At 36.0% G+C, this 63,168-nt stretch overlaps 2 protein-coding genes across 3 annotated transcripts; both read right to left on the bottom strand.

The window, feature by feature from the left end:
• Positions 1–28,195: 28,195 nt before the first annotated feature.
• On the bottom strand, positions 28,196–29,190 carry LOC131678674 (uncharacterized). Its single transcript, XM_058958916.1, has 4 exons — positions 28,989–29,190; positions 28,787–28,935; positions 28,481–28,597; positions 28,196–28,424 (listed from the first exon to the last, which is right to left on the bottom strand). The coding sequence occupies exons 2-4, from the start codon at positions 28,878–28,880 to the stop codon at positions 28,264–28,266; spliced, it is 372 nt and encodes a 123-aa protein (XP_058814899.1). The 5' UTR covers positions 28,881–28,935; positions 28,989–29,190; the 3' UTR covers positions 28,196–28,263.
• Positions 29,191–37,670: 8,480 nt separating this feature from the next.
• Positions 37,671–62,592, bottom strand: LOC131681724 (basic-leucine zipper transcription factor A-like). 2 transcript variants are annotated; one of them, XM_058962695.1, is made up of 4 exons: positions 62,142–62,592; positions 61,848–61,935; positions 51,561–52,993; positions 37,671–42,935 (listed from the first exon to the last, which is right to left on the bottom strand). In XM_058962695.1, exons 3-4 carry the CDS (start codon positions 52,974–52,976, stop codon positions 42,813–42,815), a joined length of 1,539 nt encoding a protein of 512 aa, XP_058818678.1. In that variant the 5' UTR covers positions 52,977–52,993; positions 61,848–61,935; positions 62,142–62,592; the 3' UTR covers positions 37,671–42,812. The 2 variants fall into 2 exon arrangements, with proteins under 2 accessions (XP_058818678.1, XP_058818677.1); XM_058962694.1 differs by lacking the exon at positions 61,848–61,935.
• Between the last annotated feature and the right edge of the window lie 576 nt (positions 62,593–63,168).

Raw genomic sequence — 63,168 nt, 5'->3', positions numbered from 1 at the left:
AGCAGCCGATGGGAAGGTTGCACCTTTCATTTGAGACTAAGTTTGGGCAAATCGGTCCAGCCATCTCTGAGAAAAATGAGTGACATTATTTGACACATACGCACATACATACACACACACACACATACACACACACATACACACACACATACATACACACATACACACACACATACAGACTTTTTCCGATCTCGACGAACTGAGTCGAATGGGATATGACACTCGGCCCTCCGGGCCGGGATTAGGTTGACGTTTTTCAGAGTGATTGCATAACCTTTCTATATGAGAAAGGCAAAAATGTGCAAAATCCAAAAAAGTGAATCTTCGTCAATTTTTTTTCGTGTTTGCATCAAATCTCGACGTTTTATGCACCTTGAATACATTTAGCATCAAAAATAAAAATTCTATTTTTAATTTTTCCTATAGTTTTTATGAGAAATTTCTGTGTGGCCGCACTCTGAAACCCGTAATTCCGGAACGAGAATTCCGATCGATCCAAAATTCAATAGCAGCCGATGGGAAGGTTGCACCTTTCATTTGAGACTAAGTTTGGGCAAATCGGTCCAGCCATCTCTGAGAAAAATGAGTGACATTATTTGACACATACGCACATACATACACACACACACATACACACACACATACACACACATACATACACACACACATACAGACTTTTTCCGATCTCGACGAACTGAGTCGAATGGGATATGACACTCGGCCCTCCGGGCCGGGATTAGGTTGACGTTTTTCAGAGTGATTGCATAACCTTTCTATATGAGAAAGGCAAAAATGTGCAAAATCCAAAAAAGTGAATCTTCGTCAATTTTTTTTCGTGTTTGCATCAAATCTCGACGTTTTATGCACCTTGAATACATTTAGCATCAAAAATAAAAATTCTATTTTTAATTTTTCCTATAGTTTTTATGAGAAATTTCTGTGTGGCCGCACTCTGAAACCCGTAATTCCGGAACGAGAATTCCGATCGATCCAAAATTCAATAGCAGCCGATGGGAAGGTTGCACCTTTCATTTGAGACTAAGTTTGGGCAAATCGGTCCAGCCATCTCTGAGAAAAATGAGTGACATTATTTGACACATACGCACATACATACACACACACATACACACACACATACACACACACATACATACACACATACACACACACATACAGACTTTTTCCGATCTCGACGAACTGAGTCGAATGGGATATGACACTCGGCCCTCCGGGCCGGGATTGGGTTGACGTTTTTCAGAGTGATTGCATAACCTTTCTATATGAGAAAGGCAAAAATGTGCAAAATCCAAAAAAGTGAATCTTCGTCAATTTTTTTTCGTGTTTGCATCAAATCTCGACGTTTTATGCACCTTGAATACATTTAGCATCAAAAATAAAAATTCTATTTTTAATTTTTCCTATAGTTTTTATGAGAAATTTCTGTGTGGCCGCACTCTGAAACCCGTAATTCCGGAACGAGAATTCCGATCGATCCAAAATTCAATAGCAGCCGATGGGAAGGTTGCACCTTTCATTTGAGACTAAGTTTGGGCAAATCGGTCCAGCCATCTCTGAGAAAAATGAGTGACATTATTTGACACATACGCACATACATACACACACACACACATACACACACACATACACACACATACATACACACATACACACACACATACAGACTTTTTCCGATCTCGACGAACTGAATCGAATGGGATATGACACTCGGCCCTCCGGGCCGGGATTAGGTTGACGTTTTTCAGAGTGATTGCATAACCTTTCTATATGAGAAAGGCAAAAATGTGCAAAATCCAAAAAAGTGAATCTTCGTCAATTTTTTTTCGTGTTTGCATCAAATCTCGACGTTTTATGCACCTTGAATACATTTAGCATCAAAAATAAAAATTCTATTTTTAATTTTTCCTATAGTTTTTATGAGAAATTTCTGTGTGGCCGCACTCTGAAACCCGTAATTCCGGAACGAGAATTCCGATCGATCCAAAATTCAATAGCAGCCGATGGGAAGGTTGCACCTTTCATTTGAGACTAAGTTTGGGCAAATCGGTCCAGCCATCTCTGAGAAAAATGAGTGACATTATTTGACACATACGCACATACATACACACACACACATACACACACACATACACACACACATACATACACACATACACACACACATACAGACTTTTTCCGATCTCGACGAACTGAGTCGAATGGGATATGACACTCGGCCCTCCGGGCCGGGATTAGGTTGACGTTTTTCAGAGTGATTGCATAACCTTTCTATATGAGAAAGGCAAAAATGTGCAAAATCCAAAAAAGTGAATCTTCGTCAATTTTTTTTCGTGTTTGCATCAAATCTCGACGTTTTATGCACCTTGAATACATTTAGCATCAAAAATAAAAATTCTATTTTTAATTTTTCCTATAGTTTTTATGAGAAATTTCTGTGTGGCCGCACTCTGAAACCCGTAATTCCGGAACGAGAATTCCGATCGATCCAAAATTCAATAGCAGCCGATGGGAAGGTTGCACCTTTCATTTGAGACTAAGTTTGGGCAAATCGGTCCATCCATCTCTGAGAAAAATGAGTGACATTATTTGACACATACGCACATACATACACACACACACATACACACACATACACACACATACATACACACATACACACACACATACAGACTTTTTCCGATCTCGACGAACTGAGTCGAATGGGATATGACACTCGGCCCTCCGGGCCGGGATTAGGTTGACGTTTTTCAGAGTGATTGCATAACCTTTCTATATGAGAAAGGCAAAAATGTGCAAAATCCAAAAAAGTGAATCTTCGTCAATTTTTTTTCGTGTTTGCATCAAATCTCGACGTTTTATGCACCTTGAATACATTTAGCATCAAAAATAAAAATTCTATTTTTAATTTTTCCTATAGTTTTTATGAGAAATTTCTGTGTGGCCGCACTCTGAAACCCGTAATTCCGGAACCAGAATTCCGATCGATCCAAAATTCAATAGCAGCCGATGGGAAGGTTGCACCTTTCATTTGAGACTAAGTTTGGGCAAATCGGTCCAGCCATCTCTGAGAAAAATGAGTGACATTATTTGACACATACGCACATACATACACACACACACACACACACATACACACACACATACACACACACATACATACACACATACACACACACATACAGACTTTTTCCGATCTCGACGAACTGAGTCGAATGGGATATGACACTCGGCCCTCCGGGCCGGGATTAGGTTGACGTTTTTCAGAGTGATTGCATAACCTTTCTATATGAGAAAGGCAAAAATGTGCAAAATCCAAAAAAGTGAATCTTCGTCAATTTTTTTTCGTGTTTGCATCAAATCTCGACGTTTTATGCACCTTGAATACATTTAGCATCAAAAATAAAAATTCTATTTTTAATTTTTCCTATAGTTTTTATGAGAAATTTCTGTGTGGCCGCACTCTGAAACCCGTAATTCCGGAACGAGAATTCCGATCGATCCAAAATTCAATAGCAGCCGATGGGAAGGTTGCACCTTTCATTTGAGACTAAGTTTGGGCAAATCGGTCCAGCCATCTCTGAGAAAAATGAGTGACATTATTTGACACATACGCACATACATACACACACACATACACACACACATACATACACACACACACACACACACATACAGACTTTTTCCGATCTCGACGAACTGAGTCGAATGGGATATGACACTCGGCCCTCCGGGCCGGGATTAGGTTGACGTTTTTCAGAGTGATTGCATAACCTTTCTATATGAGAAAGGCAAAAATGTGCAAAATCCAAAAAAGTGAATCTTCGTCAATTTTTTTTCGTGTTTGCATCAAATCTCGACGTTTTATGCACCTTGAATACATTTAGCATCAAAAATAAAAATTCTATTTTTAATTTTTCCTATAGTTTTTATGAGAAATTTCTGTGTGGCCGCACTCTGAAACCCGTAATTCCGGAACCAGAATTCCGATCGATCCAAAATTCAATAGCAGCCGATGGGAAGGTTGCACCTTTCATTTGAGACTAAGTTTGGGCAAATCGGTCCAGCCATCTCTGAGAAAAATGAGTGACATTATTTGACACATACGCACATACATACACACACATACACACACACATACACACACACATACATACACACATACACACACACATACAGACTTTTTCCGATCTCGACGAACTGAGTCGAATGGGATATGACACTCGGCCCTCCGGGCCGGGATTAGGTTGACGTTTTTCAGAGTGATTGCATAACCTTTCTATATGAGAAAGGCAAAAATGTGCAAAATCCAAAAAAGTGAATCTTCGTCAATTTTTTTTCGTGTTTGCATCAAATCTCGACGTTTTATGCACCTTGAATACATTTAGCATCAAAAATAAAAATTCTATTTTTAATTTTTCCTATAGTTTTTATGAGAAATTTCTGTGTGGCCGCACTCTGAAACCCGTAATTCCGGAACGAGAATTCCGATCGATCCAAAATTCAATAGCAGCCGATGGGAAGGTTGCACCTTTCATTTGAGACTAAGTTTGGGCAAATCGGTCCAGCCATCTCTGAGAAAAATGAGTGACATTATTTGACACATACGCACATACATACACACACACACACATACACACACACATACACACACACATACATACACACATACACACACACATACAGACTTTTTCCGATCTCGACGAACTGAATCGAATGGGATATGACACTCGGCCCTCCGGGCCGGGATTAGGTTGACGTTTTTCAGAGTGATTGCATAACCTTTCTATATGAGAAAGGCAAAAATGTGCAAAATCCAAAAAAGTGAATCTTCGTCAATTTTTTTTCGTGTTTGCATCAAATCTCGACGTTTTATGCACCTTGAATACATTTAGCATCAAAAATAAAAATTCTATTTTTAATTTTTCCTATAGTTTTTATGAGAAATTTCTGTGTGGCCGCACTCTGAAACCCGTAATTCCGGAACGAGAATTCCGATCGATCCAAAATTCAATAGCAGCCGATGGGAAGGTTGCACCTTTCATTTGAGACTAAGTTTGGGCAAATCGGTCCAGCCATCTCTGAGAAAAATGAGTGACATTATTTGACACATACGCACATACATACACACACACACATACACACACACATACACACACACATACATACACACATACACACACACATACAGACTTTTTCCGATCTCGACGAACTGAGTCGAATGGGATATGACACTCGGCCCTCCGGGCCGGGATTAGGTTGACGTTTTTCAGAGTGATTGCATAACCTTTCTATATGAGAAAGGCAAAAAGAGCTTGAAGGGTAAGTGTATTTGGATTTTTTTTTCTTTTATGCGATTATGAATGGCCCCAAACAAACAATATTCCGTAACGAATATAACTTAACATCGATAATAGAGCAGTGGGATTAAGACCAAGTTCCCTCTGGGTCGTGCAAAACTGAGAAGCAACATCAATTTTGGCACAGAGCACAGATGTACATCTCAAGCGTAAACGTTCAGTAAAAAATTTACGGTAAAGGTAATTGTGATGTCTCTACATTATTCCGTTTAATTCGTGAGTTTTACTAAATTATGAACAGTTGACAACACAATTGATGTCCAAGTGACCGTCATAATTATATTGGGATATTTCAGTTTGGTGGCCATAGTGTTCTAGCGGATATTAGTTCAAATGGCAAAAGAAGTATTTTAATCTTGCTTGTACGAACATGGATGTCTGTTCTCTGCGATTTATTTGTAACATATTAAAATTTTGAATTGAATAAGCAGGTAGTATAACGGCGGAGCCACGACATTCCCAGATTACGCAGCATAGGCGATAAATTGATCAACAGGCGCTCCTCTTGAGGGTAGTTAAGGGCGACCAAACCTCGTATCACACTCACCGTGAATTGCTCCTATCTGATCTCCAATGGAACTACCTATACAAGTTCAACATACAGTGATTCAGACTCAGTGGAACGATAGCACTGAGGGAGACACGATGTCAATCAGCTCTTTCTTTTTTCCCCCTTTTTCTTTTCTTTCTTCAATAAATAGGAAATACAGGAAATATTGATACGAGTTGAATGAGACATAAGTCTAAAATAGAAATGAAGGTAGCAAACTGGAAAACTGGTGAGTTTCCTAATATACATGTATAAATTTATATATCTTAACATGTTTTAACAGGTGAACATAGCTCTAATCACAATAGAAAATTTGTTAACTGGATTTTCATATAGAAAAGTATATCAAAACCAAGGAAAATTAGTAGTATTTTTTCTTGGTTTTGGTATTCTTTTCCATTTAAAAATCCAGTTAACAAATTTTCTGTTGCCATTAGAGCTATGTTCACCTGTTAAAACATGTTAAGATATGTGTAAGGAACAACCTTTGATGATATGTGGGCATGTAGGACCTATCAAATCAGAGTGTAAGTGATCTTCCTATGGAAACATAGCAAAAACACGATTTTTGATTGGAGACACCTCTAAATCATGTCCATTTTTGGCGAAAGTTCTTAAATTCACACCTAGAACAAAAATTTGAGCTGACCCATGTATATTTCAATTTTTTTTCAAAATGTGGAGAGGTCTAATATATGTATATATATATATATATATATATATATATATATATATATATATATATATATATATATATATATATATATATATATATATATATATATATATATATATATATATATATATATATATATATATATATATATGTATATATATATATATATATATATATATATATATATATATATATATATATATATATATATATATATATATATATATATATATATATATATATATATATATATATAAATATATACAAATCAAAGCAATACACTAAATACGCGTCGGTTCGAAAGTTTTACTGCAATGTTAAAACCCTTTTGATAACGAATCGAATCTTTTACGAATCGAAAGTTTTACTGTAATGTTAAAACCCTATTGATCCAAAATTAATTTAAGGCGGGGCTGGTTGATCAATCAATGACCTCGGAACATGTCGGGTGCTGTATACGAAATGGGTAATCGGAAAGTGAATTGAGCTAACACCTACCTAAATCCGTGAACCAAGTTATTTGCATGAATATGTTTAAATACATGCAAACACCTTTTTTCTGTAAATCACTACCAGCTAGTGGGAGATAGGATGGTTAACACGCACACACACAATCAGGAGGATCAAACTTAGCCTGAAACTGCAGTTACTAGTTAAGACGGCTCTCGAATTCCAAGTTAGTTACTTCCCTCCGCATTGGATGCTCCGAATTGATTGTTAAATTTCTTGTCGTTAAACCAGCGGATGATCGAATTTTACCGTATGGAGAAAGCTCTTTTCGTTCCACTCGGAGCATTCCGCACCTTGACATATTGAGTGTGTTGAATCTTGTCTGATGAATCTGTGAGCTGGTTTTATTTTCGACACATCGTTATAATTGAATGTGAGTATGACTATTATAGGGGAGGATCCAGAAAAAAATATTCGTAAGGGATCTGAAATTTCGATTTTAAAATGTTCATTGTACAATATGTAATGTGGAATAACTTCATTCAATTAAAATCATTTTTTGTGGTCGAATCTGATGTGGAATGATTTTGAGTTTAGAACGAAATAAAATAAAAAAATATTTTAAAATTTCTCAACAAGTTAAAAAATTGAAAGTGGATCAGCCACTGGACTATTTGGAAAGCAAGGTTTGCCACATGATCAGATCGCTTGCCGAATCATGTATTTATTGGCAAACTTTGAAATTTTCTGCTTCCTTACTTCCTCCGGAACATCAGTCTTGTGACGTAAGTCTTATCATCCATCATGAGATAATGAGGCTTCGTCGGCATCTGGGTGTACAGTTTCCGGACCTGTGACTTTCTAACCGTATTTTGTCGTTCATCGCTATTTCGAGCCTTCTCCACTTTGTACGTATGTAGTCTCCCCGGTCCTTGGCTCTCTGAACAAAATACTTGAACATATTCAACTATTTGGCCTCATCCCTGATTGAAGCATTGGGATTTCGCTTAAACACGTCCCGATGAGAGAGTTGATAATTTTCCAGGTTCTTGCGCAAAATCAATTCGCGACGTTGCTTTTCGGGTGACGCCACTTTTACAAATTTTCGAAAAACTTGCAGTGATAAAAATACAATGTAAACAATACACTCTAAACTACTTCTATCCAAATTTTCAAGAGAAAATACCTAATGGATTATTTTCGACAGCGTTTTTTCTTTACGATAAATTTTCTAGCTCAAGTTAGGTGTAAAATGATTGTTTTGATTGTGGCAGTGTATCTGAAGCAATGTAGGGATAATTATCATCGTCGTATTTCTGAATCACGTATTATGGCAATAGGCATGCCCTAGCGTTTAGCAAGTTTTGCCTTTCTCATGTAGAAAGGTTATGCAATCACTCTGAAAAACGTCAACCTAATCCCGGCCCGAAGGGCCGAGTGTCATATCCCATTCGACTCAGTTCGTCGAGATCGGAAAAAGTCTGTATGTGTGTGTGTATGTGTGTATGTATGTGTGTGTATGTGTGTGTATGTGTGTGTGTATGTGTGTGTATGTATGTGCGTATGTGTCAAATAATGTCACTCATTTTTCTCAGAGATGGCTGGACCGATTTGCCCAAACTTAGTCTCAAATGAAAGGTGCAACCTTCCCATCGGCTGCTATTGAATTTTGGATCGATCGGAATTCTGGTTCCGGAATTACGGGTTTCAGAGTGCGGCCACACAGAAATTTCTCATAAAAACTATAGGAAAAATTAAAAATAGAATTTTTATTTTTGATGCTAAATGTATTCAAGGTGCATAAAACGTCGAGATTTGATGCAAACACGAAAAAAAAAAATTGACGAAGATTCACTTTTTTGGATTTTTCACATTTTTGCCTTTCTCATATAGAAAGGTTATGCAATCACTCTGAAAAACGTCAACCTAATCCCCTAATTTTTTTTTCGACTCGCATAAGGTTTCTGGATTTTAACAGGGGCGTAGTTGATGGTTTACGGAGAGGGGTTACACCCCCTCTCTACTGTTCAGTCCCCTCCTTTAAAAATCTCCTTAAATCACCCCTCAGACCACCACCTCATACCCCTCCCTTTCAACCCCATCATCTTTAAACCACCACTATATTACAAAGCATACCAATTTAAGCTGGGGAGTCGTTCGTTCATGGGACTTTCGCCCTCCTCATATACCCATCCCCGCATGACAAAATGAGTTTGCAAGCAGATAACATTGATCTAATGCTGATTAGGCTAATGGAGTATGATATTTTTTTGTTTCAAGTGTTTCACCGTCGACACGTAGCTCATCAAGTTCGTGGCTGGCATGCCATTGTGTATAAGTGCAAAGTGTACTAAGAATGTAATGGACATTTCCACAATTATGTTGAACATAAAACGCCTCCGTGCCATAGTTTAGAGAAATGAGAAAGGCACAATTGCACCGCTAGGTGGATTAAAACAGGTTTTTTTAATTGTGAATTACTCATAAATGAATCTGGTCTACATATATGTATATCTCAGCGTAACGTTCAGTACATTTGTGCAATGAGATATTTTTAGATAATATAGGGTATTGAGCCTATTTTTGCCTTATTAGGGCATTATTTTTTAAACAACTTTTTAATGATCTGTAACATTTCTCAGGATATAGAATCAGTGTACTGTTTCTTAAACACACACCTAGAAAAAATCGTGTAAATTTACGTCTCCTGACCCTGAGCGCGTCAAAAATGACTTAGTTTTACGTTTGATTTTAATTTTACATGACGTTGGATTTCGTAAATCACATAATTTTACTCCACATATAGCGTTTGTTCTGAATGGCAGTAAGTGTAATTTTATGTGATTGTCCTTGTAAACTATATGTTTCATGTAAAATTAAACAGAACACGGTTATATTTCGTCATTTCGTGAATTATGGTTTGTTAAATTATGTCATGCTTGCAGTTACGTCAACGATAAAATTAATATATTTTTGGTGTGCATCTATATAATACATATCTAGCAGAAATATTTTAATTTTTCAACCTTATTGAAAATAAATGCTCTATGCTGTGCATCTATTCTCACTACATTATTCAAATTATCGCCTCCTTGGAGTGCCAAATTTACCGCAAAACGAATGCCTTATATTCCATTCCATTCAGCCGAATATTATACCCAGTATAATAGTCACAATTTACATTTCGTTTTCATGAAATAGTTAACAAAATCATAAAGTATTATTCATGTATTCGTGAACTGGTTCATGATTCCTAACATACTAGTCACGATCCGATATTCGTACTCCTGAAATAGTTTACGAAATCATGAAATACTATTCATGTATTCGTGAACTGGTTCATGATTACTATTCCATGAATATCTGTGCTCGTGAATAGCTATTATTCATGTATTCGTGAATTGGTTCATGATACCTAGTTTAATAGTCACAACTCATCATTCGTTTTCGTGAAAAAGTTCACGAAATCATAAAATATTATTCATGTATTCGTGAACTGGTTCAGGATTCTTAGTACATGATTTACGAACTATTTAGTATCTATTTGCGTGCTTGTTATATTTAGAAGATATCCCTAATCATTTACAATTTCATGCAACATTGTAAGGAAATTTTTACATGAACTCTATCACAAAAGTTGGAGCATTCTTCGTGGAATCATTTTTGTTCCATGCACTTTTCTATAAAATACCCAGCTGCTAGCAACCAGTAATACACACCTAGAAAAAATAGTGTAAATTTACGTCTCCTGACCCTGACATATACGAGCATCAAAAATGACTTAGTTTTACGTTTGATTTTAATTTTACATGACGTTGAATTTCGTAAATCATGTAATTTTACTCCTCATACAGCGTTTGTTCTGAGTGGTAGGAAGTGTAAGTTTATATCATTGAGCATGTAAAGCGTATGTTGCGTGTAAAATTGAACGGAACACGGTAATGTTCCGTCATTTCGTAAATTACGGTTTGTTGAATTGTGTCATGTTTGCAATTACGTCAACGATAAAATTCAGATTTTTTTGGTGTGTAGGTACGAGCAGTAGATATAAAAAAACTCTAATATCGTCGAACATCGTCATTCGTTTGATAAGGTTCATTGTGATGTCCGGACAGAAAACGAAAACTGCAGTGCGAACCCCATACTATCGCCTAAATCCAACTTTTCGTTGAAATGAATTACGTTATTGGAATATCTGAGGTTTTTTTCTCATCCACATAGTAAACTAAAGCAGGAAGCAAATGCACTTAGTATAACTCGCAAGTACGAGCGGTACAGTAATGTGCTTAGTATTGCAATAGAGCCTATTTTTATGGTAGCAGAGCATATCTTGGTTTCGAATCAAGCATATGAGATAATGATAATATCTATTTGACTAATTAGGGTGTGCCAAAATAAGTTCAAGTTATATTCTTCATTAGTGATGCACTTATTTATACAGAGCTATCGGCTAAACCCAACTTTTAATTAAAATAAAATTACCTTCTACAAATAGCTGCTATTTTGCCCTATTCACACAGTGAACCGAAGCAGCGCACAATGACGCTTAGCAAAACCACAAATATTAGCGGACAAATGCCGCCTTATTCCGTCATACATATATTAAACATCGCATTGTTACAAACCTTTATTTTTACTGGAGAATTTATTTAGGATTAATTCACTATAGAAGCCCGCGCTAAACGGTAGGATAGTCCTAGTTTAGAAATACGACAGTACCATTTATCGCGATGTTTTCTTAGATACACTACCCCAATCAAAACAATTTTTCTGCATCCAGCACACAGGAAAGAATTAGCAGCCTAACTATAATAATTTTCATCTACACATACAACTCGGCTTCGCGCAATGCAATGTGGGATGTGAAACTAGTCATTACCAGTTGTTAACCTGCGCATGCACGGAAAAAAATCCGTTCATAAATTCATGAACAAAAGTTCACGATTTCGTGAACTGAACGATTTACGAAAACCGTGACCAAGTTCCTGAAATTATGAATAATAAACCTCGTATTCATGACACTAATTGTGTTTTCTAAAAACAGTTCGCCCCGAATATATACATCGTTACATTAGAATGTTTGGTTGGATTACTGTTGTTGTTCACTGGACATGTTTAGTTTTTGTTGGGAATCTTGTTCATGATTTGGAAATACACAGTCGACAGTCAAACGTTGTTCATGATTTCAAGATCTTAGTCGCGATGTTCGTAACTTCCATTCACGTTATCGTGATATTTTAGTCATGAGTAGAGGGATTCATGTTCATGATTTCAGGATTTTTGTCACGATTTTAAATATTTTTGTCACAAGTTGTGTGGTTCATGTTCATGGTTTCAGGATCTTAGTCGCGTTTTTAGATATTTTTGTCACTAGTTGTTTGATTTGTGTTCATGATTTCAGGATCTTAGTCACAATTTTCGTAATTTCGATTCATGTTATCATGATATTTTATTTTAGAGCTTACCTTCAAAGAGTAATGTAACTAATGTTCATGATATCAGCAGTTTTATCATGGTATTCGTAAATTCTCTTCGCCTTATCGGGATCGATGATTTTTTGGTTACTAATGGTTTTTTTACTCGGAATAACGTGACAATATGAACTGGATCATTAAAATAAGACTTATTCGCGATATCTGGTTCTGTGAACTATATCACTATATATATTCTGAACAAATGTGCTGATAATTAGAGATGAAAATAACCTGACCTTATCATTGCACATCATTGTAGACAAATTGATATTGCCATCATCATCATACACTTGGTTCGAAACCAAGAGGTTCGAAATTGGGTGGAAATAGGCTCTATTGCCATAATAGGCACATTACTCTATGAAGGAGCCAATAAAACGCTTCGACTGAAGCCAAATTGGAGGTATATTACCATCGCACGGTATCCAGTGGTTGGGAAATCTAAGTTTAGCATTGGATGGCGTCAGTAGAGTTTATTCCAAAAGCTATATCAATACGTTGCTAGTGCCATACATGTTTCACTATGAAGCAAGTTCTGGTTCTGGGTCATATAGTCATAGGCTATAGTACAGCAACAGTTCATCGCGATTCGTACTTCGCAGGACAGTATAAAAATAAAGTATCGAGTTTATTTTCATTTGCACGCTAGCACTATTATTAGACTTTTGATTGCAGTAAGCTATAGAAGAAGGCACTAAACTCGCTCACTTTACGAGGCGGGGCCTGACTTCGATTCTACCATGGAGGGCTAATCAACGTAAATTATAGAGCGGCTTCTGTTCATATATCGATCCGAATTCCGAACGGCTGTTTCGGAATGAATGTGCAGGTGCATAGGTTTCAAGTTCCGTTCGATCAACAGGTGGGTTCTGACTCATTCATGAAAAATCTACCGTGCAGAAAACGGACTATAGGTCAGTGCAGCTTTCCTGTTTTCAGGTCAGCGATAATCGAATGACTTTTATGGATGGATAAATAGTATGCCGGTTACGAAACAAACAGCGCTATTGCAATGTTATAGCTATATGATTTTTATCTATTCATTGATGTGAAGGAACGGCCAATGACTTCAGAAACAATTGCTTTGGAATAGCTCAGTCTTCGCTCATGTTATAAACTTAGCCAATAACATTTTATTCGATTATGTTTCTCTGGAAAACTCGTTGAATCATTCCAGTAAGCTATCAAACCTATACACAAGATGTTAGCTTCTATTCAGTTGTATGACACTTCCGGAAAAAACTACACATTCGTCACCCGCATTATGATGCCATTAAACTGTTTGTCTGTCAAAGTGAAGGGGATTTCCCATTACGACGGTTCTGATGTCTTGCCGGGTATGGCAAAGAAAATAATAAATAGTCGTTAACAAACTGGTTCGACAGCGGGAGGAAATTATTCGCACGACAGCCCAAACGAAAACCTATGCCGGTTCTCATACAGACGCTTTCATAATTATATATTCAAGCTTCGATACTAAGAAAATTTACTAACTGCAGGTGTTTCTTTTTTTCCGTGAAAAGTTTAGTTTTGTTTGGTAACTGGAATTCGTTTTTTGTCTGAATCATGTTTGATTGGAATTTACTGGGAAACGTTTGAAGGTTTCAGCTCATCGGGTTCATTTGTGGTAGCACCATCAATATTCATCAATTCGGATAAAGTTCCAGTTTGAGAGGAATTGGTAGTATTTTCATACCCTTTTAAAATTAAAAATTGCTAAATTTATTTAAGTATATATTTATTTGTTTATTTTTCATCTGATTTATTTTGATCTACATGAAATTTTTAATGAGAAAAAACTCATTTGAAGTATTTTCTCAAATGCGCTTCAATACCTCTCTATTATTTCAAATATAAATCATTCGCGATATTACGAAGGTACATTACATTACATTTAATTTGAATATTCGCTGATATTTCAAAAGCTTTTTCATAAATTTCAGCTTATATACTAAGTTAGTCGTCTAAACCTGTTCCTAAAATCGTAACAAAAACTCTATAAGAAAACACATCTCCCTCATAGGTTCGTTCTGTCCACAATCAGTATTCTAATATTCAAGTCTTAAAATATCCCACGACCTCAAATTTCTAAGGGGCACATTTTCATTGATCTGTGAGAGTATTGAATTTCACTTACCACGACAGCGATCAATATAAGGTGGCATCGCCATTGGGTTACGCCATGGTATAGATTTGAGAGCATAACGAAGAAACCTTGCTTGTATAGATTCAATACTGTTAATCCAGATTTCCACATAAGGACACCAGATGACTGCTGAAGTTTCCGGAGAGAACGAGGGAAAATATAGTGCTCTTAGCTAATAAGGATAAGTAAACTAACTTAGGTAATTGACCTTAGCTAACCTGAAATCATTATGGCAACTCTTTAAACGGCAGGGTATCTATGATATTAGCGCGCTGAGAGTTATTAGACCACTGATACAGGCTGGTATGAGTCGCAAATACCAACTATCTGAAGCGAAAACGGACACTTTATAGTCGCTGCAGAAAAACTCTCCTGTTTCGTAGCGTAGCACAGTGGCGGATTTGCCTAAAAACCTGGCCAAAAGTCGAAAATTGCATGGTGCTGCCGCATGCTATTGTAAGTGAAACGCTCCAAAATTTCCATACTTGAGGTGTTGGCATATCCAAACAGTTTATACCATCGCGTTTTGCTCATCCTTTTTTATCGAGCGTTCGAAATATCAGTATTATTCAAATGTAGCTGGATTTTGATCAAACTGCCGGCTTCGAACATGGAATAATGGAAAGTTATGCTGAAGGTATGTACTTTATTTATATGTATTGATGTCAAAAGATATTACTTTGTTTGTTTATAGAAAATGTCAACAACTTTCACGATTTTGTAGCAGACGGTTTCAGCACACATTTTTGCAAAATTATTGATATACTTTTTTGGTACACGTATGTCCACTATGTTCCAAGGCAATTTGTGTTCCTTGAACGATTCTTCATTTGGAACACTATAGAATTCTTGCCCGAATTTGCCCGTTTTTGAGTAATCTTTGAATAAGTGGAGACGGAGATGGATTATAAGATTTTCAGTTCCAAATTTAGACTCGTACTTTTAATTACTGCTGCACCTCCGGTTGTCATAGCGAGTTGCACAATACTGCGTTTTGAACAGGAAGAATTGTATATTCATAAACATTTTCAAAACTTATCAAAAGTTGAATGCAAAAGACATAAATAATTTTGGTCATTCATATTGAAAACCAACGAGGTGAACAGAAGTGCTCGCCAACGGTTCCAAATTTCAAAAACCGATTAAGAATACCATGGTTAAACGTTACCGGGCAACTATGACGTTTGATCATGCAAAGCAAACCAAATCTAGAGGTTAAATATATGACTGGATTCTACGAGCGAAAATCAGTAATGAGTGAGGGCAGAGTAGCGCAAAAGAATAATAGGATCTCTGGCCGTGATTTGGCTAACAAATTCACTTTGGCGTAGGGGAATTATGGTTAAAAGCGACACCTTAAGCTTAACACTTTTTCTAAGTTGCCACAAAATCAATAAAATTATAATTTTTATGCAGAATTCTTCTTCAGAAAATTCTTAACAAGACTTAATTTTTTCAGCGCATCAAAAAATTAATTTCGTTAAAAATTATTGGTTTTAAAACTTGGAAAACGAAGTGACTTTCTGTAGGCACTGCGGGTAAAACCGACACCCCATAGGGGTAAGATCGACACCCCCTTTAATTTATTTTCTCTCCACTTTATTAAAATCTTTATCTTTATTAAAAATGAGATATATGCGTGATTAATAAAGTGTGAGTATGTATGATGCAAATATGTGCTTTTTATTGCTTCATCATGTAGTGAGGGGAAGAAAGTTCGAAAACGTAGTATTATAAATAGGAGTATTTTATGCTATAGGATTATTTATTGATATGAGTATTTCCAAATAATCCTTGCGCACATCATTGCAACCTCCAGTGTCATTTTATTTCGTAAGAGAAGATTTGCAAGCGTTCTACGTTCTGCTAATTGGATTCATTCACTTATAAGTGACACATACACTTCTTAGTAAAACTATCCTTTTCAGATTTGATTTTTCGGACTCTGATCATCAACGATCTATTGGGGTATATAAAAGATCATTGTCTCATTGTGATAAAGTTCGCCTATGACAAACCAAGAGAACACTAGAAATTCGGTTTGATGAGCTTTTTGCAGAAATATCAAAAGCTTCGATAAAATCAGATAAGCAAAAATTCCAATTATTGATTTTTAAAGAGACTTACAAGAAATGAACACAATAAAAGTATTTCTGTGTATTTCTGCAAATACTATAGTGTTCTAATAAGCTAATTGAAGTGTCACAAAGATCCCCAATATTTTGAAATGAATCGCAAGTATACACAACCATCTTAACAGCGTGTCGGTTTTACCCTAACCATAGGGTGTCGGTTTTACCCCAACAGCGCACATTTTTTTATAAAAGCAATTTAAAATATTGAATTTCTCAAACTCGTCTTCAATGCACCTAGTTGATCATAGGAAAGGCCGATAATAATAGGAACTGAAAAATGTGGTGATTTGAAAAGCTTTTGTTCGGTTAAAACCTTAAAATCTACCAACAAAATTTAACATCCAGACGAGTATGAACGCTGCTGTCGTATGTTTTGTTTATTTTTATGACATTCGGCGCACTGACGTAAATCCAATTTTTCTTAAAATACTCTAAATAAACGTACTAATAATAATGTATCATTATGAAATGATTAAAAATTTGATTTCTAGGAAAAGTTGTGGGGTGTCGGTTTTACCCACAGTGTCGGTTTTTCCCACAATTCCCCTACACTCCAGCTTGACGAATTTGTTCGTGAGAAGGTTGTCAGTCGTAGTATGTCAGCAAGCATGACAACAAAACGTGGTTGCTCAAAACTATACCAGGAAGCGGTACTAGTATGTTCTGACCAAATATAACGCATGTACTTAAATAGGCGCTTCATCGTAATAATAAACAAATGTACAAATCCTCGGTCTAACAATTTAAATAAAACTATGAATCTTAGTTAATTTCACTTGTTTTCATTTTTTTGTCATATTCATTTTTAGTTACTACAATTTACATGCAAACTTGTTATCAATTTTCACTCCATGCATTTCGTCGTAGAATCGGCTTATTTTCAATAATTTTACAAAATTACTATTTTTCGTTCTTTGAGAAATATGTGCATCGGACAGCAATTGAATAATAATCGAACATAGAGTTGAAAAGTTTTATAACTATGTTGTATAATATTTCAAAATACATAGTTTGAAATGACTAATAACATCAATTCTCATAAAAGCTACATCATCTAGACACCCAAATATCTTATTGCGTGCAAATCGACAAATTCTATCATTTAACTACACACCATTTAAAATTCGATACATTAAAAACGTTATTGGCATACACTGGAACCATCAAAACCATTCATTTGTGAAAATTTACTAATATTTATATTAAAATGTCGGCCATTTTGCATCCGCCATTTTGAATTTTGAAAATCTGACATCAAAATCGTAATCTACGCCCCAAAAAACCGTGGTATGTACATTTTCAGGTCAATCAAAACCATTTTCGACTTTTGGCCAGGTTTTTAGGGAAATCCGCCACTGTGCGTAGGCGGATAAGAGCACAACGATGCTCATACGGTGGTAGTTCAAATCGATTTCGCCAGAGAAGCCGTCGAAGGGCATACCGGACAAAGCTCTTTTGCACCCGTTCTATGCGATTAATGTGTACGGTGTGATACGGGGCCCAAACGATAACTCCATACTCTAGAATGCTGCGTACCAGACTGATGTACAGTGCCTTCAGGCAGTAGACGTCGTTGAAATCTTGGGTGTTTCGTTTGATGAGTCCTAGTACTGCATAGGCTTTAGTAGTTACTGCATTGAAGTGTTCGATGAAACGTAGCTTACGGTCAAGTATAACACCACGGTCCTTGATTGATGAAACTCGTTTTACTGGGGCAGCGCTCACTGCATACTCAAACGTAATTGGCGAGAGTATTCGTGTGAATGTGATTATGTTGCATTTCTGAATGTTTATAGTCATTCCGTTTCTATCACACCAACTCATGATCCTATCTATGTCCATCTGAAGTGCACAACAATCTACCAGAGTTGTTATGATGCGATAAATTTTCAGATCATCTGCGTACATCACCTTACACGATGTCAATTCGCTGCAAATGTCATTCACAAAGAGCACGAAGAGAAGAGGTCCAAGGTGACTCCCTTGAGGTACACCCGATGTGCTGTCGAATGGGTCTGAAAATACAGTTCCAAGTCGCACAGATGCACTGCGGTTTGTAAGGTACGAGAAGATCCAATTGGTCAGCCAGGCCGGAATACTTTATTATTAGTTCGAATAGCAAAAATTTCGCATGAATTCATTAAATTTAATTTTTCTACTGCATAAGCACATATTAATGGATCGTTTTACATTTTCTTTTATTATGGATCGTTTTGTTAATATCCATGAACCATAATTTAACGTTCGATATATGAATCAATGCTTAGCATTTCTAATGTTCATTTTTACATCTTCTATGGACCAAGAAAAAATATTTAGCAAACGTTTTCATCAAATTTATGGAACTTTTTCTAACATTTTATTGCTCCACTTTGTAATACCGTGGAACATTTTTGTCGATATTATGGAACATATCGACGTGTTTTAATGTACGTTGTTAATATTCTATGGATCAATGTCAGTTAATTTATGGCGCAAAATGTATCATTTTATGGAACATTTCCAATATTTTTATGGGGCATTGATTGATTTTAATTGCTCTTTTATTACTATTTTATTGCTCTTTTGCGACCATTTTATGGTTCAATTTTACAAAATCTATGGATCAAATCGCCCTTTTTATGGATCATTCACACTGTTTTATGGAATTTCAGTTTTGTTTTTTGGAACATGGACAACTTTTTTGTGGATCGTTTTACAATTCTTTATGAATTATTTTAAAAATTTATATGCAAAAGTATATTTTCCCGCTTCTGATAGAGTTAAATCCAGACTGTCAACATATTTCTTTATTTTAAATTTTAATATTATTTTCACGTTTCCTGAGTTGGAAAAGCTTTATCGATGCATGTAATAAAAAAAGATTTTTTTTCTCATTTAATGACCCAATTATAGCAACTGGCGAAAATGCATATATTTTTCTTTAAATTTCGTAAGTGCTAATTTTCGCCCGCTGTGCACAAGTTGTTGAAAAATGCTTTTAAATCTAAAATCAACAGTATCAATGTACGGTAAAATCATGTCGCTAGAAAGTTGAAAATAGTAATCCTATTAATTATTTCCATCATAGTGTGAGTTACCGAGGAAGAGCGTTACAGCGGAAGTCTTAAGGGAATGATCTTATATAATACTGAAATATTTTCTTAATAATCGCTGTATATTGCTAAGTTCAATAGAATGTTTCTCGACGAACCAGAAATTATAAATTTAACAATGAGTTTTGATCAATTTGAAGAAAGCTATGTAGAACAAAAGAACTACATGTCTATCATACGGCGTGTGAAGCAAGGAGTTAAAGCAAAACATTTTGCCTCGAACCTACAAGTTGCAAAGAGCATTTTATATGTTTCTAAAAGATACGAAAAAGGAGAATAAAGTCATATTTATGGTTCCTCATTCAATATTTGAACAAGGCAAAATTTTAATTCCTGAATATGCCTATACATCAATAACAAAACACCTTAATTTCTGGATTGTAAAATAACATACACAGGGGAAAATTGCCAAACGTTTTATTCTCTCTAGCAAATGTTCGTTTTGTCCCATTCGTGCTCGCAACTTGTAAATATTCGCTATTAGGCCCAGTGATATAAAATTCTTATGTAAGTGTGATTATTCCGCGTATAACGGCAGCATTTAATTATATTGGTGAATTATATTCCCGATTTAAATTAAGCGAATTGAAAATTACATGTGCACACTGTTCCACGTTTAATACAGGCCAGATTTGATTATCCGTAGGGTGCAGAAAAATTTCGCTTCGGATAATCGAATCATCCGGATAATCTAATCAAAACAATTTTTTTCTATTGTACATATATTTGTTATATATTCAAAAACAGGATCTAAGGTACGCACATTAATGGACTTATGGAACTTTTTTTGTTAAACCGTTTCAAGAAGTGAAACGAATATCAATTACTTTATATTCTATAAAGTGATAGTAAGACATGTAAGACAAATCGTTGCTTTTGTGCTATCTTACGATTGTTATTTTGCACATTCCAAGAAAAACGATTTTTAAAGTTTGAGATTGAATATCTTGAAACTTACAAATGGTATGAACAATTCAAAGAAGACAGCTGATGCTTCTATCTATTCTGTATTAATCTCTCAAATATTGCGAAGATCAGTTGACTACGTTGCGAGGTTTTACCATAAATGTAAACAAAAGTCACCCTCACACGTGTCACAGGTGTGTAATGATGACAAAATTTGTATGGCGTGTCATAATCGAGCATGGACAATTTTTCCATAGAAAACAATCATCAATTATCAACTTTTATTCATATCTTTTGCTTGATTTGGTCTGTGCATTTTCAAGGAAATGAGTCCGGAAATCTAGAAAAAATAGTTATTTTTGGTTACAGTATTGCCAAATATTGTATATTTCCAGTTTAAAACTTAAATTGTATTTTCCTCACAATTCGTGCACTTTTGTTTTGAAAATAATTATGCCATTGTGTTTCTCAGATAGTTTTACATATAAAAACATCTTATTCATCGAGATAATTTGAGCCAATACCACAGTCATTTAAAGCAAAAAAATAAAAATTTCTCGCTATATCTTAGTAACCAAGCAGAATGTCAAAATTCTGTAAATGCCACTTTGTAGGGACTTTTTCGACAAGTAATGTGCCATATCTAACTCCATTTACCCCAAAATGGCGTTTGTCATAAGATAGCACAACAGCGACGAAATATGTTATAAAGCCAACTTATTTTATTTCAAAGCATTGTGTTCGTTTAAATTGGGTTGGTATACTTTGGTTTAATAATCAAGACACATAAAATTAAATTCATTGCGTGAAGCTTCAGTCAACTTAATGTTGGTTTTGGTGAATTCAGACAGCGATAAGAACTGAATTTAAGATTATACATTCCACTGAGAAACCCAAACTATGTTTCAAAACCAAACAACACAGGTCCAATAATAGACGCCTGCTGAACGGTCTTCTGGGCGTTGGTCCAACGAAGGACCAACGTTGGTCCAACGAAGGACCAACGTTGGTTTTAAAGGCTGTTTAGTGCATCTACTTCGTAAAGAATTATTAGCGCTGTTCTTTTCAGAGCAGTGCAATGTACTGACTACAGTGAAGATCCTATTTTATTAGTCCCCGTGTTTGTCCGCCTCCGAATTTTTCTACAACAGATTTTGTCAGCTTTTTGACCCGTTTGCTATAGTGTGTTAAGAATTCAAAATGTTTTAAAATAGCCTGTTCTTAAAGTAATGAAAAAGTGTCTATTTTTTAGCTGATACGATAATAGACCGACTCCGAAGTGATGTTCAGATTTTGTCAGTCTTCAATACATAAAGGAGCTGCCATAATCGGTGCTTCTATTCATTCTAAAAATTACAGAGTTCATTCACAGATTTTAAAATTTTGTTCTTTGTTGTATTTAAATATTGGGATAGAAAAAAATAGACTTTTTTTTGTTAAAAATGTGAAATTTCTGTATTTCTACGCATTTTTGTGAATATATTTTGAGAACATAAATTTCTGGTCTTCCAGAAACTGTAGTTAGATTTATTTCGACCCAATATTTCTGTATTTCTACGAAGTTTTCATTATTTTTTTAGAAAATATGTATTCTTTCAGAAACTGTAGGTGGTATGAAATAATAAATTATAGATGTTTAATGTAGTTTGAGAAAAAATAATGTGCGAATAATCGAAACAATTTCTTCGGATGGGCGGACTACGGAGTCATTTTCTACGGATAATCGAGTTACGGATAATCGAATATGGGCTGTACTCGATATTACATGGAAATACACGTTTGGAATGTTTTAAGACCTGGTTTGAAATATATTTGAGGATAGAGCCTTCCAAGGCGGATCTCTGCCATAATTCCTAGAACATGAACGATAGAGAGAGCGAAAAAAACACACCTAAACAATATGTAATATCTCGGTTAAAAATTGGGTCTTGGATTGTAAATTGTTCTTAAATATTCATTTGTATATTTGTATATAAATTTAGCATATTGCCTACATATTTTAATTTAATAACTAAACTAATGGCGAAATTTGACACTAAACCGTGGCGAAAATTAAAAATGAAGGACGAAAATTAAATCATATAGAGTATGACGAAAAATTATTTTTTGTACGGATTGCTAATACTGCTCACTAAAATGGCATTTAATGCTGGAAAACAAGGCTAGATTTTTATAATGTGTTCGAATCTAACGGAAAATACATAAAATCATTTAATGTGGAAACATTCTTGGGCAAACGCTTGTCTAGGGTGGCGAAACATAGTGCTTTTACCCTATAGTGGAGGCAAATTTGTTGATTCAGTGTTATCATGAAATTGATGTTGAACTAAATAAATGAAATGATCACTCGAAAAAAAAAGATTTTGTTTAGTTTTTGGTTCTTTTTAAACTCTGGGTAGCCGGATACCGAGAGTATCCTATTTTTCTAAACAAAAGCAGTTTGAACTCCATACAGCCGACCGTGGGAGTATTGCCTAGAAAAGTAAATCTTATCTGCATAATGGTCCGGATCACTATTTATTGCGACAGTACCCTCAGTGTACAAAAATAGTGTAGTATACCAAAATAATTGGCGGGCCAAGGATTCGAAGCAGTTGACCACCAGGATCTGGAATTGTATCCGGAAGATGGACGTCAGTGCCGTCTAGTGCTCTTGTGACAGCATCGCGACTAAGTTGCGTTGTACGGCTGACCAGGACCCCTTCTCCAATATTCATTGACGTTTTTTTGAAGAAAAAACATTATGTTTTAAATCAAAATACTGAATTCATTAAAAAATTTGCTTTGTTTTTTAACTACATGACTGAAAAAATTCTCATTTTTTATTGAACACCTGTTATTCATCATTCCAAACCCTAGCAGTATAACATTCTTCTACAGGACACAAGTCCGTGTTTGCACTCACGCAAACGCTACCAACGGTATCTGATTAAATTGATCACTACTGATGTCACGTTATCAATTGGCCGTGCTAAATTGTCTTGTAGAGTGATATATTGTATTGTAGGATATTAAACCTATGTCATTGATGCGTTACTTGATCTGCTTGTGACCTATCGCGATTGAACTTTATGTATCGGTTGTGGAATTGACTTGGACCGAGCATGGTTTCCTTATTCAACCGTTCAGTCCGGCTAATATTTTTCCGACTACACGATAAACCGTAGTAGCAGTCTGTGTACAGCTAGCAAAAGGCCACGCACATTCAGTTTCATCTGCTCCCAAGGGATTACACGAGATGGGTTTACTTCAGCCCGGGCAAATCAGCTTCCCGAACTCACTCATAACATTACATACAAACACCGAGTTGTCTGAAGTTGAGTTGTGCTTTTCTCAAACGCTAAGTCATTTTTTAAGAATATGTCTTGAGACACACTTTAAGCGTTTCAAATCAAATTACATTTCTTATAAATGCTAAACCATCGACTGACTTTTTGTTTTTATATGTTACTTATTGAACTTTATGGTGAGTTTTCAATCACCAGTAACCACTCGTTAACAGCACAATGAAGATAAACACCAAGGTACCGTGCTGGTTCCAAATATTGATCCGCAAATTAGAATATTCAGCATAAATTATCAGTTAGTACCGTGTAATGATTATCCATGTATTGTGATACACAATTTAATATGGTCCTCACGCGATAGCTAAACGGAACAAAAATTTTGGAAAACTATATTCGAATCTTGCCGGAATATGAAACAGCACAATATGTATTTCCTGATGCTGTGTCGTATCTCATGAACTCTGAGCTGCCAGGAACCAAAACATGGACGAACTTTGACATTTGCAGTATTGGACTTGAGAAAACAGAACCAATATAACGGTTCGTTCAATGGGCGTGGATTTCTCGGAAATTCTACCATGACAGCATCATGTACCAAAGTAAAAATCCGCCCATTGCTTGTCGGAGGGTTGCGATTGTGGAACTTTTCCTTTTTCGAATAACAGATTGCATTGGTAAAAACGCACAAAACGCACCTGCTCATAGCGACGGTTTGATGGTACAAGGTACACATACAAAGACAAACTCCCGCGGGGGTTGCAAATGATTATTTCGTTTCTCAGGTGAAATATTGCTTGCACGTCAAGTTGGTTGCTTGAAGCATGTTAATGGAAGGAGCGTCGTAACAAATTTGCTACAGGTTTGGAATAAAAATTCCATAGCGGCTATCGGTGTTAAATGTGATGGTACCATTAATTGTTCCTCCAATATTCTGTGAAACTATACAGAACCTCCAACAAGCGCTTAGATTGCGCGTCGTATTTGTCAAGAATTCACTTTAAAGAATGTTAATGAAATGGTGGTGGTGCCTTTACTTCTCAAATTTTACTTGAACTCATTAATAATGGAATACATGAGGGTACCATTCAATATGTTTTTTCTCAACTTTCCAACCTAACTAATAGAGTTGAAATACAAAGTATACGTTTTGAATTAAAGGCATTTAGAATCAAACAAGTCGATTGCAGAAAAACTAGAATAACTCTGTAGCGGTTGAGATTTTTATGGTATGTGTAGAACGAATTTTCCCCTATATACGATCCTCTATCACATCTCAAGAGATTATTCGTGGTTAATAACCAAACACCCTGTATATAGTAGAAGTGCACAACATTTTATTGCATTGATGAACAATAGTTTCGCTATTGACAATAACTTTCGTACAAATAATATCCAAAATACCACAACCTTCGTCACGTTATTGCCAAATTCGTAGAAATACATATTACATAGATAAATAAATGAAAAATGGATTGCTCTTTTTGAAAGTTTTTATCGCAATTTACAGAAAAGAACCGTGAAAGTACGAAACATTTCGTTGCCTGGACGAAAACGAAGATTTGAAAAAGCACAACAAATGATTCATTGAATAAATTAAGATTCTTCATAAAACTGTTCAAAGTATAGAAAAAATTAAACAAAGTGCGAAAATGTTTGTTTACCTGGGCAGAATAAGGGTTTGTCATTCACTTCATACTTCGAACATTTTATTCACTAGTATTTTCATCCTTTTTACAAATTTATTTTCTCAGTGCACAGTTTGCCAAATCAGATGAAAACCTATCTGTTGCCACTCATCAACATACTCTATTTTTTTTACTTTTGAGCTAGTGTGGGATGAGTTGAGAGGTGAATTTTAATTTTTCTCGATAATATGGGTTTCAGAACGTATCTAACTTGTTTTGTGCTTGCTGTAGTGGGCGGAGCTTTCACCGAAAATATTCAGAGCAATAGTATTATGTATCGTAGGAGAATCCCGCCCATTGCTTTTTGAAGTGTTGCGATCATGAAATTCCGCTTTACCTTTCTTATAAAAGAAAGGCGCAGAGGCCGTATAAACTGTTCCGATCTATCCGTCGTGTTTTTTTGGAATTGCTGGACCGATTCTAACGACATTCATATATTATAATTTGTTTGTTCTAAAAATATGGATAATAAAATGTTCAAAAAACATTGTTTTAAGTATTTTTGTTATTAAGCTAAGTACTAGAAAGAAGTTATTATCACTGTACTAGTTGCATTAATTGCGTTTTGATTTTAAAAACAAGCTCATTTTCTTCACCATTGCGTTGGCATGATTGTACAATATACGTCCGTTATATGTTTTTTTAAATATTCCTTTTAATTGGTGGGTGATAGCCGGTAAAATGTAAGTAGGGGAATTGTGGGAAAAACCGACACTGTAGGTAAAACCGACACCCCACAACTTTTCCTAGAAATCAAATTTTTATTCATTTCATAATGATACATTATTATTAGTACGTTTATGTAGAGCATTCGACGAGAAATTGGATTTACGGTAGTGCGCTGAATGTCACAAAAATAAACAAAACATGCGACAGCAGCGTTCATACTCGTTTGGATGTTAAATTTTGTTGGTAGATTTAAAGGTTTTAACCGAACAAAAGCTTTTCAAATCACCTCATTTTTCAGTACCTATTATTATCGTCCTTTCCTATGATCAACTAGGGGCATTAAAGACGAGTTTGAGAAATTTAATATTTTTAATTACTTTTATAAAAAAAATGTTCGCTTTTGGGGTAAAACCGACACCCTATGGGTAGGGTAAAACCGACACACTGTTAAGATGGCTGTGTATACTTGCGATTCATTACAAAATGCTGGGGATCTTTGTGACACTTCAATTACACTATTAGCACACTATAGTAATAGCAGAAATACACAGAAATTCATTTATTGTGTTTATTTCTTGTAAGTCTCGTTAAAAATCAAAAATTGGAATTTTTGCTTATCTGATTCTATCGAAGCTTTTGCTGCAAAAAGCTCATCAAACCGAATTTCTAGTGTTCTCTTGGTTTGTCATAGACGAACTTTATCACAATGAGGCAATGATCTTATATAAACCCCAGTAGATCGTTTATGATCAGAGTCCCGAAAAATTTCAGTCTGAAAAAGATAGTTTTACTAAGAAGTGTGTGTGTGTGTGTGTCACTTATAAGTGAATAAATTCGATTAGCAGAACGTAGAACGCTTGCAAATCTTTTCTTACAAAATAAAATGACACTGAAGGTTGCAATGATGTGCGTAAGGATTAGGGGAGAGGGGGTAACAGTGAAACACATTTTTTCTTCGATTTAAATTCGATGATAATACATGCTCTTGGGTAGCCAAAAGTGGTACATAGTACCACCATTATTAAGTAATACATATATTTTTTCCAACTGGTTAAACTCACGGGAAATAACTTTTTGTGGGTAATAAACAGTCGGTGATAAAATGTACCATTGTGCCTCATGGGTAGGAACTATGAAACACGACGTCGTCTATAGTGAAATATTCGATTTTTTAAATTCTGTTCTTTTGTTTTGACGAAGAATTATCCTAACGCTTCGAATTAAAGTTATATTGAGGCGAAAATCACTTGCTTACGAAAGAAATCACTATATCATCGCATAACATAGGACTACCATATATGCATATGCATATGCATATTAGCTCACGCAGAAAAATATTTTGTAATATCAGCCTGGTTGAGGCTAGAAACGACATTTTTTTTCTTGATCTGAAACCAACAAAAATATAGTTTTCAATCAACCATTTGTTTTGTCGAATCGTAGCGAGCATATTCGTGAACTCAACTTAATGTTTTGTTAAACTAAACCCAGCTTTTCTTGAAGCACATTTGACAGCTATTACATTCTAATCTGTTTCTTGTTGAATCAAGGCTAATATTTTGTTAATTCAAATATCAAAATACGTTTGAATCAACAACAAATAAAAACTGAATCAAGAATCTTTTGGTTTCGTTTCTCTGGCTGGACTTTTTAATTCCGTTTCATTTTGAAAATAAAACTAAGAAATTTGATCTATAATTTCATGTACTTCTGCAAAAAATATTTATTTTAAAAGATTATCCTTGGCATTATCTATATATTCCTAATAACAATAGATTTTTCAATGTCTGCATTACAATCATAATAGTTGGACATCTAGTATCTCTTGAAAGGAGTCTTGATTTGTGTTGAATGATTGCGCGCCCTTTGTCGGATTGTTGAAGCAGCTACTTTGCTGTATAGTCGTCTCTTGTTCTGCTTGTTGAATGTATGTTCTGGTCGATAATACTCAGTGGCTTCGTTATTGGAAGAAGTCCCTGAAAAAATAAACATTAGTATTATAAATCAGTTCGTCAATAATTTATAAACTTACTTGATGCTTGCGCCAGCCAGATACATTTGGACCGATCTGCTAAATATAGAGGCGGCAGCAAAGTTTCCAACTCTGGACGTTCAATAATCTCCAAGGAATGTGAATCGTATCCGTTATCTGTAATCATTAAATAACAAAATATTATTCTGCATTAGCAAGATTTATGATTTTAGCATAAACAAGTAATGAGGTTATGTTCACAGGACGTTTGAGGAAATTTATCATAGAGGACATCAGAATAGATAAAAAAGTATGTTTACTTTTTTTAAATCGCGTAGTTTTGATTATTCTACTTCAAATACTTACCTAGAAACTGATTAACACTGTCTTCGGACATGCCAAACGAACTTAGCAAACTGTACAGTTCGATTTGAGCATCAGTTAGGTTTTCAACCTTCATTTCTTCTTGTTTCCTATCCAGCACAAAATATTTGTCAAAAAAGATCCCATCAAGGCTGAAATTTTACACCAGCATTAACAGGACCAAACAAAACAAGTTTTTACTCACCCTTTCCGTAGAAAGCTGTTCTGTTCTTCTCCGAGTTGTTCGATTTCGCAGGAATCGGATGTGCTAGGTGATCCTTGGCACTACCCGCCAACAATGAATAAGGACAGCAGCGGTGTAAGAACGGCCGTGGAGGATCGTAATTATTGCTTCTCGATCCAATTTAGTTGATATTTTTTTTGGATCGCCTAAAAAGTCGCCCGTGTTTATTTTATCGGCTAAGGGAAACTCGCATGTAAACAATTAAAAAAATGAGTTCAGTCAAAAACACGTTAGATTAGTTTTAACGATTCATTGGGTAAAAATAAAACACAATTTTGTTGTTCTTTGATAGCGATGAATAGCAAAATGGTTTGAGTTGTTTCAGAGCTAAATTTTTAGTTATTGGAATTTTTAGGCCAGGTTGGAATCAACAAAAAGTGGTGCATTTAAAACAACACTTTTTTTTAATCAAGATGGTCATATTTTTCTGCGTGCTGCAATCCTGAAAGTAGCGACAATTTCTACAAAATTTGTCCAAATTTACCAATTTTGCACTATATGAGTAGTATTTACTGTGGAAAATCGGAACCCATTCACATTTTGAGACAGACCACAAAAACAAGAAAATTCCACTGTTCCCCATACGTCATCATTTCACAGTTACCCAATGGGTCTATTCACGAAAATTGTGAAATTACACAGAACCATGATAAGTTACCAAAAAACTTTGTTCGCGGCAAATATTGAGCATAAAATTTGCTATAAATAACAATGGACTAAATATTTATTCAATGGATCATAACTCATAAAGATGGAATAATGTTTTTCATTGCAAATTTACAGCAACACGTGTAAAGAATTAGAAATTACACAGCTCAGTATTTACCTTTCAGTTTGAACTTACATCACACTCGCCATCTACAGGCGAGTAACGGAAAGTGTTCCCTTGTTCCAACAGGGCGAGTGAAAAGTAGCCATGAGTTTTAGTTGCAAGACATGTCGCTCTTCTGTTAATGGGGTTGAAATACATGTCGCGACAATGACGGATCGTGTTTCCATCCACCTTATTAGCTTTCCTGGTATGCAACGTTTTACACTAGACACCTGTTGTCTAGTTTAACTCATTCTTAGCGTGTGATGCTTGTTTCGGTTGTCTCGCGGTGAATGGAACAAGAATTTGTTCTGGTTGCGCGACGATCGCGCTTGAAGTTTCAACAAGTGGGCGCAGCAATCAGATACCGTTGCTTCCGTCGTGGGCACGAATAACTTTTCACTGAATGACAGTATTTTGTGAGCTATTGTTTCACCTTTCTTATAAAAAAAGTATAGAATCCGGTCAAAATTAAAAAAGAACCGGCAGTGACGGATTCAGGGGAATAGTCGCATTACAAACTGTACAATGTTAATTTCAAAAACGAAAATTCTCCCGATTTTTCCATCGACTAATTCGGCTTGCGTCAGTCGAATGGGCCACCAATTAACACTAACACCGTGTCTTGTTGGAGCGACCGGTTAAATATGACTAACGAAATTTCAACCAATTAAGTCGATCGATTAGTTGATAGTACAAACTGAAACCAAATTTTCGGATGATTAATATGCTGACGAAAATTCTCTGGTTTGGTTTTTGCAAGTTTTTGAAAATTCTGAACGATCACCATGTGCTGTTATGCCCTAGGCGTAACTAAAGCAGACAGTACTTCGGCAGAAGTTAAATAACTTCTCCAGATGATTTAGGATCGATTAGCTGTCTACGTGTTTTTGAATTTATAATTTAGTGATGTGATGATGCCTAGGCTGCCATCTAGTGGCAACAATATGAACAAGTGACATTTGTTCATATTGTCGAAAATTCGCATTCAATATTTAAGTACGTTGGTCCGGAACTTACACTTGGCCGATCGATTCAAAATTGGATCAGATACTCCTGGTGAAACTGAATATTGACTCATAAGTAGGCCGATTGGTAGCTTTTGACCGAATCGACCATGAGTTTCTCCTCCTCCAAGTTAAGAGCGCCAGACAAGCATCGTCGTGACTGTGCTCTTTTCTTACGCACCAAATGCTTTGAGTGAAACTGGACTTATGTCTATTTGCTTCGCTTATTAATAGATCAGGTGTACCGCAGGGCAGCAATCTTCGCCCACTGCTTTTTCATTGTTTTACCTTTCTTCTATAGAAAGGCTATGTAATCACTTTGAAAATCCTACCTAGGCTTTTACCTAGGCCCTGAGCGCTGAGTTTTTATACCATTCGACTCAGTTCGTCGAGCTCGGCAAATGTCTGTGTGTGCGTATGTGTGTGTGGGTATGTATGTGACCAACAAATGCACATCAGTTACTCGGAGATGGGTAAACTGATTTTCTCAAACTTAGTGTTAAATCAAAGGTGCAACGTTCCCATAGACTGCTATTGTATTTTTCTTAATTTCGACTTCCAATTCCGGAAATGGTTTTTCCGGGAAATGATACATTCCGGGAAATAGTTTGCCGGGAAATGATACATTCCGGGAAATAGTATATTCCGGGAAACGATATTCCGGGATATGGTACATTCCGGGAAATAGTTTTCCGGGAAGTTGTATTCCGGGGAATGGTATTCCGGGAAATGACGTACAACCTAACGATATGTGTATAAATGAGTTAATGCGTTGAACCTGCAAAACTACAAAATTTAAATCAAAATCGCAAAATTTAAAAAAATTTCGTTTTCGCCAATTTTTGCTCAAATATACTAAAAAGTATGATCTTTCATGTGGTTAAAACAGTATTAAATTTTAGGTGCCCGCATCAGTGATAATGAGCCTTGAAATAGGCTATTTTTTAGAGGAAAAGTGTCCATTACTTTTGAAAGAAAAAAGTTAGACCTTTGGTGTCCAAGAAAAAAATACTCGGATCGAAGTTTTCTATAAGCTGTTCAAAGATTTTTTTTAACAAAAAGTAAAAGATACGAAAGTTATATAAAAAAAGTTTTTTTTTCAGAAACACCCTATTCTATTGTTTTAAATTTCTTAAATTTCTTATATATCAAAAACTAAGAGAGATAGAGCTTTAATATATCCAACGAATTTATTTTAAAATAAGTTTCTTTACAACTTTGTGGAAGACCGTGGAGCTCTATCTTTCATCAGTAAAAAGTTTATTTTTGTATTTTAGATAAATTAGAACCACTCTAATAACTATCCCAACAAAAAGAAGCATCTTCTGATGTACACATGATAGGACATGTCTTACTCGATGTTTTCAATTAAGTCTCAAATGAAAGCCATAACATCAAGACACTTTCCTAAAAACCATCAATATACAGATTTAACTGCCCATTTATTTTTCTTATCATTCTCAAAAGTGCTCTCTTCCGCCTGTATCAAACACCCACGAAGGTTTGATGCGACTCCAAGGCGACACAAAACCTCTCTGTCGAATGAGCCAGCAAACACGGGACCTACAGCACGAACATCACATGCGCAACTCGAAATCTTTCCGATCCACATCTGAACCCTACTACGAAATCGTCTGGAGGAACCCCTGCCGACACGAGGAGGACCACCCGGCGTTCCAGTCCATAATTCCTCCTGATGAAGGCCACCCGAGTCTGTAACCTATGCCATTGATCTCCCGATGCCTGAAACTGAAAGCTAATAATTTTCTCTCAAACCCACCCCCCCCCCTGCCATCTTTGTCCACCCTTCCTCCTCTGACTCTTATACCCAGGAGTATCACCCTCTACCCCTTGTGTATATATGTATAAGATAGTTATAAAGTCTCCTTAGTTTCATTTAAAAAAATCAATATGTAATCCCCTAGTTTTGAGTAATTCAAAATGTAAAACAAAACAAAATTAGCTCCTTTAAGCTATCGCAAACGTGCCTTATCAAATAAACGAATTGAATTAAAAAAAGCCGCAACATCCCTATTGACTGTTATTAAATTCCATTAGAATCGGAGTTCTGGTTCCTGTGTTATGGGTTGAATTATGCGGTCCCATGCGAAATTCCCATATAAACTGGTATAATTTGGTTCAATAAGCCGTATGTATGGTTTTTTTCCGATGCAGATGAAGTTAAGAATACGTAGTCGATCTTTTTTTCGCTTTTTGTACGCAAAATAACAAATCAAAAATATTTTATGAAATTGAATTATTGCACTACACATTCCATTGAACTACATTGATCCCTATCCCTTTTCCCAAGATAACTATCAAAAATGCAAACCCATGTTGCTAAATTCACTGCCAAATAAGTCCGTTTGTGTCAAACGAGGACGTGTATACTTTTTTGTAAAAAATCAACTAATTTTTTCTGAAGTTTTAAGGGTTGAACTTATATATTGTTATATTTAGAAAGATGAGCTCTATTGGTTTTTGTAATGAATAAAGAAATTTCATTCTTCATTTAATAACCTATTTATTATATAGAATAAAATTCTTATTTTATTTATTTATTTATTTATTTGTTTTTTTATTTATTATTATTATTTTCATCTGACTGACATGGTCTACATGAAACAGATGGGTAGAATAATAAGTTGTACTCATGTAATCAGAATATCATTTACTGTTTTCTGAACGGTCAAAATTTATGCCTGTCGCAAGTAACCCCGCATATGGGCTAACTTGCAACACATGATCTGCGTTAAAGTCTACTGCAGTATAGTTTCGCTTACCCCTAGTACATTGACTAAATTTAATACAATTGAGACTTTGATTCAAAATTAATTCAGTTGAATTTATTTTAATTTATTTAATTTAAAATTCAGGCCTATGCAGTTTACAAACAACAACCCTTCATTTCAGCATCAATAATTGCAAGTATTATTCAAAGAACTGATAACCTGCAATTAACATGATTAGATTCCACTGGAACGGTGTTGCTAGAGAGAGAAGATAGAAATTGAGCAGTTTCTAGACTTCCTAGTACTATTCTGTATTTACGGAGTATTTTTATATAGTAGTTCTAGTTTAAGGGGTTATATACAAAGTTTTGGCGAAAAAGTGAGTTAAGTTCGTTATTTTTTAAAAGTGCTTTATGCAAATTTTATTTGAAAAGTAAAAGTCTATTCGTTGGTAGCACTATGGAAGATATAAAAAACAAGTTGAATTAAAAAAAAAATTCAAGGTTGTCGGAGTTATGGACCATCCCTCGAATCGTGTTTTTGGCAGAGGTTTGCGGTGAATGCTCTCCAAGCCGAACCACTCAACTGAAATCCAAAAACTAAAAATATTATTGAAGAAAAATGTCTTGTGGTGTACTTGAACGGATCGGTTTCCCAATAAAAAAATTTCTTTCAAGAAAAACATGTTGACCAAAAAATTGAGTTTTGTGGTGCTCAAAATTTTAAACAAAAATTCATTGCCAGGAATCGAAATTTTTTTGATGATAAAGGAACCATTCAAGTGCACGAAAATGTAAATACAAACAATTCATTTTTTTTTTGAAAATCGGATGAATAGTTTTTGAGATATCAGGTTCGCAACGGTGTTTTTCAAAAAACTTCCTTCCGAGATAATTGCGTTCAAACTGAATGAATAATTCGTGGAAGAACCAGCACGCTGCAAACGGCTGTAGTCTGAAATCTAGTGCTCCGATCTGGATAAAACTTTGCACAGATATTTTCAAAAGTATGTACTTTCAGAATATTCAATATTTTTTTTCGATTTTTTGAGTTTCAACTTTGTATATAACCCCTTAAACGTTTAAAATGTGATTTGAAATAATATAAATCATATTATTTTAACCACTCAGCCAGCTGGCTCAAGGCATATTTGTAATAAGACAAAATGCGGTTCCATATTACCGCACATGGGTAGTTAAATAGTTAGTTAAATCGCTATCTTATGAATATTTGAGACGTATCAAACTGTAACATTTGCTATTGTATACTCGATATGTACGTAAGAGATACAAATGATATGCTCTTACCATTGAAGTGGAGCAAAGCACGACATTCTTCATTTCTATTTAAAAATCTCAACATACAGAAAATTACTCTCTCGCGCTAAAGAAACAAAAAATAATGACTTGCAGTACATGATTATCTGCTTCCATATGCTAACATTTAACAGCTATAATGCTAAATTGTAAACAGTATTATCGCTGATTATCATCTGTCCATCTGGTCAAAAACATATTGAAATTACTCCTCTGTTGCAAGTTATCCCGCATGACGGTAATGCTAATTAGGCTAATAAAGTATGACATTTTTGTTTGAAGTTCGTGGAGGGTGAGCCATTGTATTTATCAAGGTGTATTAAGAATGTAATAGACATTTCCACAATTTTGTTGAACATAATCAGCCATGGTATCATAGTCTGGTGAAATGAGAAAGGCACAATCACGCCACTAGGTGGATTATAACAGGTTTTTCGAATAAAGTCGTTTTACCAAACACACCGTGATATCACATAAAGGGCGAACACAAAATTATTGCGACACCGAAAATGTCATGCCAATTTTCGCCAATAATGTTTAAAATCAAACCAAAATTTTAGGGTAGTTTTATACATATATTTACTTCAAAAATCAAAAGAAAATTTAATCGATGGAGCCTTGAGTGTAAAATTGAACGCATTTTTGCTTGATGCCCTCCATCAAAGTCTTTACAGTGTCATCCGGTACCAGTTTCTCAGTTTTCCATTTTCTTAACATGTCCTTCTCGTCTTTGACGGTCTTCATGCTTTTCCGAAGTTCGCGCTTCATCATTGCCCAGTATTGCTCCACCGGGCGCAGCTCCCGACAGTTTGGCGGATTCCTTTGGAACAAAATGGATAGAATTGACCTCATACCACTCCAGGACACTTTTAGAATAGTGGCATGATGCCAAATCTGGCCAAAATAGCGGAGCTTCGTCGTGCTGCTGCAAGAACGGCAAAAGGCGCTTCTCGAGGCACTCAGATTTGTAGATCTCGCCATTTACTGTGCCCTTTGTCACGAAAGGCTCACTCCTTAGTCCGCAAGAGCAGATGGCCTGCCAAATGAGATATTTGAAGGCGAACTTCGACATGTTCTTCTTCGTAAATTTGTCGTCCACATAGAACTTGCTCTTGCCGGTGAAAAACTCCAACCCCGGAATTTGCTTTAAATCGGCTTTTATATACGTTTCGTCGTCCATCACACAGCAGCCATATTGTGTCAGGATCTTCTCGTAGAGCTTCCGTGCCCGAGTTTTAGCCGTCGATTGTTGCCGCTCATCGTGGTTTGGGAAGTTCTGTACCTTGTATGTATGTAGTCCAGCTCTCTTCAATGCACGAGCTCTGCGACATGCCGATCTTTTTAGCCAAATCGCGGCTTGAGACGTTGGGATTTGCTTTAATCATCCGTTTCACCTTTCCCTCCGTCTTTTTGTTCTCCGGTCCGGGTTTTCTTCCAGCTCCTTTGCCGTGATCCAACGTCAACCGCTCCTGGAACCGCTTCAACACTCTGGAGACGGTTGAATGGTGAATGTTCAACATTTTTCCCAACTGCCGGTGCGACAGGTCAGGAAATTCCAGGTGTTTGGAAAGAATTTGTTCTCTCGACTCGCGTTGGTTCACCTCCATTTTCGTTGAATCGTAAAACACGACTTCGAGTTTGACAGCATGTAAACAATACACATCAATGAGAAAGTGTGCAAAATTTGGTTGATTTTTACCCAATGGTAAAAAAGTGATGCCCTGTTTAATGTGTCGCAATAATTTCGTGTTCGCCCTTTACGAAAAATTTTACAAGGAACCAAAGTCTTTCACAGTTTTTGTCATAACTGCATAAAAACATCTTGCATCGTCTACAAAATTGGTGCCCAAAAAACAAATATGTTTCTAGTTGTGTGTTTAACGCAAAGTGGTAGAATCATTGTTTGAAAAACCAATGGATCATCATCACTTCCCTATAACCCCCTTAAGGGGGGATTATCATATAAATGGTTAAAATCATACGGAATCTTTGCACATGGTTCAAAAAAGTTTAACTTTTTTTTATTTTGAGGACTTTATTAAAATTTGTTAAAATTTTTCGGTGGAATATATTCGTTCGTTTGGGAGCTATTTATGCGCAAAGTCGACATGTTTTTTTTTTCATTTGGCATCCTGGATTTCAAGTGAACGGCTTATTCGATTGTCACGATATTTATATCAAATTAAAGGTCCACTGCAGTTCGACCTTCACTGTGGATTAGGAAAGATTGATTCTTTTTTCACAATTTTTGGCTAAACAACAATAAAAAACAATCAATCAAGCCGTTTTCTTGAAATCCCGGATGTCAACTCAAAGGAAACATGTTGACTTTGAGCGTTAATATCTACTAAAGAAACGAACATATTTCAACAAAATTTTTGTCATGTTTAAAATAAAGTCTTCAAAATAAAATAAAAAGCTTAGGCTCTTAACATGGAATCTTTTTTTTTAACCACGCAGATACTTTATATGATATTATCCCCTGAACACTACAAAATCTATAGGGATTAAATTAGGAATACATACAACATGGAACATTGCCAAATTCATAAGATGAAATAAATGTTTTGATAGAAAATGAATTCGACTTACCTGTGTAAGAGTAACAGGGCACCTTAAACTGTGAGACTCAGGCCAGAAAACTAGTTCATACTGCTAATTTGTCTGCGAAATCTTTCACTCATAAAACAACGCTGATGAAGAGAAAATCGGAAAACTTGATGTAGGTAGAGGAGAGTTGTCATCATTCTTTTGGTACTGTAATCCAAAGACACCAGTTTTTTTCCCATGTTGGTATTTTTATTCTCAATTGTTTTTATGATCATAGTATAATTAATATTATATGTACAAAGCAGTTGTCTTTTCTTTAGATTATGTATAAATATATAGAGAGGATATGTACATTTGTGTGTGTTTTTTCAATTATTTAATGTATATAGAAGAAGCCACAAATTCCACTTTTCTACTCCGTTCTTCTTAGGCTGATTACATATGGGGGATAACTGTCTGTTTGGTAACATGTGTTATGTATCATACACAGCTGCTTCTATTTCATCAGTTGATGTGTACATCTGAACAAAACCATTTAAGACTGTCTGATGTTGCTTTTGTAGATTGAAATAACTGTGATCGGCATTGCATATTATTGTTTGCTTTTTATTCATGTTTTTTTTTTGAAATGGTTCCTAAAGTGGAAAATGGGTTCCAATTTGCTCATACATTCACAGTCTACTCCGCGACACTTAATTCTTCTTTGGTTTGTGCATCCGACAATATGTTCTCGCCACTTTGAAATTGAAAGCCAAATTCCAATCTCGATGTCTCGAATAATAAATTGTTCAACATAGGAAAAATCTTGATTAACCCTGTTTTCTTAAAACACCATCATTGTCTATCATTCCACTTGTTTGTACAGAGTTTAACACTTATCGCTTATTGTATTTTCTTACTTTTTTTCTCACGCAGTTACTAAGAATAGATAAAAATATTTAAATCTTAGGCTTCAACATGAAACTTAAACTGATCACTTTAGTTAGAAAAGTTGGCACACTGTTCTGCGGTATCTTTCCTCCATTGAGAATATAACAAAACCACACTAAAAAAGTTTCAACAATCGTTTGTTTCTGTTTCTGTTACAACATTCAACTAGAGTTTGACAGTGCATGGTCTGTGTGTACGAGAGCTTAGCTAACTATACAGAGGGTATACACTGACAAACAGCTCGTTCAAGGCTAGAAATGTCTAGTCTTCTTTCAACTTGGTTGCTTTTGCGCTAAAAAAATTGTAGTATCATTCGTTTCTAATAAAAAAGACACCTTTTTTAAAATGTTAGTTATTGTCAAATTTGGTTTTTGTTTCACATCTTTGCTGTACCATTTATATGCTTGAATCAACAGAGATTATATCGCTATTGAACTATATTCGGTTAGACATCATTTCCTAACGGAGAGTTAGTGGGTGCAAACTTAACCTGCTGGCGAATTGCGGAACGGAAATATGTAACTTTTGTCAAGCAAGCAGACATCTTTGCAACATCTTATCGATAGTATCATTAGTTTTAGCTTTTCTTTGCTCATCTTCCGTGGTGATCACGCAAATTAAGAAAAGGTTAAATGTAATATATTTGAACAGACACCAGGTGGCTTTATTAAAAAGGAAAACAAAAAGTTCGGAGACAAATGGGGTTTCGTACAGCTTTCGGCACTTGCAGAATAACGTACAGTAATCCCATTTCCGCGCCGTGCTCAAACCGTGTTTGTTTTATATTTATCGAGTCCTTAATAAGGTTTCGATTCGATCGATATTATGAAGTCCACCATTCACTAAGAGTGTCGGATGGGCGCGTTTGAATCGAAAAGCCAGCAAGTCTCTCTGGCAGCACGTTTGCTCAACTGCTCCCCTAGCTATATAAGCTCCCGTTTCGTAGCTAAACGTAAACTTTTCCTGATGCTTCACTTTTAATTATCACTCCCGTTGAGCGGAGCGATTCCACTGCAGTTCGACCTCAGTCGATTTGAGCTACAGATTAGTGATTGTACTCTCATTCTGTTTTTTTTTTGCCACCGAAGGATGAGATAAAAACTCGAGGCTGGTCAGTTTCATGGACCAGAAAATAGGTCACAAGGACATAGCTTTGCCGGGGGTTGGGTCAAGCAGTAAAGACATATACTTTTACTTTTTCGGGGACAACAGCGCTGGAAACATATGGTTTAAATATTTTCTTGTATATACCTAGCTAGTAAAATATTTTCTACGACCACTGTTTAGTTGTTTTGTTTTAGTTATTGAATGCTTTCCAACTTATCTTCATATGCGTGTGAATTAAGTCGGTGGTTTCGGATTTACACCTCGAAACTAACCTGTGTTGCTTTTAGGTACATGATTTGTTCACAGTAATGGGTATTATAAATTTATATATTACGCTTATTTTACTAAAGAAGGTATTTCTTCGCATTTGTTGACAACGGGAACTAATCGCTGTCTACGTATGAAAAACAACCAATCGTCCCCATCATTTTCAATAAAATGGAGACCTTTGGTTGTTCAAGCGTGTTTTCTATAAATTCGTTTGAAAATGTTTGATAGCGATAATGTTGCATGTGATAGGTCGTAATTTGCAATCAAAATCGTTTCTGAAACAATCATTGAACATTTGTTTAATTTCTATTCCATATGTATTTGCAATAATCCTTTGAAAAAAAAATTTTCGTCTAAAATCACTCCAATGCATTTGGGAACAAATACTTTAATTCTGAAGGTGGATATTCATTTATTAAGCAACTGACATAACATATCATAATTGACATGTAGTTTCGCAGCCTTAGTAATTAGAAAGAGTAAATTCAAGAATATTTTCCATCAAAATTCTTTTTCTTCACTATCTTCTGAAGCATGATTTCAAGTTTACCGAATAACATCATCAATATATTCGTTTTTCTGGGATAATGGGACCCACATTTTGTCCTCGTTTATCTTCCCCATTCCAGATCCTTCGCTTGCGTGTAGGAGTAAAGTTTGGCTTTTCTTGTTTTCTGTATCGTTGTCTCTACACATCACGCCATTGCCACGCAAGGAAGGAAGCTGTGACCTCGTCTCAGTGCTGAGAGTAACTCTTTAGCAGCCATATCAATTGTAGCGATCGGAAGAGCGGGTACATAAACGAACACCAAAGTCGGTTCTAATATTCAGCAATCGAAGTTGTATATGGAACAGAATGACGACATTGCCGACATGTCATTGGGGGGTGCCTGTTCATTGTTCTTTGACGTCACTAAAATAGAAGTTATGCATTTTTCATTACGCTGCCAGGTCATTGTATGGTTTCTCTTTAGGGAGAGTGTCCGGTTTTATGTGCTCTCGCTTGAACTGGTCGTTTCTCTGAGAAATGATGTGGAGCATTGTGACAATTCTACGAAACAGTCAACTAAACCAGTAAAAAAGACAAATATCCATAAACCAACAAATATTGCTACTTGCTATTGGGAATAATAGTGCAGTAGTTCATTTCTACCAATTCCGTCCCTATAAAATAGTTAGTGCTACTTCAGCTACTTGCAGTCCTTGCTCTCATATGAAAATGCAAAAAGAATGAGTTTATGAATATAAGGGGCTATATGAGCTCGTCCACACAAAGCTTTGCCCGTGAGGCAATCAACATTCTACGATACGCAGACGATGCTGTTTACTGTAGGTGGGTGGTAGATGATTATTTTACTTCCACCTACACTGAGGAACGGCCGGAAAAAAAATATTGCCATCTAGCATTGAATTTTCATTTGGTACCTAAACAAATAATAGTGCTTGTATTAATCAGTGCGCGTGGGTGCAATGAAAAAAGAAATCGGCCATGGATCAAAATGACATGTGCACGTCACTTCAGGGTAAATGTTTCAAGAAATAGGTTTGAGCTTTTGCTGTTGATAGTATGGAATAGAAAAAAAAAGCTTGACACGGGTTTGGTTAACGAAAAGATGAAACACTATTCGGTCGGTTCTATCTGCTCTGTTAGTAATATTTACAGATTGAAGTGACCCCCGGTGTGCTGATAGTAACCGGGAGATGATCTCCTATGTTTATTTTTTCCTCTCCTCCAAACATCAGTTCTTTTAGCCTAAGTGTGTTTGTGTTTTTTTAGTTTATCTTCTTAGCTATTTTTATTGTGAATAATTGTATTACCGGAACTGCAAAAATGTACCGTTCGCTGTGTCTGATATAGCCATCACTGCCGGCTGGTTCTCGGGTTTCCGTGATTTTTATTTACTAAAGAAAAATCCACCTGAGAAACCATCCGGGGGCGATTGACCTTTGAATCGTTTTTTTTTGGGTATTCATCTGTAATTTGGGGCGCTAGCTGCCATCGGAAGGGTCTTGTCGTCTCTTTCCGCTGTCTGATTTTTCCCTTCTAAACATGATTTTATTTTTTTATTTTTCTTCCAGTGTAAACTTGATTATTTTTTTCAATGGTCAAAAAATCGCAAGTGATTGATTTAGTGTGATTTAGTGTATACGCAGAACGTGGATAAGCTGTTCTCGAATATACTTCGCGAGGCAGATGCTACCATTGTTCGCCTTGCAATAGAGACGAACAATGACAGCAGCAACTCTACGCCATTAGCAGTGTAGACAATATATTCAAAACGTCAAAATGTTTTAAAAGCTGAGTTCGTATTTCTGCTGCTGCAAATTGACATGATCGCTATTATTTATTGTGGTTGAATAATCCGCAAAACGACGGTCACATTTTGTCCGAACTCTCTCAAAATAGTCCAACTCGTATGAAAGGGGACAAAAGTGAGCGTCGATATTTGAAATGAAAACTTACGGCAGGAATAAACGAAGCAGTAAATAATTTGCCATAAGCGTCATTTTATGTATGTACATTAATCAGGTTCAAGTATGAAGAGAATATTTTCTTTTCTGCTATCGAACGGAAAAAGTTGACTCAAAATGTTGAAAAATTCACAAAGATTTTGTTTTCAGTTCTCCTGCTTCGTAAATATATAACTTTTGTTTAACTTCTGTTTTTAATTAATATTTACATAAGTTCAGTCTCAATCAGTGTTTTTGTGTATCAGTGTTGTTGTTTATTATAACTGTTTTGTTATTCTTGATTTTCCGTAGAAAGGTGTGTTCATTTTACTCAGTGTGTTACACCACAGCAATACACAGATGGCTAGCTGGCGATACCTTTTAAAAATTTCACCTCTAGCGCACTGCCTAGTCCGCGTAGTAAAAATTATCCATTAATTTGGTTGATTTTTTCATAAAACATCGGTATTATCAGCAAAAATGGTAACGGTATAGCAGGACGAAGCGGATCCGGTTTGCTGACATGGAATTTTAAGTTTATGGGAATATAGGAGTTGGATTGGAAGCGATTGGGTGCATTTGGGGTTAGAGTGGGGTTCGGAATAGTATATTTACGCCGTTCGTTTGAGACCATCCAGCTGCTGTACCAGGGATTCTTCGTTGGTGACGAATCGTTTCTGCACACGCGGATCCCGATGTTTCTGGCTGTCTAGCTGTTGTGCCAAGTCGGCATCCTGTAATGGGATAACGAAGTGAGATAGATTAGAAAACGAAATAAATTTTCTAAAATGAAATAAGAATAGAAGATTTTTTTCCAATTTCTCGTGGTGAGAATTTAATTTGGAGTCTACTTTTCTTATTTCATTTTTTTTTAAGAAATAGCGCTTAGAGCGGAACGGAAGAAAAAGACAGGTAATTGCGAAATAAAACACAAAGTATAAAAAATAATAGTAATACATTACGTTATTATCTCTAAATATTTACAAAAGTGAAACGAAAAATAATTGATTAAAACTTCTAAAACATTATCTTCTTCAATTCGGAATGAGGTCGTAAAAGCCGGATGTCTAAACACTTTCAGGCGAAAATCGAGACAAACCGTTACTCATAGAATACAGTTGTTGATAGTTGACAAAAAGAATATTCCGCTCAAGGAGTAAGAAAGGGTCCACAAATTTCGCTCAAGGTGTGAAAAATTGTTTAGAGCTGATAGTAAAGGTCATTTTGAACAAAAAATCATATGAATATAAACAGTCAAGTAAATTGCTATTGAGCTCTATGTCATATTGCTTAGTCCTGTCATTAAGTTAGTACTGGATTCTGATGAGATGAAGTTGAAACGCAAATCACACAATTAATTTAATTCTAAGTTTTATGCTCTTCACGCGCAAAGATAGTTTTGTTTATTTGTTTAAATTTCTCCTTAATGGAGAAAACAAATAGTTTTTACCTATTTTTTCTACACTAAGGAGAAATTTAACATAACACATATTGCAAGTTTTGATTTCATTAATTCTCAACGGCTTAAGGGGAGGTCTCATTCAAAATTTTCACAAAAATAATTTTTTGTTAGCATTTTTTGAATGGCATAAGTGTCTACTACATTGTGGTAAACGGGTTTTTCGATTCTCGCATCAAAACAGTTCCTATAGGCCATTGTTTGAAGCGGCGTCTGGGCCGCCATGGAACACTCTCGGCGTCACAGATAGAAGCCTTTTTTCTAGCATTGTGCACGTTCCCAGAATGCTTCGAGTGTGCGGGTCTCAAGAATATATTTTACAGCTGTACAGATCTGTAGAGGTATCGCAGACTAAGTTATAAGTTGAGTTGTAAAACAACCACAGAAAACGGCGAAACACGAAAAAAATTGGTCAAAATTTAGTCACATTTTAGTCCGCCATATTGGAATCGCTATTTTCATTATTTTTTATTGTGATACATTTTAATTCAAATTCGTGTTTATAAATCACAAATTCTTTTTTTCTCGATTTTGGCCGAACTGACACTTATTTTTATTAGGAGTCCGCCATACTGGATCGGCCATATTGAATTTCGAAAAACTGACTTCATATTCGTAATCAGTGATGTCCAAAACTCATAATTCCATGAAATTGTTCCAAAATATTGACATTCTACCACGAATAAGTGTTCTTTAAACTTTAAACGTCTCAAAACATGATTTTTCGAAATTGCGTACAATCTCATTTGAAAACGGTTAAATTTAAAGACTTCAACTTTTGACCTTTCGAAAGAAAACCATTTCCATTGGAGGAATAACCTATAAAATTTACAAATTCTTTGCACTCTTTATTTTATTGCAGCTCTATAACTAAATTGCTATTGTGCAATTGTAGAGATGTTTGGAAAGACTCAATTAAATCTTGGAAGATTGACCGCAGCTATGTTCAACAAAATAGGGGTTTTTCCGATCCGATCAGCATTTAAATTAGTGAAAAAGGACGATCTAAATGGCGTGAAAAAGTGAAATAGTGAAAAAGGACGATCTAAATGGCGGAAAACAAATGTAGTATATACAGTTACGGACAATACAATAAGTCCACTGGGGCGCTGACATTTCGTTTGTGCTATAACCTTGTAGTAGTGATGCGTAAATAAGTGTAATCAACATGAAAAGTGCTGTGATGCAAATATATTTGACATTTTAGATGGGATACCATAAAAACCACGCGACATAAAAATAGGACCACATTCGTTATGTACTCAGAATAACGAGATTTTCCAAATTTCCAAGTTTAAATACTGTTGTACTGTAGCTTAGGAGAAACATCGAACATTGCATTAAAAACCTATTTTAGTAAATTTGATGCAAATTGTTTGAGAAAAGGGGGTCGTAGATATCATTTCATAAATGGATAGACTTTGTTAGAAGAACTGGTGAAAGAAGGAAAATCGCAGCGAGGTTTTGCTCTCGTCTTACAGAAAGATCGACTAACTGTTTCCCATGTTCCGAAACCATGTCTAGCGACTGAACGGCCAGGAAAACTACCGCCGTTCAAGATACATATATCAAACAACTTTCCGCTATGAATACATTTAAACCAGTATCGAAGATTAGGGATGGAAAAAAACAGTATCACCCAGAATTCTCCAGATTGCTTGTGGGGCATAAAGTTGTTGGTAGACGCCTCAGGGAAGTTTCACTAGACCACTAGACACCTGGATATTCGACTGTAGTTCACCAAAGAACAAATAGAATGGGTTGGTTTCAAAAATTCAAAAAAAACGCAGTTGATTCAAAGGTCAAAATTAGATTTGGTGGGAAACGATCGCAGAAATTCTGAAGGGTAGTCACAATACATTCAAACAGAGAAGGGATATGGTTAAGGGTTGTTTTTCTCGGTACGGAGTTGGTCCAATTTGCCGGATCAAAGGTATTATGGATCAATATTTTTATGTTTTTATTAATTTTTCTGAAGTGTCAGTTTATGCAATATAACAAACCGTTAAAAAACGATTGAGCTGAGCTTGTGCTTGAGTATGTGCGACCACCCCTGGTTGCTACTCCGTTATCGATCTGGACTAGCTTAAGGTGGAACATGGAATCCGTAGATAATTATGCTTGGGAGTAGCAAAACATCTTTCAATGTGAAACTCCTAGTAATCCTAAAGTGTTTATTGATCAATACCGGCGCCGGCTAGGCCCGAACGTAGATCGCGGAAGGTAAGGAAGGGAACGTTAGTCCGATACTTGCTTTTGCTAGAGGCCGTGTATACTACTGCGCACTCCACAATTATCACGGGAAGAGAAAATTTGTTAGTAAGTATAATAGAAGCTGGATTCTACTTCTTCATTACCGACGCCAGAGAGGTGACTTCACTATCTGGACTAAATATCGATCCATCAACTCATGAACCGGGGACCAACGGCTTAACTTCCCTTCCGAAGGAAGACGTGAACACAGAAAAATCTCAACGACCTCGGTTGGGATTGAACTCAGACCAACTGGAATGAGTGGCGGTCGCTTACCACTCAACCACCGGCGCCGTCGCACTGTTTTAAAGCGATTGAAAATAAAAACTTGTGACGGATAATTAAAAATCAATTGTCCCTGAAAAAGCATGAAATAAAGAAGAATAGTGGCGAGAGATCGATGAAGCGTGGTCCGCCATCCTAACCACTACTGTGACTCAGTTAATGTCGAGCAGATGCCCATAATTAATCAAAAATATGATCTCTGCTAACATATCCTAATAATAGAATCTACAGACTGGGTCATTAACTCATTTCATTTGTTTTTTACAGTAGTGCTATAAAGGCGTCTTATTGTTTTGTAGTTTATTTTTCCTTTAAGTTGAAATATAATTTCTTTTAAATTCAATGAAATTGCGGTGGATATGTTTTTTTCTCAAGTTGTTCATAAAATAACAATAATAAATTAATTGATTTGCGTAAGAATAACTTGATATTCAACGAAAGAAAATATAGAAATCGACTAATTATTCATTTTGTAAAAAGTGGTCTTACTGTTTTGTCCGACACTGTATTGTACGCAGCAAAAGCTACAGGAAACGCTCAGTGCGAATAACAAACATAGTGACAAAGCGTCAAAAGATCACAAAAATAGAACCAATCTTGACGGAAGAATCGATAGCGGAAGCCGACTGTCGTGTTCATCATCCGCCGCGGGACATTTGATTTGATTTCAGCTGTAGCTTTCAGCACGTTGATAATGGTAGCGACGGTGGCAGAGCAATAATAGCACCGGTAGCGGCGCACAGTGGCGGGTCTTCAAACAAAAGTCGGACAAAACCTCAAATGTTACCTAATTTGGCTGAAAATCACAATTTAAGCTAATTTTGAGGTACTGAGCTCATTTTTGATGTCAAAAGTCGTAAAATATTAAATGCATTTTTCCATACAGTGTCATTGAACCTTTCTTATAACTATGATCCCGTTTTCATGATAGATTTTCCGTTACTGTTCACCAATGTTAGCAATATCATAAAACATGAAGAACACTACTTTAAATCCATTTTATAACGTGTTGGTTTACTGTAGATTGTCTATTTTACACAAAACACCATGCGCCTCCATATCATCAACAAAGCTTCAAAATCTCCTTAAACCTTTTTGCGCACCTAGGCGCAGAACGAGACCATGATATTCGAAAAGTAGAGGTTATGTCCCATAGAATGTATACTATGTGACCGTTCCGAAATGATTTCGAAATTTGTACAGACTACTTTAGTGAAAAAAGTAATTTTGATCTGACCACCTCAAACATATTTGAACTAAAAAGTCATAGTTCCAAGCAAATATACCAAATGTATTTTATTCACAAGTTCTTTCGTTCCTCTACACAATGAAACAGGTTGTGCTAAAATCGGACCAAAATCAAAAGAGCAACATGCATTTGAAGTGAACAGAGCAATGGTGGTTTCGGAAATGAAAATCATTAAAAAGTCCGGACTTTGACGTTTACACTCATGTTAAAAATCGTGTTCTTATCTAATGATCATAAAATTTTGAATATATATTATTCAATACATGAGAAATATGAAATATCAATATTTCAAAAATAAATTTTTGAGGTTTTGGTCAGCCTCCAGGCACTGTGCGGCGGTAGTGTTGACGTGAAATTTTCATTATGGTAGAGAAGAGCAAGCGAACGCACTTAAATCTAGGTTAACCAGCCTGGAAATAAGATGTAACCAACTTTGTCGTAGCAAGAAACTTAAGACCAAAAGAAAACTTACTTATATGGTACCACATCGAGATTTGCGCACTCTTCAATGAGAAGAAATTCTGCATCATCACTTTGCTGGCTGTTCTTTACAAGAATAAAAGACTCCGTGGTCTTTAGGCAGTGATGCTGTCAACGTCAAAAAGTTGGTACCCGAATGGAAGGATGCTGCATCAATGCCGTTCATCTCGTTCAAGGTGGGCGTAGACTTGAAACTAAAACGTAGAGCATTGTCTCCAACTACTTGGCCTCGCGGAATTTGTTTTCGAGAGTTCCATGATCACTTCAGCGTTTGGGAACCTTAAGGATTTGTTAGCATTGATTTTATTTGAATATTCCATTTGGTTAATGTTGGCAGTGTTAAATTAAGCGTTTGTTTTGTTTATAATTGTATGATGTGTAATTAAATGTATGTATTGCTACTGTAACAATTTTAGGTTAAGGAATAGTCTGTGTGGTGCCTCGCACCAAAGATGGAACAACAATAAAAAAAACTTTCTTATTGTTAGCTTCTCTACGATCCAAATACAAAAAAACCCGTTTGTTTGTGTTTAAATCGATAAGCATTTGATTGTTGATGGTTCATGATGAAGCAATGCGAATTGATTGTTAAAAGGGCATAATTTCACGAATCAATCGTTTTTGTTTGAACCAAAATTTAAAATATATCGAAAATTCTCACATTTTGGAAAATCTTCTTTAAACCCGTTTTGATTTAAAATGACATTAAGAATCATATTTGGTAATTAAGGGGTCACATATATTTTTATTTTTCAAAAATCGAGATTATTTTTATTACTTTATTAGAATATTTTCTCAAATTTTTATAGAGATCTGATCAATAGATCGAAAATTACAGCGATTCCAAGCGCGCTTTTTCTACCAAGAGTAGTGGAAGCTTGTAATTTTAAACTCGGTTTTCTCGAATTGTCATTTTGCAAAAATGGTTTTTCCGTGATCACGATTGCTGAATAACCACTTAACCAATTTTCTTAATTTTTTTTTTCAATTGATCGTAATTAATTTTTCTCGTACCCTTACGATTCCTTTTTTATGCATAATTTTTTGTTTTGTAGATGAGAATTTTTTAATACAACTGTTAGAGCTTAAAATAGAAATTTTTTAGGAAAAACGTTCTCGAATGCAGGAAAAAATTATTATTTATTCAACTAATCGTCAATATACGAAGAATACTCATATACTAATAGATTTTTTTGAGTTTTGGGATTTTAGTTGATCTATTGGTCTTCAACCGTAATCACCGCAAACCTCTTAAATAAAAAAAGGTTTTGGGGAAAAAGCCATAACTCCGCCAATTATCAATATATTTTAATATACTTAACTTATGCTTGTTTATTTCACTGAAAAATTTACTACCAAAATACTTTAAGTTTGATATAATGAAATCATTGCTTTATGCCTTAACGTAAATTTAAACTTTCTTGATAATTTTCGCACAAAATAGTATGAAACCTCTTAAATTACAGTTATGTCTGTCATTGAGTAAGCAATTTAAAAACATGAATAAAGTTATTTATTGAAAATCTTTTTTACTGATAGGTTCTCCATAATTCAATGACATTTAAAATGTTTCCTTTTTTATTTTTTTGTTGGCAAAACATAAAAATAAAAAAAAAGTTTGTTGTAATTTTAAAAAATCGCGCGATTTATTAATCACGCCCAAATCGTTAAAATTGGGTTAACGGCGTTTTTGGCGAATTTTTGGGGAAATTGCAAACCCTTTCATGCGGTGTTATTTTAATGAGTAATGTCCCTAAAATTGAGATATATTTACCAACTTTCTTGCAATTGCTTATATTAAAATTATGTTTTCGACAGAGTCGTAGAGCAAGCTTTTGCCAATAACTTTGCTGAAGATACCAATTCTTTATCTGTGATATCTTCAACATTATTGCTGATTGTTTGTGGATGATCTCTTTAAAGCTAATTCATTAATATTACTTTAGGAATGTCATTCGACAGGTTCGGTATGTTCCGCAAAATGGTTTAAATTATCAAAATAGACAACTTTCTATATTTCAACAATGGCTTATCTAGTATATTTTCGAAGTAATTTAGCAATTTTTGAAAAATGTTATGTTTCAAATGGAGTGACCATTGTTAACGTGAAAACGGATGAGTTTACGTCAATAGTGTTTTTGGATTGCTCATCAAAAATAGCAAGGTTTGCCATTTGCTGCTATGATGTTCGTGATTAATCCTCCTATAATTTTCCAAAAAAAAATTCTTTTGGTAAAAGAAATGAGTTAATGAAATGAGTCAGTACCAATTACTTGAACCACTGAGAAGGTGTATTAGAGCCGTCAATTTGAAAGACGTGTGTGAGGTCGTGACGTTGAAACAGATCTAAGTAAGAACAAAGTATTCTCAAATATGTTGTGTATATATTCAATTTGCGCACAATTTTTCACTCGTGGATCATTAGTTCATTGAATTACTATCGCTGATTTGAAAAGTTTTCCTTCTAACACAATTTTGGTTATTCGAGGAGTAGTTCTTCATCAATGTATTCGTTCATTGATTTATTTGTTTATTTTTATTTATTTATTTATTAACATTTTAAGGACATTCAATTATCCAGAGATCGTGGGTGGGCGTAGCGTAGTTGGTAAATCATTTGGCTAGTACGCAGCGCACCTGGATTCGAGTCCCGACCCCGTACATAGGGTTAGAAATTTTTCATAAGAAATTTTTCTAACCCGACGAGGCGAATGACCTTAAGGTTAAAATATCTATAATCGAAATAAAAAAGTTAGAGATTACTGGGTAGGGAAAGTTATGAAAATTTAGAGCCATAGTACTCAAGCGAGAGCAAGGATGTGAAGTATACAAGATCGGAAAACTACAAGTGGTAGGCTCATTAGAACAGGCTTAAAACCTAACGGGTTTAACTTTTGTTTTCTGCTGATGAGGGTCGAGCTTAGGCAGCATAACTACGAATCACTCAAGTTCACCAGCATATCTCTTGGCAAAGACAGACTTGTCTCTCTTTATCGTGAGAACCGACAAAATAAAAGCCACGCAAGATCACCACTGAAAACCTGTCAACGATTAGCATCAATCAATGGTGATTGCTGCAGTTCATCTCTGTTTGCCTTTCGAATGCCGGGATAGATTTTTATTAGTTTGATGCTAGCTCCAAGAACGGGGTCACTAGTCAATTCGGCGCTGGCTTATCCCTGGTACTAAGTGAGTGTAGTATTCTGTTGAGAGGTTTTCATCCAAAATTTTCTGCTTAGAAAGAAATGTATTATGTGAACTATGTCACGAAACATGTTTAAGGTATTTTCAAGGGGCTATGTGGTGTTTGAACCCATGAGTATTTGCACGGGATTCCAGTTCCTAAAACACAAATACAGCTTTACGGGAAAGTGTACATAAATTCAGTACCAGTTGATTCCCGATCTTTTGCTCACCATTTCTTTGTTCAAAATGACCAATTTTATTGACTCTCTATGTTGAAAAGAAATGCAAAAAAAAAATTAATAACAAAACTAATAGCAAAGTTAATAAGTTAAAAATTATTTGAAGAGCGATAGAGAGCTGAAAAATTTGTTACAACACTCCGAATCAATTCAGAACAAACTCAAGCAAAATAATAACACAACCAACTCAATAACAACGAATACCAACCTCGAGATTCTGCTGCATGTTGATGATCTTCTTGATCGTATCGTACACGCTGCCCGATTTGGCTCTGGCAGGTTTCGCTTGTGCAACCATATTAACCGCCACAGCCTGTGCCGGTTGAGCTCTCGGTAGACCGCCAAGGTTAGCGAATGGGTTCCGCGCAGGCGAAGCTGGCCGTGGTATCGCTATCTCTTTCTGGCCGCTGTGCTCATTGTCCACAATGGCAGACTGGGGTTTCGGGGAGCTGGTAGTTGTCGTCGTCGTCGTTGTCGTCGTGATCGCCGGAGTTGTGCTGCTGAACGGCAGTGTGATGGCAACCTTTTTCGGCTGAACATTGCGCTTGCGGTCCCAGTGGCTCCAGCTATCATCGTAGTCATTTTCGTACTCGTAGTTACTGTAGGAGGGGCTATCCCGCTGCCAGTTGTCAGTACTTCCGTATTGCTGATAGTCGTTTGTGAGTGAACGTTGCTGTTGTTGCTTGATGTCCTTAATGGGCGCTGGGGTTGGGATTTCGAACGGTTGTTGAGCTATCTGTGGCTGAAGTAGTTGCTGCTGCTGCAACTGAGGGGTTCGACTATTCTTTTGCTGGTGAATCAAAGATTTTAACTCTTGAACTTCCTCGTCGTCTTCAACGGCATTTTTGGCCATGCTGTTTCGTAGGCTGTTGATTTTGCTAAGTGTACTGCGACTGTTGCTGTTTGTGTTGCTAGTGTAGGGGTTTACGAACGTGTTGTAACTGTTGCGCTGGTCAGCGTAAGGTGTGTCGTAGTACTCAGGTTCAACATTATCGTATTCATCGTACTCTTCTTGGGAGTCCGGCTGGTTGTTGCGTAAAGCGTTCATTTGTTTGTTGTACATGATCAGGTTCCGAAGAAAATCGGAGTCGGAGGAGCTTCTGGAGGGACTTTCATACCATTGTTCTTGGCCAACAGGAATGTAGTCTCTAGCTCGCTCTCGTTCGTCTTCCTGCAGCATTTCTTCATGTAGGTCATCCAGCGGATTGTTGGACTCTCGGTCATCCGAGTAGCTATAACTTGGGGCGTGCGCGTAGTAGTACGGAGTCGGTTTATACTCGCCGCGGTAAGTTGGAAGTCCATACGATGGATAACGCTCTTGGCGTTGGTGGCGTCGATGTACAGGTGGAACATAATAATAATTACTATTGTAGCTAGTACTATCGTCGTAGTAGTCCGAAGATGTAGACGGATTCATCGAGTAAAGTGGCATGGTCATGTACTGTGGTTGACTGTCATAGTACTGTGGGACGTGAGGGTAAACTGGTACCGAGCGAGAACCTCCATACTCGCTGGCCGGTAGTAGATTGGCCCTGGTGTACCTTTTAGTGCCGAATACCGGGTATGTTAATGCTGCACTACCGAGCGTCACTAGGCCAAACAATGGCAACAGGATGGTATACATGATTGTGGCTTGTGAACCTGTTGGAGTAAAGTAGAGAAAAGAAAAAATGCATTGTGCTGCTGATACGAAACACCCATCTGATGATGGTTCGAGGCGAAAACTGATTATATATGCCCTTGTCTTTTGGGAGAGAAGGTGAAAAGTCAACTTAGACGAGAGGCTGAGCTGCCGCGGTTGGAGGTTAAAGAAATATAACGCTTGCACTATTGACCGAAACTTGTATCCGTCGCCGTTCGCCGCAACTGAAGGACGTGCGAGCAACGCGTGGAGTGTACCGCCGCTGGGATGTGATAGGGACGCATGCGGTATTTGCGTCATCGCCGCTAGAAAGAGATAGAGCAAGGTGGCTCCGGTTGGCCTTCGAATGAGACCGATAGGGTGCCGGCATCTCTTTTGTATGGTTCATACTGGTTCAGGCAAGGGGTATGAGAATCAGTAGCTTTTGTTCGTGTTGGAGCGCTAACCATAATCTTTCATTTTCGGTGTCCGAATACGAATGGTTACTTGCGTCACACAACTACCGGTGTTTGGTATGGTTTTGTTCTGTAAAATAATAGATTGCTTGGGCGCTGTTTGTTTATTGTTTAGAGCTCTTTGAAAGTATCACACTCATTGCACGGTTGGAAACCAGTACGATTATTTGTGGTTATGTTTATTACGCAAGGATTCATCGTAAAGTTATTGCACCAGAGTGCTTGAATAAGCAACAGTCTTTCGAATGTGATACGGACGGATAAAAAACTAACCATTAAAAACAAAGTTTGGTACTATAACGCATAAATTAGATTGTTTTTTTTATTCCGGAAAAAGGTTTCTTGCTATTTCTGGGGTGCTTGTCGATATTGTTCTACAATTTTAATGTTTGTCGCTGGCAACCACTTCATGGATTTTGCGGTCGAATAATAGATATTAGTTACTCGTTTTACATGAATTTCCCGAAAGATTATAATCGATTATTGATTTTTCTATTGTTTAGGGATTAATCAATTGTATTCGTTAATCTGCTTTTTCAGGTTTGCTTACTTGGTATAAAAGTTAGCTAGTTAACTCAGGGTTTGGCAAGCAAATTAGAAAATTTTGATAATAGGAGATTCATTGAGCAGTCATCGACACTTCCGAACATTACTTGGTTTACTGAAAATTGCCAACCTTTAGACATTCCTTAAATTCCCTGAATTAAGGATCACCTAATTCTAGGGCTGTGAACAATTTGGCGATTTTTTTTTAACTTTTAGTTAAAATTTGACAGTTCGAAAGTTATCTTCTCTAGAATAGTAAAATTTAACACAGAGAGCGAACCATTTCAAAATTTTACATTTGGATAGTTATTTAGAATTGACAGCTGCGATGACCACAAGTTGGTTGAGATGTGAACATTTGTCAATATTTCAAATTTAGTTTTTTTTTCTTCTTATTACTTAAGTACGATTGTCATAGCATCAAAACGTAAACATCCACATCATGAAATAACCCAAACAAATCTTGACACAAAACATTATCGTTTCCATCTTTATCCCTTAATTTTGTATTAAAAAATATTGACAACCTCAATTAGGTACAGAAAATGATTCCACCTTTTAATTCTGCACCATAGGCAAAATTTTAAACATCGAGTTGCACGAATTAATTGGATCAAAATTTAAAATATAATATTTTTTGTGTTTCGGACTCTCCTCGTCAGTGGGCTACTAGCTAGACACTAGATCCAAAAAATGACACATTATGTGTACAGTAAACGACTGATCGAGACTGATGTCCCAGTTTGCACAGAAGTTCTTTTTTTACTACCGAGGACCAAATTGAACCAAAACTGTTTGTGGCTTACACGCCAATGTGGCAAAATAATGTAATTTTAAATTGGGGTAAACCCCTGTATTTATGCTTCGGTGTGAATATAACCATGCATCATTTGTCATGCTATATTTCACAACATCTGCACAATTTTACACCCCCGGCCACTTCGATTGAAGTTTCTACCGTTGGCGCCCTGAGAAAATATGATGGAAAAATACATTGAATGCGTAAAATTTTGATGTAGCACTCAAAAATTACAGTTAATACCTTTTTGAAGGAAGCGATCTTAGTATTTGAATAGATTGGCGTCCATTTCTTGAAAAATACGAAAAATTAGGAGTTTGGTTCATTATGTCCTCAAAATCCCCTATTTTCAATCACTTTTCTGCTCTATGCGGCAAATCATACATTTTGGCAATGTTGTTTTTTTATATAGAAAAATCTCAGGAAAGAAATGGAACTTTTGTGGCCTTCGGCAGAGTACAAGAAGTTGGGATTCTAGAGCATTTTGTCATCCATACCAAATTTAATTTTCTCATTCATATATCTTTCATTTATTATTCTTCAATCTTTAATTTTATTGAATGTACCTTGTTGAACGTGGGAGATCCTCGGGAACATAATGAGTATGTGAATATTTGCACATTTTTTCATAAAATATACTAATAACCCAACCTCTAGTATTTTTCCTAAAATAAAACTTCTACCATGTGCTGTCTGAGTCTTTAGTATACCACACGTAGTGAATTAACGCTTCCAAATCCATTTTGTTCTTTGCGCATAAAGGTTTCAAAATCTAGTTTTCATTAAATCTGTTGTCTGGGTCTGGGTCTAGAAACACGAAAATCTTGCTATGATCCAAATTGATACTAGAAGCAGGGGAAATTCATAGGAAAAAATTAAACTAGAAATTCCGGCTCGGTTTTTTTAATTTAAGCTGGAATTCCGAAAGAAACCAGTTAGAGTTCCATGTATGTTATGTATACATCAATAGGACGCGAGAAACCTGCTTGCAGCAAATCAAATGGAGTATGTCAAAGTAAACATATACCCTCCGAGAAGATTCGCTCGGCTTTCACTCAGACATCGTTCCTTTGATTTGCTGGAAGCAGATTTTTCGCATATCACATTCTTATGTCAGCTTCAGTTCAACTTCAGTCTGTACCAGCTCAACTTCAGATTCTCGTCATCACTCTGTCAGCATTCTAAGACCGCTTATAGAGTGGCCGCGAGAAGCTGAGCTGGGGCCGGTACTGACTTTAGAGTGCGAGATGCGAGAAACCTGTTTGCTGCAAACCAAAGGGATGATATCAGAGTGAAAGCCGACCGCATCTGCATATCAAATGATGCATGTCAGAGTAAACGCAGGCAGTCCCTGCGTTTACTCTGACATGCTCCATTTGATATGCTGCAAGCAGGTTTCTCGGATCTTGCACTCTAATGTCAGTGCCAACCCCAGCTCAGCTTCTCGAGGCCCTTTTTGTAAGCACCCTAACTCAACGTTTACCTGCTTAATACTGGCATGCATCGCAGGGTTAAATTATTTTTCCCTGCTGTTATGTAAAAAAAATCTGTACCAATCATTTTCACAAAAATCTGTTATCTGCACTGTGCAGAATCAACAAAAATCTGTACCTTTATTGATAAATTTGTACTTGTAGCACTGATTAGTACTCTAATGAAAGGTAGTATTCCCAGGTATTAACCTTAGTAGGTTTTATAAGCAAAAATTTAGCTAAATTAAGAGTTAAAGCTTATTAAAAACGTTGTTGTTTATAAACAACGTGGGCATGAAATGGTTAAAAAAATTATTATTAAATGGAGTTGATATGTGCTATTTAATGAAAAACTTGTTTTAGATCAAATGTCAAAAAGCTAATTTTACAGATAATAAATCTACATTCATTTTGTTTCTGCCACCTTTAACAAGATACATTTGTTATTCTTTTTGTTGAAGAATAATAGAGATATACGCATGAGACAATGATAAAATGTTATATGGATGACAAAACGCCCTGGAATCTCAACTCTCAGCATGATTTGCCGCATAGACCAGACATGTTATTAGAAATAGGGGATTTTGGGGGCAAAATGTCCAAAAACCTGAATTACCCTAATTTTTCAAAAAACAAAAGTATCAATTCAAATACTTAGTTTGTTTTCTTTTAAAAGGCATAGACTGTAATTTTTGAGTACTACTTCAAACGTTAAGGCATTGAATGTATGTTCCCTTTTATTTTCCCATAGAGCCAATGGCAAAAACTTCAACCGAAGTGGGCGGCGGTCAAAATTGTCCAAATGATGTAAAATTTAGCATCTGAGCTTACTTTGACATGTCACATTATTTCTCGGTCATGGTAATGTTACGAAAAGCGCATATGTCATGTTCCCGGTTTTATATAATTCTGCAATAACACTCCAAATTAAACGTTTCTCAGTTTTCCTGTGTATTAACAATGTTATTTTAACATGTTTCTTCGGAGCGCTTTTACGAAAAGCTAGTGTGCCTTAAAGCAAAATTTTTATTGACTAAAACAATTAATTAAACTAAATACATTATCGTGTTTGTGACTCTGCTGCACAATGTCTTTCATCTGATATCTTGCTTTGGGTGAGATAATAAATCGTTTTCGGTTTATCGGTGTATGAGTTGTGAAATATGCGCCCAATTTGGATCTTTGTCATGGACATAGTCTGATACGAGATTGTGAGAAACCGTCGGAGATAAAAGTGTGTACAGTTGATCAATCTTTCCGGAATGATAAGTTATTTGCGAAACGCTTAACACATTCCCATTTTATAGATCGAAATACCGTTTATAGTTTCTATTTGGGCAAAATATAGTTTAGTTTGGGCTACAAAGTTGTCCATATCGAAGAGTACATTCCATTTGAAAAATGTGAAATAAATAAAAAAAACTAATAGGATTGATTTCATGTTCAATTCAATTGCAACAAATAGAATAGAAATGCATGGCCCAAATTGGCCCAGGGTTGGGGTAATTTGGATCTTTGAGGCACTTTTGCCCGGAAGCGTTTATGCATAATATGACAAGAGATAAAATTTTGATCTAGCAAATCGTTTGCCACATTTCAGTTCTATAGTTCATAAACATTCACTAAATAGATTCGATTTGGATCGGGGCCCGTAACATACTTTTAAGAAAATTTTCCCAAAATCTCTATTTTTAGATTTGGCAAGAGATTATTAAAGAGTTGGCGCAAAAATCGGTAACTCGTACTGTCAAACGGACAATTGCATTTGACAGTACGAGCTACAGAATTTTGCGTCAACTCTCTAATAATCGACAAAACTGTCATGTGTTGTTTAGAGTTCCTACAGTAAAAGTCTGGTCAAGAGAAAATTGACAGTCATAGCCTCAGGAAATGCGGCTTAAAAAAGTTGCACTGAATTTGAAATTTTTTGAAGCGCGCAATAATCTTAGAAATATATGTTCCGGTTTTGTAGAACAGTTAACAATTATCTAATATTTTGTAAAGATAGAACGATATTTGACAAATCATCGAGGAATATGCTAAATTCAGAGTAAATGAAATACACTGTCTCGTACACTGCATTTTCGACGAAAAATCTTTGCAATCTGACAGTAAATCGTTCCATTCTCTAACGACGAAATGATTGAAAAATGTTGTTTTTTGATTTGCTTTTCATGAAGTCAACCGGAGCACATAGTTAGTCAATACCACTATACTTTCTACTTGAAACGTTAATATACGATGCTTCGCTCATTTGAATTCGAAAAACTTCTGCTAGTTTGAATATGTCCAACTCATCTTGTCCAGATTTTTACTAAAGGCCATTAGTGTTTTATTTTACGAGAGACACGTTAAGTAATGATGTGTAACTCATTATACAGATGGAGCCACTGTTCCGATCTTATTTAGTTTAAATTATTTGCCAAAAATTTCACCGAAATCGTTCTAGTTGTCATGTCGGTTTATCGGTATAACAGCTACAGTTTCAGCAATTTATGCTTCATTTTTTATTGAAACCTCGATGGCGGCGCCCAACGTTACATAAGTGAGGCCGTCGGCTTTCTGCACGGATCGTTAAATGGACTATCTCGGAAGAGTACTTTTTGAAAAGTGGTGTTTTGGTGATCACGATATCCCAAGAACCTGAAATTTTCAATTGTAAAACTAACTTGGTATTTGTAACAAAAAGAAAAGTTGGACAGGATAAACATTTTTCGAACTTAAGGCGGTCTCCTCATCAATTATTTTTATAAAAACTTTAATGCTCATTTTATGAAATAATATCTTTCAAAACTCCGTACACGATTACAAAAAAACTACAGCAAAAACAGATTTTAGAGAATTTAATTGTGCACAGACTGAACTAATTTTTTTTAAACGATCTCATTTTACAATGTTATTAACGCACTTACTGCTGAAGGAAGTATTCCTCTTTTTGTTTTAGGCAAAAATAACAGGCTGAATCGTGCAGTTTGAGTTGTCAGAGGCGAGCCACTGCGCGAGATTGTTCATGATTTTGCCATTTTTATTTATTTTGACATTCAAAAAAAATTTGATTGTGGAGTAAATATATGTGCGAAATTATCCAAAAGATGAAAAATGGAAGGCAACAATAACAACCAAATGTTCCAGTTTTTTATTTTACCGCAACACCTGTTATATACACTCTGAGCATACTGAAAACTTGAACCGCGTTATTTTAAACCGGAAACGTAACCATTTTAAATCGTCGTGAAATTTTCACAGTAGATATATTCAACATTGTTTTCTCTAGTAACACACGCAATATTTTAATTTTTTATTGCTTTTTTAATAAATTTTGAATTGAATAAACTGTTTTGTGTGGATCTTTAACTAAACATTTAGAGTAAAATCCATATATTGATAAAAATCCTACGAACAAGCTTTAATTTTAAGCTCTAGGTCAAAAATTACGGGAGATAAATTGTCCGGTAGTGGCCCCGATCCAAAAAACTTGATTTAGTGGCAAAATTTCCTGACATTTTTTTATGCTTCAAAACTAGAATTATAAAGATCTCTATTTGCATCTTTTTTGCATCAAGAAAAATCCCAAAGTATGCTTATTTTTTCGTGTTGTACAGTGGTGTAACCTCCTAATGAGATATATATTCTTGAATTCAGTGAAATTCGATGAATTTTCGTGATTTTTAAAGTAAACTCAAATTAACTTCTTCGAACTAATTTTGGAGGAGTTATACATCTAGAGCCAATGTATAATAATCACAGTTTTTGCACCGTTTTTAGCACCGTTTGATCTTTGTAATCTCTCCCTTTCTCAACAAACTATCAAAAATTTTAAACTTCTCTTTCTTTTGCTTTTGTTATTTTCTATAAATCCAGATCTATTGCCAAATGGGCACATTTAAAAAAAATTGTAAATTTACATCACGTGTGATGTACATATAAGTTAAATGACATAAGTTTACATAAAGAACACAATTCCTCCGTTTAGTGCGCCAAGTTTTATTCCAGGTATTTACATAATTGATCATGTAAATCTTATTAGCAGGCACGATAATATATCGCTATGTACTTTACGACAAACGTAATATTCATTTTTTCTGTGCAATTATTTTATTTCAAAACAAAAATTACTTACTTGGTTATCATGGTAAAGAGGAAAAAGTCTATCTTTGCCATGAGACATGCTGTTGGAAGACTTGAGTGATTCGTAGTAACTCTGCCTAAGTTCGACTCCTGCCAGCAGAAGACAAATGATTAGTCCGTAAGCTTTTAAACCTGTTTCTAATGATAATTTGTGGTGGTTTCGATGTACAGTGTTTAATACAATTTTCGTAAGTTATATTACACAATGGCAACACAACCTGAGTGTGAATTTGTCGTCAACGAAATTTTGAATATAAAAAAACCTCAGCTTTCTATATTATGAGTTTGGTGATTAATCCTCATTCTGGCTTGAAAAAAAACTCTCTTGTAAATAATTTATTGGGATATTCGGGGTCTTCAGCAAAAGAATATTATTACAAAAAATATAGAAGATATCAACGCTCTGCGTTCAGGTTTCTAGATATCTCTCTCGTTATAACATTATATTTCGTAGAATTAATAAAGCTTCAGTATATTGAGTACAATATTTCCAACCACTTTTTCGAAGTCATTGAATCTTCTCAAATAATTGCATTCATGCATTTCATTTTTTCATATGATTATTATATAATATACCTAATAAAAAATTAGATTCAAGGCAAGCAAGGATCTAAAATTCACCAAATTGATTCTAACCCAACCAATGTCATTCGATAGTTGTTTGGACCCTACTCATCTCTGGTATAATAATGTTCGAAGCAATTTACTGCAATGGTTCAACGTATTCCTTTGTTCCATTGTTCTAAGTTATACAACATATCACAAAAATACACAAAAACCACCAGAAAATAGTTCGATTTCAAAATCCGTCTACCTAGTGAACATATTGAAAAAAAGATTATTGCGGGGTATTAATGCATCGCAAGCTGCAAAACTTTTCCTTGGTTCTCGGGACTGTATACGCACTGCAGTGAACATACATGCGTCACATGCAACGGGGCGGACCCTGTAACCTCTTCCAAGGGAAGTCCCGCTCCTGCGGTTGTTTGATAACACATCCCAATCATTTCAGAGTAAGCATTTCCCAGCATACTGAAAGTACTGTGCAAACAGATTGTCATTTTCCCACCATCACCTTCACTGCGCTGTACATACTTATCTCACGAAAGACCAATGGTGGGGGAGCGCATGAGCCGCCAGTGAGCTCAAGGACCTGCTACCTGCTGCTGCTACTGCTAGTGCTTCCAACAAGTAGTTCAAGTGGCAAGCTCGGCAAAGCATTGTCGGCTGTTGCTGCCAGCGTGGTGGAAAATAATCCTTTTGCTCCAAACTGGTCTTTGTAGCTGACGCGTGGAAAAGCTTTAATTCGTACAGGACCAAGGCCATGCTCATCGAAAACCAGTAATCTTTGGCACACAAGTTTGCCGAGGCCGGTCGAAGCTCCGGAAGACCGATAATATTGAATTTTATATTACATTCAAACGGCAAACAAGCTATTGTTTGAAGCATTTACCTCTGGAACCGGATACGTGAAAAGTAGAGCACGGCCTAATAAACCAGGCCCGGTTGTGCAGACATGCGATGCTGCTCTCTAGTGTGACCTATATTATTTCAAAGGTTTTTATTTATTGCACTACTTCCATCGATGCTGTTGGTAGGCCTCGATAGTGAAATGCAATGCGCAGTGCATCGCTGTCTGGCAATGTACTAACGACTGTTAACATACAGGACGTTTGCCAAGAATATAGGTCACTATCCAAACCTAGCAAGCAGCATATGGTATATGTTCTTCCAGACCCGTACTTACCAACTCAGATGCTGATATAAAAATGAACTATATCCAAAAAATCAAATTGTTCACTTTTGCACTTTTTATTTATTAAACTGAGCAAAACATTCGTCCAGGATTTTAAAAAGTTTATCAAAATAATTCACTGTTCGAGTTAAGTGCACTATGAAGTTTTTTTTAAACTATTTATCACATAAATTTTGCGGAGTAATTGTCCAGTTTTCCAGCTTTTTCGTTTGCTATTGTGTAGGAGGCAAATTTTTCATCTGCGTGGGTTGCAGTCTATCAGAGGCTCCCGATTACTGCTTGCGGCGCTCACACACTTCCACTGTTTGCTGTATTCAATTCACTTTATCACAATTCACTCTTGGTTGCTCTTCTTTACTGAGAGTATTCCTGGGTCGTCAACTTCTGTTTTTCTTCCAGATTTTCACTTTGGTAGTCACTTGCTAAATGTGTGATAACTGATGGGAGCCAGTTCCTTTTATAGACTTAACTTCGGGTCGTATTCGGGATTTTCACCCGAACTTTCACGTCTATCGCCCACACATTCTGAATGAAAATTCCTCCCGTCCGCTATCCATCCATTGCTAACCATCCTTCCTTGTACCGTACTCCACGAGTTTTCCATTGAGCGTTTCCAGCTCGGTGGAATTTCACATACACCAACATATCGTGGTTGGATGCTACTGCGACAGAACGAAGCTTTCTTTCATTAACCGCTAGTGGAAGCTTCCGAGCGAGCCTCCGATTGGTTTGCGAGCAGCCGTGTGTAAAAGCTCCGAACTATAGGCTTGTTTGTGTGTGCGACTTTTGAAGCAGAGGAAAATTTACGCGGCCGGCATGGAGGAAGGCACTTTCATGACGTCTTCTTGCCAGCTCTTTCGTTCGCACAAACACTTTCACACATCCCCATTGCTAGTGGATGCCATCAGGAACCTCGAACAAAGCCAAAGTGGAAAATCTATTTTTAGAACAGAGCTGTATTGCGTCGAGGCTCCATCGAACTATCTCGGTTTACCTCATACATAGTTTGTGTCCCACT

The sequence above is a fragment of the Topomyia yanbarensis genome, chromosome 2 (genome assembly GCF_030247195.1).
Source record: "Topomyia yanbarensis strain Yona2022 chromosome 2, ASM3024719v1, whole genome shotgun sequence".
NCBI lineage: Eukaryota > Metazoa > Arthropoda > Insecta > Diptera > Culicidae > Topomyia > Topomyia yanbarensis.
This window is presented reverse-complemented; position numbering and strand designations above follow the sequence as displayed.

Bases quoted from the DNA above. Each gene is read 5' to 3' on its own strand.
- LOC131678674 (XM_058958916.1), bottom strand. From the start codon at position 28,880: ATGAAGGTTGAAAACCTAACTGATGCTCAAATCGAACTGTACAGTTTG. The intron at 28,598-28,786 runs GTAAGTATTTGA...TAATGATTACAG, and splicing joins CAGTGTTAATCAGTTTCTAG to ATAACGGATACGATTCACAT. The intron at 28,425-28,480 runs GTAAGTTTATAA...TTATTTTTTCAG, and splicing joins CTGGCTGGCGCAAGCATCAA to GGACTTCTTCCAATAACGAA.
- LOC131681724 (XM_058962695.1), bottom strand. From the start codon at position 52,976: ATGTATACCATCCTGTTGCCATTGTTTGGCCTAGTGACGCTCGGTAGT. The intron at 42,936-51,560 runs GTTGGTATTCGT...ATCCCATTACAG, and splicing joins ACATGCAGCAGAATCTCGAG to GATGCCGACTTGGCACAACA.